General features: G+C 33.0%; 1 protein-coding gene across 1 annotated transcript; it reads left to right on the top strand.

The window, feature by feature from the left end:
* Window positions 1-57,958: 57,958 nt before the first annotated feature.
* LOC113343004 lies at window positions 57,959-60,601 on the top strand. Its single transcript, XM_026587343.1, has 6 exons — window positions 57,959-58,171; window positions 58,298-58,464; window positions 58,546-58,681; window positions 58,799-58,956; window positions 59,176-59,454; window positions 59,560-60,601. The coding sequence occupies exons 1-6, from the start codon at window positions 57,959-57,961 to the stop codon at window positions 60,599-60,601; spliced, it is 1,995 nt and encodes a 664-aa protein (XP_026443128.1).
* The last annotated feature ends 11,488 nt before the right edge of the window (window positions 60,602-72,089 follow it).

Below are 72,089 nucleotides of genomic sequence, written 5' to 3'. Positions count from 1 at the left end.
TCTAGGAAACATTCAAAGATAATCTTCTTCATATGTAGGGAATTTTGTTAGTACCATTCTTTATAAAGAATTAAGTTACTTTCAGTTGGCTTTAACGGATCCCCTGGTCTGTAGATACTAGTTACGAAATCTTAACTTAACTTTTTCAGAGCTTTGTAGATTATCAGAGCTCTTTAAATTTTCAGAGCTCTTTAGGATATTTTGGCTTTTTAGAGTTTTCAGGGTTTTTTTAGAATTTTCAAGGCTTTTAGAGAACATCAAGTTGATCTTCACTATCGTAGGATTTGTTATTATCAATCTTAATGAATCTCCTATCTTATATCCCAGTGCTACGAGTATATTAAATTTAAGCTTTTCAAAGCTTTTGAGTCTTCCTGAGCTTTTTAGAGTTTCCTAGAGCTCTTTCAGGGCTCTTTAGTGTTTTTAGGGTTTCTAGGAAATATTCAAAGAACATCTTCATCATTGTAGGGAATTTTATAACTTCTTTATAAGAATTAAGTTACTTTCAGTTGGCTTTAATGAATCCCCTGGCTAGTAGATACTAGTGCTACTAAATATAATTAACTTAAAGCTTTTAGAGCTCTTTAGATTTTTCGAGCTCTTTAGATGTTTAGTTTTTAGATTTTTAGGGCTTTTTAGAGTTTTCCGTTTTTTTTAGATTTTCAAGGATTCTTAAACATTCGAAGTTGATCTTTACTGTTGTAGAGATTTTTATTATCATTCTTTAACAAATCTCCTAGCTTATAGATCCTAGTGCACTAGAGTATAATTAAATTTAAGCATTTGGAGTCTTCCTGAGCCTTTTAGAGTTTCTCATAGCTCTTTCAAGGCTCTTTAGTGTATTAGGGTTTTTAGGAAAAATTCAAACATAATCTTCATTATTGTAGGAAATTTTGTAGTATCATTCTTTATAAATAATTAAGTTACTTTCAGTTGGCTTTAACGAATCCTCTGGCTAATAGATACTAGCGCTACGAAATATAATTAACTTAAAGCTTTTTCAGAGCTTTTTAGAATTTATCAGAGCTCTTTAGATTTTTCAGAGCTCTTTTGGATATTTTTAGGCTTTTTAGAGTTTCAGGGTTTTTTTAGAATTTTCAAGGCTTTTTAGAAAGAACATTCAAAGTTGACTCACTATTGGAGGGATTTGTTGTATCAATCTTTAAAGAATCTCCTATTTGTAGATCCCAGTGCTATGGAGTATAATTAAATTTAAGCTTTTCAAAGCTTTTTAGAGTCTTCCTGAGCTTTTTAGAGAGTTTCCTAGAGCTCTTTCAGGGCTGTTTAGTGTGTTTTAGGGTTTCTAGGAAATATTCAAAGATAATCTTCATCATTGTAGGGAATTTTAGTATCATTCTTTATAAAGAATTAAGTTACTTTGAGTTGGGCTTTAACGAAATATAATAACTTAAAGCTTTTAAGAGCTTTTTTTGAGTTTTTATGAGCTCTTTAGATTTTTATGAGCTCTTTTTTAGGGCTTTTTAGAGTTTTCGTTTTGTTTTTTAGAATTTTCAACGCTTTTTAGAGAACATTCGAAGTTGATCTTCACTATTATAGGGATTTGTTATTATCATTCTTTAACTAATCTCCTAGCTTATAGATCCCAGCGCACTAGAGAATAATTAAATTTAAGCTTTTTGGAGTCTTCCTGAGCTTTTTAGAGTTTTCTCATAGCTCTTTCAGGGCCTTTAGTGATTTTAGGGTTTCTAGGAAACATCAAAGATATCTTCATCATTGTAGGGAATTTAGTATCATTCTTTACAAAGAATTAAGTTACTTTCAGTTGGTTTATCGAATCCCCTGCTAGTAGATACTAGTGCTACGAAATATAATTAACTTAAAGCTTTTCAGATCTCTTTAGATTTTTCAGAGCTCTTTAGATGTTTTAGGCTTTTTAGAGTTTCAGTTTTTTTTAGAGTTTTCAAGGCTTTTAGAGATCATTCGAAGTTGATCTTCGCTATTATAGGGATTTGTTATTATCATGCTTTAACAAATCTCCTAGCTTATAGATCCAGTGCACTAGAGTATAATTAAATTTAAGCTTTTTGAGTCTTCCTGAGCCTTTAGAGTTTGTCATAGCTCTTTCAAGCTCCTTAGTAATATTAGGGTATTTAGGAAAAATTCAAACATATCTTCATTATTGTAGGAAATTTTTGTTAGTATCATTCTTTATTAAGAATTAAGTTACTTTCTTTCAGTTGGCATTAACGAATCCTCATGCTAATAGATACTAGCGCTACAAAATATAATTAACTTATAGCTTTTTCAGAGCTTTTTAGAGTTTTTCAGAGCTCTTTATATTTTTCGGAGCTCTTTAGATATTTTAGAGGGCTTTTAGAAGTTTTCAGGGTTTTTAGAGAACATTCAAAGTTGATCTTCACTATTGTAGAGATTTGTTATTATCATTATTTAACGAATCTCCTAGCTTGTAGATCCAATGCCATGGAGTATAATTAAATTTACGATTTTCAAAGCTTTGGAGTCTCCTGAGCTTTTTAGAGTTTCCCTGAGTTCTTTCAGGCTCTTTGGGTGTTTTCAGGGCTTTTAGGAAACATTCAAAGATAATCTTCATTATTGTAGGAAATTTTGTTAGTATCATTCTTTATAAAGAATTAACTTACTTTCAGTTGGCTTTAACGGATCCCCTGTCCTGTAGATACTAGTGCTACGAAATATAATTAAATTAAAATTTTCAGAGCTTTTTAGAGTTTATCAGAGCTCTTTAATTTTTCAGAGCTCTTTGGATATTTTATGGCTTTTAGAGTTTCAGGGTTTTTTTTTAGAATTTTCAAGGCTTTTTTAGAGAACATTCAAAGTTGATCTTCACTATTGTAGGGATTTGTTATTATCAATCTTAAAGAATCTCCTATCTTGTAGATCCAGTGCTATGGAGTAAATTAAATTTTGCTTTTCAAGCTTTTTGAGTCTTCCTGAGCTTTTTAGAGTTTCCTAGAGCTCTTTCAGGCTCTTTAGTGTTTTAGGGTTTCTAGGAAATATTTAAAGATAATCTTCATAATTGTAGGAATTTTAGTATCATTCTTTATAAAGAATTAAGTTACTTTCAGTTGGCTTTAACGAAATATATATAATAACTTAAAGCTTTTTAAGAACTTTTTAGAGTTTTTTGATCTCTTTAGATTTTTATGAGCTCTTTAGATTTTTAGGGCTTTTTAGAGTTTTCGTTTTTTTTTTAGAATTTTCAAGGCTTTTTAAGAGAACATTCGAAGTTGATCTTCACTATTATAGGGATTTTTATTATCATTCTTTAACAAATCTCCTAGCTTATAGATCCCAGTGCACTAGATATAATTAACTTTAAGCTTTTCGGATCTTCCTGAGCTTTTTAGAGTTTCTCATAGCTCTTTCAGGGCTCTTTAGTGATTTTAGGGTTTCTAGGAAACATTCAAAGATAATCTTCATCATTGTAGAGAATTTTAGTATCATTCTTTACAAAGAATTAAGTTACTTTCAGTTGGCTTATCGAATCCCCGGCTAGTAGATACTAGTGCTACGAATATAATTAACTTAAAGCTTTTTCAGATCTCTTTAGATTTTTCGGAGCTCTTTAGATGTTTTAGGCTTTTTAGAGTTTTCAGTTTTTTTAGAGTTTTCAAGGCTTTTTAGAGATCATTCGAAGTTGATCTTCACTATTATAGGGATTTGTTATTATCATTCTTTAACAAATCTCCTAGCTTATAGATCCAAGTGCACTAGAGTATAATTAAATTTAAGCTTTTTGGAGTCTTCCTGGGCCTTTTAGAGTTTGTCATAGCTCTTTCAAGGCTCCTTAGTGATATTAGGGTATTTAGGAAAATTCAAACATAATCTTCAATTGTAGGAAATTTTGTTAGTATCATTCTTTATTAAGAATTAAGTTACTTTCAGTTGGCATTAACGAATCCTCATGCTAATAGATACTAGCGCTACAAAATATAATTAACTTAAAGCTTTTTCAGAGCTTTTTAGAGTTTTTCAGAGCTCTTTAGATTTTTCGGAGCTTTCTTTAGATATTTTAGGGCTTTTTAGAGTTTTCAGGGTTTTTAGAGAACATTCAAAGTTGATCTTCACTATTGTAGAGATTTGTTATTATCATTCTTTAACGAATCTCCTAGCTTGTAGATCCCAATGCCATGGAGTATAATTAAATTTAAGATTTTCAAAGCTTTTTGGAGTCTTCCTGAGCTTTTTAGAGTTTCCAAGAGCTCTTTCAGGCTCTTTGGTGTTTTAAGGGCTTTTAGGAAACATTCAAAGTAATCTTCATTATTGTAGGGAATTTTGTTAGTATCATTCTTTATAAAGAATTAACTTACTTTCAGTTGGCTTTAACGATCCCCTGGCCTGTAGATACGTGCTACGAAATATAATTAAATTAAAACTTTTTCAGAGCTTTTAGAGTTTATCCGAGCTCTTTAATTTTTCAGAGCTCTTTGGATTTTTATAGCTTTTTAGAGTTTCAGGGTTTTTTTAGAATTTTCAAGGCTTTTTAGAGAACATTCAAAGTTGATCTTCACTATTGTAGGGATTTTTTATTATCAATCTTTAACGAATCTCCTATCTTGTAGATCCCAGTGCTACGGAGTATAATTAAATTTAAGATTTTCAAAGCTTTTTGAGTCTTCCTGAGCTTTTTAGAGTTTCCTAGAGCTCTTTTAGGGCTCTTTAGTCTTTTTAGGGTTTCTAGGAAATATTCAAAGACAATCTTCATCATTGTAGGGAATTTTAGTATCATTCTTTATAAAGAATTAAGTTACTTTCAGTTGGCTTTAACGGATCCCCTGGCTAGTAGATACTAGTGCTACGAAATATAATTAACTTAAAGCTTTTTCAGAGCTCTTTTAGATTTTTCAGAGCTCTTTAGATGTTTTAGGGCTTTTTAGAGTTTTCCGTTTTTTTTAGAGTTTTCAAGGCTTTTTAGAAAACATTCGAAGTTGATCTTCACTATTGTAGAGATTTGTTATTATCATTCTTTAACAAATCTCCTAGCTTATAGATCCTAGTGCACTAGAGTATAATTAATTTAAGCTTTTGGAGTCTTCCTGAGCCTTTTAGAGTTTCTCATAGCTCTTTCAAGGCTCTGTAGTGATATTAGGGTTTTTAGGAAAAATTCAAACATAATCTTCATTATTGTAGGAAATTTTGTTAGTATCATTCTTTATAAATAATTAAGTTACTTTCAGTTGGCTTTAACGAATCCTCTGGCTAATAGATATTAGCGCTAAGAAATATAATTAACTTAAAGCTTTTTCAGAGATTTTTAGAGTTTATCAGAGCTCTTTAGATTTTTCAAACCTCTTTGGATATTTTATGGCTTTTTAGAGTTTCAGGGTTTTTTTAGAATTTTCAAGGCTTTTTAGAGAACATTCAAAGTTGATCTTCACTATTGTAGGGATTTGTTATTATCAATCTTTAAAGAATCTCCTATCTTGTAGATCCCAGTGCTATGGAGTATAATTAAATTTAAGCTTTTCAAAGCTTTTTAGAGTCTTCCTGAGCTTTTTAGAGTTTCCTAGAGCTCTTTCAGGGCTGTTTAGTGTTTTTAGGTTTTCTAGGAAATATTCAAAGATAATCTTCATCATTGTAGGGAATTTTAGTATCATTCTTTATAAAGAATTAAGTTACTTTCAGTTGGCTTTAGCGAAATATAATTAACTTAAAGTTTTTTAAGAGCTTTTTAGAGTTTTTCAGATCTCTTTAGATTTTTATGAGCTCTTTAGATATTTTAGGGCTTTTTAGAGTTTTCGTTTTTTTTTTAGAATTTTCAAGGCTTTTTAGAGAACATTCGAAGTTGATCTTCACTATTATAGGGATTTGTTATTATCAATGTTTAACAAATCTCCTAGCTTATACATCCTAGTGCACTAGAGTATAATTAAATTTAAGCTTTTTGGAGTCTTCCGAGCCTTTTAGAGTTTCTCATAGCTCTTTCAAGGATCTTTAGTGATATTAGGGTTTTTAGGAAAAATTCAAACATAATCTTCATTATTGTAGGAAATTTTGTTAGTATCATTCTTTGTAAATAATTAAGTTACTTTCAGCTGGCTTTAACGAATCCTCTGGCTAATAGATACTAGCGCTACGAAATATAATTAACTTAAAGCTTTTTCAGAGCTTTTTAGAGTTTATCAGAGCTCTTTAGATTTTTCAGAGCTCTTTGGATATTTTAGGGCTTTTTAGAGTTTTCAGGGTTATTAGAGAACATTCAAAGTTGATCTTCAATATTGTAGAGATTTGTTATTATCATTCTTTAAAGAATCTCCTAGCTTGTAGATCCCAATGCTATGGAGTATAATTAAATTTAAGATTTTCAAAGCTTTTTGGAGTCTTCCTGAGCTTTTTAGAGTTTCCTAGAGCTCTTTCAGGCTCTTTGGTGTTTTAAAGGCTTCTAGGAAACATTCAAAGATAATCTTCATTATTGTAGGGAATTTTGTTAGTACCATTCTTTATAAAGAATTAAGTTACTTTCAGTTGGCTTTAACGGATCCCCTGGTCTGTAGATACTAGTGCTACGAAATATAATTAACTTAAACTTTTTCAGAGCTTTTAGAGTTTATCAGAGCTCTTTAAATTTTTCAGAGCTCTTTGGATATTTTATGGCTTTTTAGAGTTTCAGGGTTTTTTTAGAATTTTCAAGGCTTTTTAGAGAACAATCAAAGGTGATCTTCACTATCGTAGGGATTTGTTATTATCAATCTTTAATGAATCTCCTATCTTGTAGATCCCAGTGCTACGGAGTATAATTAAATTTAAGCTTTTCAAAGCTTTTTTGAGTCTTCCTGAGCTTTTTAGAGTTTCCTAGAGCTCTTTCAGGGCTCTTTAGTGTTTTTAGGGTTTCTAGGAAATATTCAAAGACAATCTTCATCATTGTAGGGAATTTTAGTAACATTCTTTATAAAGAATTAAGTTACTTTCAGTTGGCTTTAATGAATCCCCTGGCTAGTAGATACTAGTGCTACGAAATATAATTAACTTAAAGCTTTTCAGAGCTCTTTAGATTTTTCGGAGCTCTTTAGATGTTTTAGGGCTTTTTAGAGTTTTCCGTTTTTTTTTAGAGTTTTCAAGGATTCTTAAAAAACATTCGAAGTTGATCTTTACTGTTGTAGAGATTTGTTATTATCATTCTTTAACAAATCTCCTAGCTTATAGATCCTAGTGCACTAGAGTATAATTAAATTTAAGCATTTTGGAGTCTTCCTGAGCCTTTTAGAGTTTCTCATAGCTCTTTCAAGGCTCTTTAGTGATATTAGGGTTTTTAGGAAAAATTCAAACATAATCTTCATTATTGTAGGAAATTTTGTTAGTATCATTCTTTATAAATAATTAAGTTACTTTCAGTTGGCTTTAACGAATCCTCTGGCTAATAGATACTAGCGCTACGAAATATAATTAACTTAAAGCTTTTTCAGAGCTTTTTAGAATTTATCAGAGCTCTTTAGATTTTTCAGAGCTCTTTGGATATTTTATGGCTTTTTAGAGTTTCAGGGTTTTTTTAGAATTTTCAAGGCTTTTTAGAGAACATTCAAAGTTGATCTTCACTATTGTAGGGATTTGTTATTATCAATCTTTAAAGAATCTCCTATCTTGTAGATCCCAGTGCTATGGAGTATAATTAAATTTAAGCTTTTCAAAGCTTTTTAGAGTCTTCCTGAGCTTTTTAGAGTTTCCTAGAGCTCTTTCAGGGCTGTTTAGTGTTTTTAGGGTTTCTAGGAAATATTCAAAGATAATCTTCATCATTGTAGGGAATTTTAGTATCATTCTTTATAAAGAATTAAGTTACTTTGAGTTGGCTTTAACGAAATATAATTAACTTAAAGCTTTTTAAGAGCTTTTTTGAGTTTTTATGAGCTCTTTAGATTTTTATGAGCTCTTTTTTAGGGCTTTTTAGAGTTTTCGTTTTGTTTTTAGAATTTTCAACGCTTTTTAGAGAACATTCGAAGTTGATCTTCACTATTATAGGGATTTGTTATTATCATTCTTTAACTAATCTCCTAGCTTATAGATCCCAGCGCACTAGAGTATAATTAAATTTAAGCTTTTTGGAGTCTTCCTGAGCTTTTTAGAGTTTCTCATAGCTCTTTCAGGGCTCTTTAGTGATTTTAGGGTTTCTAGGAAACATTCAAAGATAATCTTCATCATTGTAGGGAATTTTAGTATCATTCTTTACAAAGAATTAAGTTACTTTCAGTTGGCTTTATCGAATCCCCTGGCTAGTAGATACTAGTGCTACGAAATATAATTAACTTAAAGCTTTTTCAGATCTCTTTAGATTTTTCAGAGCTCTTTAGATGTTTTAGGCTTTTTAGAGTTTTCAGTTTTTTTTAGAGTTTTCAAGGCTTTTTAGAGATCATTCGAAGTTGATCTTCGCTATTATAGGGATTTGTTATTATCATGCTTTAACAAATCTCCTAGCTTATAGATCCAAGTGCACTAGAGTATAATTAAATTTAAGCTTTTTGGAGTCTTCCTGAGCCTTTTAGAGTTTGTCATAGCTCTTTCAAGGCTCCTTAGTAATATTAGGGTATTTAGGAAAAATTCAAACATAATCTTCATTATTGTAGGAAATTTTGTTAGTATCATTCTTTATTAAGAATTAAGTTACTTTCAGTTGGCATTAACGAATCCTCATGCTAATAGATACTAGCGCTACAAAATATAATTAACTTATAGCTTTTTCAGAGCTTTTTAGAGTTTTTCAGAGCTCTTTATATTTTTCGGAGCTCTTTAGATATTTTAGGGCTTTTTAGAGTTTTCAGGGTTTTTAGAGAACATTCAAAGTTGATCTTCACTATTGTAGAGATTTGTTATTATCATTATTTAACGAATCTCCTAGCTTGTAGATCCAAATGCCATGGAGTATAATTAAATTTACGATTTTCAAAGCTTTTTGGAGTCTTCCTGAGCTTTTTAGAGTTTCCCTGAGTTCTTTCAGGCTCTTTGGTGTTTTCAGGGCTTTTAGGAAACATTCAAAGATAATCTTCATTATTGTAGGAAATTTTGTTAGTATCATTCTTTATAAAGAATTAACTTACTTTCAGTTGGCTTTAACGGATCCCCTGTCCTGTAGATACTAGTGCTACGAAATATAATTAAATTAAAACTTTTTCAGAGCTTTTTAGAGTTTATCAGAGCTCTTTAAATTTTTCAGAGCTCTTTGGATATTTTATGGCTTTTTAGAGTTTCAGGGTTTTTTTTAGAATTTTCAAGGCTTTTTAGAGAACATTCAAAGTTGATCTTCACTATTGTAGGGATTTGTTATTATCAATCTTTAAAGAATCTCCTATCTTGTAGATCCCAGTGCTATGGAGTATAATTAAATTTTAGCTTTTCAAAGCTTTTTTGAGTCTTCCTGAGCTTTTTAGAGTTTCCTAGAGCTCTTTCAGGGCTCTTTAGTGTTTTTAGGGTTTCTAGGAAATATTTAAAGATAATCTTCATAATTGTAGGGAATTTTAGTATCATTCTTTATAAAGAATTAAGTTACTTTCAGTTGGCTTTAACGAAATATATATAACTTAAAGCTTTTTAAGAACTTTTTAGAGTTTTTTGATCTCTTTAGATTTTTATGAGCTCTTTAGATATTTTAGGGCTTTTTAGAGTTTTCGTTTTTTTTTTAGAATTTTCAAGGCTTTTTAAGAGAACATTCGAAGTTGATCTTCACTATTATAGGGATTTTTATTATCATTCTTTAACAAATCTCCTAGCTTATAGATCCCAGTGCACTAGAGTATAATTAACTTTAAGCTTTTCGGAGTCTTCCTGAGCTTTTTAGAGTTTCTCATAGCTCTTTCAGGGCTCTTTAGTGATTTTAGGGTTTCTAGGAAACATTCAAAGATAATCTTCATCATTGTAGAGAATTTTAGTATCATTCTTTACAAAGAATTAAGTTACTTTCAGTTGGCTTTATCGAATCCCCTGGCTAGTAGATACTAGTGCTACGAAATATAATTAACTTAAAGCTTTTTCAGATCTCTTTAGATTTTTCGGAGCTCTTTAGATGTTTTAGGCTTTTTAGAGTTTTCAGTTTTTTTAGAGTTTTCAAGGCTTTTTAGAGATCATTCGAAGTTGATCTTCACTATTATAGGGATTTGTTATTATCATTCTTTAACAAATCTCCTAGCTTATAGATCCAAGTGCACTAGAGTATAATTAAATTTAAGCTTTTTGGAGTCTTCCTGGGCCTTTTAGAGTTTGTCATAGCTCTTTCAAGGCTCCTTAGTGATATTAGGGTATTTAGGAAAAATTCAAACATAATCTTTAACAAATCTCCTAGCTTATAGATCCAAGTGCACTAGAGTATAATTAAATTTAAGCTTTTTGGAGTCTTCCTGAGCCTTTTAGAGTTTGTCATAGCTCTTTCAAGGCTCCTTAGTAATATTAGGGTATTTAGGAAAAATTCAAACATAATCTTCATTATTGTAGGAAATTTTGTTAGTATCATTCTTTATTAAGAATTAAGTTACTTTCAGTTGGCATTAACGAATCCTCATGCTAATAGATACTAGCGCTACAAAATATAATTAACTTATAGCTTTTTCAGAGCTTTTTAGAGTTTTTCAGAGCTCTTTATATTTTTCGGAGCTCTTTAGATATTTTAGGGCTTTTTAGAGTTTTCAGGGTTTTTAGAGAACATTCAAAGTTGATCTTCACTATTGTAGAGATTTGTTATTATCATTATTTAACGAATCTCCTAGCTTGTAGATCCAAATGCCATGGAGTATAATTAAATTTACGATTTTCAAAGCTTTTTGGAGTCTTCCTGAGCTTTTTAGAGTTTCCCTGAGCTCTTTCAGGCTCTTTGGTGTTTTCAGGGCTTTTAGGAAACATTCAAAGATAATCTTCATTATTGTAGGAAATTTTGTTAGTATCATTCTTTATAAAGAATTAACTTACTTTCAGTTGGCTTTAACGGATCCCCTATCCTGTAGATACTAGTGCTACGAAATATAATTAAATTAAAACTTTTTCAGAGCTTTTTAGAGTTTATCAGAGCTCTTTAAATTTTTCAGAGCTCTTTGGATATTTTATGGCTTTTTAGAGTTTCAGGGTTTTTTTTAGAATTTTCAAGGCTTTTTAGAGAACATTCAAAGTTGATCTTCACTATTGTAGGGATTTGTTATTATCAATCTTTAAAGAATCTCCTATCTTGTAGATCCCAGTGCTATGGAGTATAATTAAATTTTAGCTTTTCAAAGCTTTTTTGAGTCTTCCTGAGCTTTTTAGAGTTTCCTAGAGCTCTTTCAGGGCTCTTTAGTGTTTTTAGGGTTTCTAGGAAATATTTAAAGATAATCTTCATAATTGTAGGGAATTTTAGTATCATTCTTTATAAAGAATTAAGTTACTTTCAGTTGGCTTTAACGAAATATATATAACTTAAAGCTTTTTAAGAACTTTTTAGAGTTTTTTGATCTCTTTAGATTTTTATGAGCTCTTTAGATATTTTAGGGCTTTTTAGAGTTTTCTTTTTTTTTTTTAGAATTTTCAAGGCTTTTTAAGAGAACATTCGAAGTTGATCTTCACTATTATAGGGATTTTTATTATCATTCTATAACAAATCTCCTAGCTTATAGATCCCAGTGCACTAGAGTATAATTAAATTTAAGCTTTTCGGAGTCTTCCTGAGCTTTTTAGAGTTTCTCATAGCTCTTTTAGGGCTCTTTAGTGATTTTAGGGTTTCTAGGAAACATTCAAAGATAATCTTCATCATTGTAGAGAATTTTAGTATCATTCTTTACAAAGAATTAAGTTACTTTCAGTTGGCTTTATCGAATCCCCTGGCTAGTAGATACTAGTGCTACGAAATATAATTAACTTAAAGCTTTTTCAGATCTCTTTAGATTTTTCGGAGCTCTTTAGATGTTTTAGGCTTTTTAGAGTTTTCAGTTTTTTTAGAGTTTTCAAGGCTTTTTAGAGATCATTCGAAGTTGATCTTCACTATTATAGGGATTTGTTATTATCATTCTTTAACAAATCTCCTAGCTTATAGATCCAAGTGCACTAGAGTATAATTAAATTTAAGCTTTTTGGAGTCTTCCTGGGCCTTTTAGAGTTTGTCATAGCTTTTTCAAGGCTCCTTAGTGATATTAGGGTATTTAGGAAAAATTCAAACATAATCTTCATTATTGTAGGAAATTTTGTTAGTATCATTCTTTATTAAGAATTAAGTTACTTTCAGTTGGCATTAACGAATCCTCATGCTAATAGATACTAGCGCTACAAAATATAATTAACTTAAAGCTTTTTCAGAGCTTTTTAGAGTTTTTCAGAGCTCTTTAGATTTTTCGGAGCTCTTTAGATATTTTAGGGCTTTTTAGAGTTTTCAGGGTTTTTAGAGAACATTCAAAGTTGATCTTCACTATTGTAGAGATTTGTTATTATCATTCTTTAACGAATCTCCTAGCTTGTAGATCCCAATGCCATGGAGTATAATTAAATTTACGATTTTCAAAGCTTTTTGGAGTCTTCCTGAGCTTTTTAGAGTTTCCCAGAGCTCTTTCAGGCTCTTTGGTGTTTTAAGGGCTTTTAGGAAACATTCAAAGATAATCTTCATTATTGTAGGGAATTTTGTTAGTATCATTCTTTATAAAGAATTAACTTACTTTCAGTTGGCTTTAACGGATCCCCTGGCCTGTAGATACTAGTGCTACGAAATATAATTAAATTAAAACTTTTTCAGAGCTTTTTAGAGTTTATCCGAGCTCTTTAAATTTTTCAGAGCTCTTTGGATATTTTATAGCTTTTTAGAGTTTCAGGGTTTTTTTAGAATTTTCAAGGCTTTTTAGAGAACATTCAAAGTTGATCTTCACTATTGTAGGGATTTTTTATTATCAATCTTTAACGAATCTCCTATCTTGTAGATCCCAGTGCTACGGAGTATAATTAAATTTAAGATTTTCAAAGCTTTTTTGAGTCTTCCTGAGCTTTTTAGAGTTTCCTAGAGCTCTTTTAGGGCTCTTTAGTCTTTTTAGGGTTTCTAGGAAATATTCAAAGACAATCTTCATCATTGTAGGGAATTTTAGTATCATTCTTTATAAAGAATTAAGTTACTTTCAGTTGGCTTTAACGAATCCCCTGGCTAGTAGATACTAGTGCTACGAAATATAATTAACTTAAAGCTTTTTCAGAGCTCTTTTAGATTTTTCAGAGCTCTTTAGATGTTTTAGGGCTTTTTAGAGTTTTCCGTTTTTTTTAGAGTTTTCAAGGCTTTTTAGAAAACATTCGAAGTTGATCTTCACTATTGTAGAGATTTGTTATTATCATTCTTTAACAAATCTCCTAGCTTATAGATCCTAGTGCACTAGAGTATAATTAAATTTAAGCTTTTTGGAGTCTTCCTGAGCCTTTTAGAGTTTCTCATAGCTCTTTCAAGGCTCTGTAGTGATATTAGGGTTTTTAGGAAAAATTCAAACATAATCTTCATTATTGTAGGAAATTTTGTTAGTATCATTCTTTATAAATAATTAAGTTACTTTCATTTGGCTTTAACGAATCCTCTGGCTAATAGATACTAGCTTTTTTTTTGGTAAGTCCAAAATTGTATTAATGAATATCAAAAATTTACAAGAAGTTTACAAGAAAAGAGGTATAGAAACCCCAAAAACTCGCAAAATTATTGGTTCTATAATATGGAACATTTGGATATTCTAAAGAACTAACAAAATAAGGTCTCTCATCATAGTTCATCCCTTCACCATTACCAAGTAAACATCCTCTTTTTGCCATAGAGTCTGCTGCAAAATTTGCTTCACGGTATGTGTGCATGAATCTAATAGAGTCATAAGTCTCCTGAATACTTCTCCAACGCTGTTTTGCAATCCATGGAATATTATTATGAGAGAAAGCCATAATAGCTCCAATTGAATCTGAGCGCACCAACACCTTTCTAATCTCCCACTTTTGGGCCCATTCCAAACCCACAATCACACCATATAACTCAGCCAAGAAATTATTTGTGCAACCTAGACCAATGCTCATAGCACCAATGAAGTTGCTGTCATGATCTCGGGCTACAACTCCAGCCCCAGCAATCCCCGGATTCCCTTTCGCAGCACCATCACAACACAAAAGAAGTTCATCTCTATTTGGAGGGTACCAAAAACACTCAATAGGTTGAATATTCTTCACTTTCCTATGCTTAACACGGAAGTAGTTCAGAATTTCCAAGTCTTCAGCAGTGTTATTATACATAAAACTCTTCAAACGCATAGAGTATTCATGAATCTGATGAAAGACTCTTTGCTTGAAAAAATGAATGCTTATGCTTTTGTTTTCAAAATACTCCAGATTTCTAGCATGCCACAGATTATCTCGAACAACTAGGATTGATAACATCCAAAGATCTTTGATAATTCTACTTCTTCCTTTTGAAACTTTGTAAGCATCAACGATATTAAAATGAGGTTGAAGAGAGAAAATACTTGCAATCCACTGCCAAACTTGTGTTGCATAAGAACAAGACCACAAAATATGATATAAGGATTCTTCTTCACATTTACACAAGTAACATCTATTGGCCAATTCCACTTTAAACCTACTTCTGATCTTGTCAGAAGTTGCGCAAGCTTCTCGGCAGAGCTTCCAGTTTTGTGCAGCAAGTTTAGGATGATTAGACTTCCTCCAAAGCAAGCCAAACTCTTCCAAAACTGCATACTTCTTCCTAATAAGCTCCTTGGCTGATTTAATCGTGAAAACCCCATGTAAATCATGCATCCATACCCTGCAGTCAGCTCCTCCACGTAAAACTGGCAGATTAGAGGCTTCAACACAAGCACTCATCAACACCTGACCGTGAACTCCATGAAGATGCAAAGCATTATCAATAAGAATATCACTCACCTTGGTAGAAAAATCCAGTTCATAGTTTCCTAATATATCAGCAATGCTTTTAGTACCATACCAAACATAATTAACTTAAAGCTTTTTCAGAGATTTTTAGAGTTTTTCAGAGCTCTTCAGATTTTTCGGAGCTCTTTAGATATCTTAGGGCTTTTTAGAGTTTTCAGGGTTTTTAGAGAACATTCAAAGTTGATCTTCACTATTGTAGAGATTTGTTATTATCATTCTTTAACGAATCTCCTAGCTTGTAGATCCCAATGCTATGGAGTATAATTAAATTTAAGATTTTCAAAGCTTTCTCTTTGGTGTTTTAAGGGTTTCTGGGAAACATTCAAAGATAATCTTCATTATTGTAGGGAATTTTGTTAGTATCATTCTTTATAAAGAATTAAGTTACTTTCAGTTGGCTTTAAGAAATCCTCTTTCTAGTATATACTAGCACTACGAAATATAATTAACTTAAAGCTTTTCAGAGCTTTTTAGAGTTTTTCAGAGCTCTTTAGATTTTTCTGGGCTCTTTAAATATTTTAGGGCTTTTTAGAGTTTTCAAGGTTTTTTTAGAGTTTTCAAGGCATTTTAGAGAACATTCAAAGTTGATCTTCACCATTGTAGGGAATTGTTATTATCATTGTTTTACGAATCTCCTAGCTTATAGATCCCAGTGCTACGGAGTATAATTAAATTGAATATTTTCAAAGCTTTTTAGCGTCATCCTGAGCTTTTTAGAGTTTCCCAAAGCTCTTTCATGGCTCTTTAGTGTTTTTAGGGTTTCTAGGAAACTTTCAAAGATAATCTTCATTATTGTAAGGAATTTCGTTAGTATCATTCTTTATAAAGAATTAAGTTACTTTCAGTTGGCTTTAACGAATCCCCTGGCTAGTAGATACTAGTGCTACGAAATATAATTAACTTAAAGCTTTTTCAGAGTTTTTCAGAGTTCTTTAGATTTTTATGAGCTCTTTAGATATTTTAGGGATTTTTTGAGTTTTCAGGGTTTTTTTTAGAGTTTTCAAGGCTTTTTAGAGAATATTCGAAGTTGATCTTCACTATTGTAAGGATTTGTTATTATCATTCTTTAATAAATCTCCTAGGTTATAGATCCCCGTGCTATAGAGTATACTTACATTTAAGGTTTTTCGTGTCTTCTTGAGCTTTTTAGAGTTTTTCATAGCTCTTTCAGGGCTCTTTAGTGATTTTAGGGTTTGTAGGAAAAATTCAAAGATAATCTTCATCATTATAGGGAATTTTGTTAGTATCATTCTTTATAAAGAATTAAGTTACTTTCAGTTGGCTTTAACGAATCCCCTGGCTAGTAGATACTAGTGCTACAAAATGTAATTAATTTAAAGCTTTTCAGAGATCTTTAGAGTTTTTCAGTGCTCTTTAGATTTTTATGAGATCTTTAGATATTTTAGGAATTTTAAGAGTTTTCAGGGTTTTTTTAGAGTTTTCAAGGCTTTTTAGAGAACATTCAAAGTTGATCTTCACTATCTTAGGGATTTGTTATTATCATTCTTTAACGAATCTCCTAGCTTGTAGATCCCAGTGCTACGGAGTATAATTAATTTGAAGCTTTTCAAAGTTTTTTGGAGTCTTCCTAGCTTTTTAGAGTTTCTCAGAGCTCTTTCAGGGATCTTTAGGGTTTTTAGGGTTTGTGGGAAAAATTCAAAGATAATCTTCATCATTATAGGGAATTTTGTTAGTAACATTCTTTATAAAGAATTAAGTTACTTTCAGTTGGCTTTAACGAATCCCCTGGCTAGTAGATACTAGTGCTACAAAATGTAATTAATTTAAAGCTTTTTCAGAGCTTTTTAGAGTTTTTCAGTGCACTTTAGATTTTTATGAGCTCTTTAGATATTTTAGGTATTTTTAGAGTTTTCAGGTTTTTTTTTAGAGTTTTCAAAGCTTTTTAGAGAACATTCAAAGTTGATCTTCACTATCTTAGGGATTTGTTATTATCATTCTTTAACGAATCTGCTAGCTTGTAGATCCCAGTGCTACGGGGTATAATTAATTTGAAGCTTTTCAAAGTTTTTGGAGTCTTCCTAGCTTTTTCGAGTTTCTCAGAGCTCTTTCAGGGATCTTTAGGGTTTTTAGGGTTTTTAGAAAACATTCAAAGATAATCTTCATTATTGTAGGGAATTTTGTTAGTATCATTCTTTATAAAGAATTAAGTTACTTTCAGTTGGCTTTAACGGATCCCCTGGCTAGAAGATACTAGTGCTACGAAATATAATTAACTTAAAGCTTTTTAAGAGCTTTTTAGAGTTTTTCAGAGCTCTTTAGATTTTTATGAGCTCTTTAGATATTTTAGTGCTTTTTTACAGTTTTCAGTTTTTTTTTTAGAATTTTCAAGGCTTTTTAGAGAACATTCGAAGTTGATCTTCACTATTATAGGGATTTGTTATTATCATTCTTTGACAAATCTCCTAACTTATACATCCCAGTGCACTAGAGTATAACTAAATTTAAGCTTTTTGGAGTCTTCCTGAGCTTTTAGAGTTTCTCATAGCTCTTTCAGGGCTCTTTAGTGATTTTAGGGTTTCTAGGAAACATTCAAAGATAATCTTCATCATTGTAGGTAATTTTAGTATCATTCTTTACAAAGAATTAAGTTACTTTCAGTTGGCTTTATCGAATCCCCTGGCTAATAGATACTAGTGCTACGAAATATAATTAACTTAAAGCTTTTTCAGAGCTCTTTAGATTTTTCGGAGCTCTTTAGATGTTTTAGGGATTTTTAGCGTTTTCAGTTTTTTTTTTTAGAGTTTTCAAGGCTTTTTAGAGAACATTCGAAGTTGATCTCCACTATTGTAGGGATTTGTTATTATCATTCTTTAACAAATCTCCTAGCTTATAGATCCTAGTGCGCTAGAGTATAATTAAATTTAAGCTTTTTGGAGTCTTCCTGAGCCTTTTAGAGTTTCTCATAGCTCTTTCAAGGCTCTTTAGTGATATTAGGGTTTTTAGGAAAAATTCAAATACAATCTTCATTATTGTAGGAAATTTTGTTAGTATCATTCTTTATAAAGAAATAAGTTACTTTCAGTTGGCTTTAACGAATCCTCTGGCTAATAGATACTAGCGCTACGGAATATAATTAACTTAAAGCTTTTTCAGAGCTTTTTAGAGTTTTTCAAAGCTCTTTAGATTTTTCGGAGCTCTTTAGATGTTTTAGGGCTTTTTATAGTTTTCAGGGTTTTTAGAGAACATTCAAAGTTGATCATCACTATTGTAGAGATTTGTTATTATCATTCTTTAACGAATCTCCTAGCTTGTAGATCCCAATGCTATGGAGTATAATTAAATTTAGAATTTTCAAAGCTTTTTGGAGTCTTCTTGAGCTTTTTAGAGTTTCCCAGAGCTCTTTCAGGCTCTTTGGTGTTTTAAGGGTTTCTAGGAAACATTCAAAGATAATCTTCATTATTGTAGGGAATTTTGTTAGTATCATTCTTTATAAAGAATTAAGTTACTTTCAGTTGGCTTTAACGAATCCTCTGGCTAGTAGATACTAGCACTACGAAATATAATTAACTTAAAGCTTTTCAGAGCTTTTTAGAGTTTTTCAGAGCTCTTTAGATTTTTCGGAGCTCTTTAGATATTTTAGGGCTTTTTAGAGTTTTCAAGGTTTTTTTAGAGTTTTCAAGGCTTTTTAGAGAACATTGAAAGTTGATCTTCACTATTGTAGGGAATTGTTATTATCATTCTTTAACGAATCTCCTAGCTTATAGATCCCAGTGCTACGGAGTATAATTAAATTGAAGATTTTCAAAGCTTTTTGGCGTCTTCCTGAGATTTTTAGAGTTTCTCAGAGCTCTTTCAGGGATCTTTAGGGTTTTTAGGGTTTTTAGGAAACATTCAAAGATAATCTTCATTATTGTAGGGAATTTTGTTAGTATCATTCTTTATAAAGAATTAAGTTACTTTCAGTTGGCTTTAACGAATCCCCTGGCGAGTAGATACTAGTGCTACGAAATATAATTAACTTAAAGCTTTTTCAGTGTTTTTCTGAGTTCTTTAGATTTTTATGAGCTCTTTAGATATTTTAGGGATTTTTTGAGTTTTCAGGGTTTTTTTAGTGTTTTCAAGGCTTTTTAGAGAATATTCGAAGTTGATCTTCATTATTGTAGGGATATGTTATTATCATTCTTTAACAAATCTCCTAGATTATAGATCCCCGTGCTATAGAGTATAATTACATTAAAGGTTTTTCGAGTCTTCCTGAGCTTTTTAGAGTTTCTCATAGCTCTTTCAGGGCTCTTTAGTGATTTTAGGGTTTGTAGGAAAAATTCAAAGATAATCTTCATCATTATAGGGAATTTTGTTAGTATCATTCTTTATAAAGAATTAAGTTACTTTCAGTTGGCTTTAACGAATCCCCTGGCTAGTAGATACTAGTGCTACAAAATGTAATTAATTTAAAGCTTTTTCAGAGCTTTTTAGAGTTTTTTAGTGCTCTTTAGATTTTTATGAGCTCTTTAGATATTTTAGGGATATTTAGAGTTTTCAGGGTTCTTTTAGAGTTTTCAAGGCTTTTTAGAGAACATTCAAAGTTGATCTTCACTATTATAGGGATTTGTTATTATCATTCTTTAACGAATCTCCTAGCTTGTAGATCACAGTGCTACGGAGTATAATTAATTTGAAGCTTTTCAAAGTTTTTTGGAGTCTTCCTAGCTTTTTAGAGTTTCTCAGAGCTCTTTCAAGGATCTTTAGGTTTTTTGCACCACACCAGCATTTAAAAGGAGTTGCGAATGAACTCCATGAATCTGCCAATCACCTTGCACAATAATATCACAAACACGAGCTGATCTGTCTAAATCCATGCGATTTAAAACACTAGCTAAGGTTGTATTTCCATACCATATATCAAAGAATAAAGAAGTATCCCTACCGTCACCAATAAAACACTTCGTGTTGTCCACCATCTCCTTATGAACCCAACGAAGACCAGGAAGAATAGAAGATTTCACCCCTGCCATCTTAGTACGACCATCCCTACAAGTGAATTTGGCTTCCAAAAACCTCGCCCACAATTTCGAGAAGATTTTAGGAAACATTCAAAGATAATCTTCATTATTGTAGGGAATTTTGTTAGTATCATTCTTTATAAAGAATTAAGTTACTTTCAGTTGGCTTTAACGGATCCCCTGGCCAGTAGATACTAGTGCTATGAAATATAATTAACTTAAAACTTTTTCAGAGCTTTTTAGAGTTTATCAGAGCTCTTTAGATTTTTCAGAGCTCTTTGGATATTTTATGGCTTTTTAGAGTTTCAGGGTTTTTTTAGAATTTTCAAGGCTTTTTAGAGAACATTCAAAGTTGATCTTCACTATTGTAGGGATTTGTTATTATCAATCTTTAACGAATCTCCTATCTTGTAGATCCCAGTGCTATGGAGTATAATTAAATTTAAGATTTTCAAAGCTTTTTGGAGTCTTCCTGAGCTTTTTAGAGTTTCCCAGAGCTCTTTCAGGGTCTTTGGTATTTTAAGGGTTTCGAAGAAACATTCAAAGATAATCTTCATTATTGTAGGGAATTTTGTTAGTATAATTCTTTATAAAGAATTAAGTTACTTATTGTTGGCTTTAACAAATCCGCTGGCTAGTAGATACTAGCACTACAAAATATAATTAACTTAAAGCTTTTCAGAGCTTTTTAGAGTTTTTCAGAGCTCTTTAGATATTTTAGGGCTTTTTAGAGTTTTCAAGGTTTTTTTAGAGTTTTCAAGCCTTTTTAGAGAACATTCAAAGTTGATCTTCACTATTGTAGGGAATTGTTATTATCATTCTTTAACGAATCTCCTAGCTTATAGATCCCAGTGCTACGAAGTATAATTAAATTGAAGATTTTCAAAGCTTTTTGGCGTCTTCCTGAGCTTTTTAGAGTTTCCCAAAGCTCTTTCATGGCTCTTTAGTGTTTTTAGGGTTTCTAGGAAACTTTCAAAGATAATCTTCATTATTGTAGGGAATTTCGTTAGTATCATTCTTTATAAAGAATTAAGTTACTTTCAGTTGGCTTTAACGAATCCCCTGGCTAGTAGATACTAGTGCTACGAAATATAATTAACTTAAAGCTTTTTCAGAGTTTTTCAGAGTTCTTTAGATTTTTATGAGCTCTTTAGATATTTTAGGTACTTTTTGAGTTTTCAGGGTTTTTTTAGAGTTTTCAAGGCTTTTTAGAGAATATTCGAAGTTGATCTTCACTATTTTAGGGATTTGTTATTATCATTCTTTAACAAATCTCCTAGCTTATAGATCCCCGTGCTATAGAGTATAATTACATTTAAGGTTTTTCGAGTCTTCCTGAGCTTTTTAGAGTTTCTCAGAGCTCTTTCAGGGATCTTTAGGGTTTTTAGGTTTTTTTTTTTTGCTAAGTCAAGAAAATATATTGATAAAAAAGATATTTACAAGATAGGTGATGGAGAAAAGGGATCAGAGAAACCCCTAAAAAACTCCTAAAACCTATTTAAAACGATAATAAATTACATTTGGAAACTCAATAGAACTTAAAAAAACTGGTCGACCTTCAAAGTGAAAACCAACCCCGTCCTCTAGTAAAAAACCACGCTTTGCCATTGCATCAGCTGCAAAATTTGCCTCTCTAAAAGAATGTTCAAAACGAATTGAACCATATAAACCTTTAACTTCCATCCATCTTTGCCTAGAAAACCAAGGAACGTTATCTTCTTCCAAAGCTTTCAACACACTTGTAGAATCTGATCTAATAACAATGCAAGCATATCCCCACTGAACTGCCCACTCTATACCCACAATAATACCATACAATTCAGCCAAATAATTAGAAGTAACTCCCAAACCAATACACATTGCACCTACCATTTCACAATGTGCATTCCTTGCAACAACACCAGCTCCCGCCACCCCAGGATTACCTCTTGAGGCGCCATCCGTGCACAAAAGCAATTCATTATCATTAGGTGGAAACCAAAAACACTCCTTGGGATCAGTAAACTTCACCTTTCTATGCCGAACCCTAAAAAACTCCAGAATTCTCAAGTCATCCATAGAATTATGCATATAACTCTTCATACGAACTGAATAATCTTGCATCAAACTAAAAACACGTTTTTGAAATAAAGACCAACAAGGGTTCTTCTTTTCATACACTTTTTTGTTCCTAGTGAACCATAATTCTGAACGCACAACCAAATTCACTACCAACCACAAATCCTTAACAATACCACTATGGTTTTTTGCCTTTTGGTAAGAAGTAATGATATCATAATAAGGTTTAATTTTGAAAATACCTTCAATCCACTCCCAAGCTTGACGTGCAAAATTACAGCTCCAAAGAATATGTTGGAGAGACTCCTCCTCAATCTGACACACACTACATTTAGATGCAAGTTGAATTTTAAATCTGCTACGTACCTTATCAAGAGTAGCACACGCACCAAGAATAAACTTCTAGTTCTGAGCCGCCAATGAAGGATGCACCACCCTCTTCCATAACAACCCCGCCTCCTTCAAAATAGGATATTTCTTCCTAATCAATTCCCTAGCTGACTTGACAGAAAATTTACCTTGTAAATCAGGCATCCAAAAACGCCTATCCACTCCCATATGAATTTTTGGTAAATCCTGTTGCACCACACCAGCATTTAAAAGGAGTTGCGAATGAACTCCATGAATCTGCCAATCACCTTGCACAATAATATCACAAACACGAGCTGATCTGTCTAAATCCATGCGATTTAAAACACTAGCTAAGGTTGTATTTCCATACCATATATCAAAGAATAAAGAAGTATCCCTACCGTCACCAATAAAACACTTCGTGTTGTCCACCATCTCCTTATGAACCCAACGAAGACCAGGAAGAATAGAAGATTTCACCCCTGCCATCTTAATACGACCATCCCTACAAGTGAATTTGGCTTCCAAAAACCTCGCCCACAATTTCGAGAAGATTTTAGGAAACATTCAAAGATAATCTTCATTATTGTAGGGAATTTTGTTAGTATCATTCTTTATAAAGAATTAAGTTACTTTCAGTTGGCTTTAACGGATCCCCTGGCCAGTAGATACTAGTGCTATGAAATATAATTAACTTAAAACTTTTTCAGAGCTTTTTAGAGTTTATCAGAGCTCTTTAGATTTTTCAGAGCTCTTTGGATATTTTATGGCTTTTTAGAGTTTCAGGGTTTTTTTAGAATTTTCAAGGCTTTTTAGAGAACATTCAAAGTTGATCTTCACTATTGTAGGGATTTGTTATTATCAATTTTTAACGAATCTCCTATCTTGTAGATCCCAGTGCTATGGAGTATAATTAAATTTAAGCTTTTCAAAGCTTTTTTGAGTCTTCCTGAGCTTTTTAGAGTTTCCTAGAGCTCTTTCAGGGCTCTTTAGTGTTTTTAGGGTTTCTAGGAAATATTCAAAGATAATCTTCATCATTGTAGGGAATTTTAGTATCATTCTTTATAAAGAATTAAGGTACTTTCAGTTGGCTTTAACAAATCCCCTGGCTAGTAGATACTAGTGCTACGAAATATAATTAACTTAAAGCTTTTTAAGAGCTTTTTAGAGTTTTTCAGAGCTCTTTAGATTTTTATGAGCTCTTTAGATATTTTAGGGCTTTTTAGAGTTTTCAGTTTTTTTTTTAGAATTTTCAAGGCTTTTTAGAGAACATTCGAAGTTGATCTTCACTATTATAGGGATTTGTTATTATCATTCTTTAACAAATCTCCTAGCTTATAGATCCCAGTGCAATAGAGTATAATTAAATTTAAGCTTTTTGGAGTCTTCCTGAGCTTTTTAGAGTTTCTCATAGCTCTTTCAGGGCTCTTTAGTGATTTTAGGGTTTCTAAGAAACATTCAAAGATAATCTTCATCATTGTAGGGAATTTTAGTATCATTCTTTACAAAGAATTAAGTTACTTTCAGTTGGCTTTATCGAATCCCCTGGCTAGTAGATACTAGTGCTACGAAATATAATTAACTTAAAGCTTTTTCAGAGCTCTTTAGATTTTTCGGAGCTCTTTAGATGTTTTAGGGCTTTTTAGAGTTTTCAGTTTTTTCTTAGAGTTTTCAAGGCTTTTTAGAGAACATTCGAAGTTGATCTTCACTATTGTAGGGATTTGTTATTATCATTCTTTAACAAATCTCCTAGCTTATAGATCCTAGTGCGCTAGAGTATAATTAAATTTAAGCTTTTTGGAGTCTTCCTGAGCCTTTTAGAGTTTCTCATAGCTCTTTCAGGGCTCTTTAGTGATATTAGGGTTTTTAGGAAAAATTCAAATATAATCTTCATTATTGTAGGAAATTTTGTTAGTATCATTCTTTATAAAGAAATAAGTTACTTTCAGTTGGTTTAACGAATCCTCTGGCTAATAGATACTAGCGCTACGGAATACAATTAACTTAAAGCTTTTTCAGAGCTTTTTAGAGTTTTTCAAAGCTCTTTAGATTTTTCGGAGCTCTTTAGATGTTTTAGGGCTTTTTAGAGTTTTCAGGGTTTTTAGAGAACATTCAAAGTTGATCATCACTATTGTAGAGATTTGTTATTATCATTCTTTAACGAATCTCATATCTTGTAGATCCCAATGCTATGGAGTATAATTAAATTTAAGATTTTCAAAGCTTTTTGGAGTCTTCCTGAGCTTTTTAGAGTTTCCCAGAGCTCTTTCAGGATCTTTGGTGTTTTAAGGGTTTCTAGGAAACATTCAAAGATAATCTTCATTATTGTAGGGAATTTTGTTAGTATCATTCTTTTTAAAGAATTAAGTTACTTTCAGATGGCTTTAACGAATCCCCTGGCTAGTAGATACTAGCACTACGAAATATAATTAACTTAAAGCTTTTCAAAGTTTTTCAGAGCTCTTTAGATTTTTCGGAGCTCTTTAGATATTTTAGGGCTTTTTAGAGTTTCAAGGTTTTTTTAGAGTTTTCAAGGCTTTTTAGAAAACATTCAAAGTTGATCTTCACTATTGTAGGGAATTGTTATTATCATTCTTTTACGAATCTCCTAGCTTATAGATCCCAGTGCTACGAAGTATAATTAAATTGCAGATTTTCAAAGCTTTTTGGCGTCTTCCTGAGCTTTTTAGAGTTTCCCAAAGCTCTTTCATGGCTCTTTAGTGTTTTTAGGGTTTCTAGGAAACTTTAAAAGATAATCTTCATTATTGTAGGGAATTTCGTTAGTATCATTCTTTATAAAGAATTAAGTTACTTTCAGTTGGTTTTAACGAATCCCCTGGCTAGTAGATACTAGTGCTACGAAATATAATTAACTTAAAGCTTTTTTCAGAGTTTTTCAGAGTTCTTTAGATTTTTATGAGCTCTTTAGATATTTTAGGTATTTTTTGAGTTTTCAGGGTTTTTTTAGAGTATTCAAGGCTTTTTAGAGAATATTCGAAGTTGATCTTCACTATTGTAGGGATTTGTTATTATCATTCTGTAACAAATATCCTAGCTTATAGATCCCCGTGCTATAGAGTATAATTACATTTAAGGTTTTTCGAGTCTTCCTGAGCTTTTTAGAGTTTCTCAGAGCTCTTTCAGGGATCTTTAGGGTTTTTAGGGTTTTTAGGAAACATTCAAAGATAATCTTCATTATTGTAGGGAATTTTGTTAGTATCATTCTTTATAAATAATTAACTTACTTTCATTTGGCTTTAACGGATCCCCTGGCCTGTAGATACTAGTGCTACGAAATATAATTAACTTAAAGCTTTTTAAGAGCTTTTTAGAGTTTTTCAGAGCTCTTTAGATTTTTATGAGCTCTGTAGATATTTTAGGGCTTTTTAGAGTTTTTCGGTTTTTTTTTTAAATTTTCAAGGCCTTTTAGAGAACATTCGAAGTTGATCTTCACTATTATAGGGATTTGTTATTATCATTCTTTAACAAATCTCCTAGCTTATAGATCCCGGTGCACTAGAGTATAGTTAAATTTAAGCTTTTTGGAGTCTTCCTGAGCTTTTTAGAGTTTCTCATAGCTTTTTCAGGGCTCTTTAGTGATTTTAGGGTTTCTAGGAAACATTCAAAGATAATCTTCATCATTGTAGGGAATTTTAGTATCATTCTTTATAAAGAATTAAGTTACTTTCAGTTGGCTTTAACGAATCCCCTGGCAAGTAGATACTAGTGCTACGAAATATAATTAACTTAAAGCTTTTTAAGAGCTTTTTAGAGTTTTTCAGAGCTCTTTAGATATTTTCGGAGCTCTTTAGATGTTTTAGGGCTTTTAAGAGTTTTCAGTTTTTTCTTAGAGTTTTCAAGGCTTTTTAGAGAACATTCGAAGTTGATCTTCACTATTGTAGGGATTTGTTATTATCATTCTTTAACAAATCTCCTAGCTTATAGATCCTAGTGCGCTAGAGTATAATTAAATTTAAGCTTTTTGGAGTCTTCCTGAGCCTTTTAGAGTTTCTCATAGCTCTTTCAGGGCTCTTTAGTGATATTAGGGTTTTTAGGAAAAATTCAAATATAATCTTCATTATTGTAGGATTTTGTTAGTATCATTCTTTATAAAGAAGTAAGTTACTTTCAGTTGGTTTAACGAATCCTCTGGCTAATAGATACTAGCGCTACGGAATACAATTAACTTAAAGCTTTTTCAGAGCTTTTTAGAGTTTTTCAAAGCTCTTTAGATTTTTCGGAGCTCTTTAGATGTTTTAGGGCTTTTTAGAGTTTTCAGGGTTTTTAGAGAACATTCAAAGTTGATCATCACTATTGTAGAGATTTGTTATTATCATTCTTTAACGAATCTCCTAGCTTGTAGATCCCAATGCTATGGAGTATAATTAAATTTAAGATTTTCAAAGATTTTTGGAGTCTTCCTGAGCTTTTTAGAGTTTCCCAGAGCTCTTTCAGGCTCTTTGGTGTTTTAAGGGTTTCTAGGAAACATTCAAAGATAATCTTCATTATTGTAGGGAATTTTGTTAGTATCATTCTTTATAAAGAATTAAGTTACTTTCAGTTGGCTTTAACGAATCCTCTGGCTAGTAGATACTAGCACTACGAAATATAATTAACTTAAAGCTTTTCAGAGCTTTTTAGAGTTTTTCAGAGCTTTTTAGATTTTTCGGAGCTCTTTAGATATTTTAGGGCTTTTTAGAGTTTTCAAGGTTTTTTTAGAGTTTTCAAGGCTTTTTAGAGAACATTCAAAGTTGATCTTCACTATTGTAGGGAATTGTTATTATCATTCTTTAACGAATCTCCTAGCTTATAGATCCCAGTGCTACGAAGTATAAATAAATTGCAGATTTTCAAAGCTTTTTGGCGTCTTCCTGAGCTTTTTAGAGTTTCCCAAAGCTCTTTCATGGCTCTTTAGTGTTTTTAGGGTTTCTAGGAAACTTTCAAAGATAATCTTCGTTATTATAGGGAATTTCGTTAGTATCATTCTTTATAAAGAATTAAGTTACTTTCAGTTGGCTTTAACGAATCCCCTGGCTAGTAGATACTAGTGCTACGAAATATAATTAACTTAAAGCTTTTTCAGAGTTTTTCAGAGTTCTTTAGATTTTTATGAGCTCTTTAGATATTTTAGGTATTTTTAGAGTTTCAGGGTTTTTTTAGAATTTTCAAGGCTTTTTAGAGAACATTCAAAGTTGATCTTTACTATTGTAAGGATTCGTTATCATCAATCTTTAACGAATCTCCTATCTTGTAGATCCCAGTGCTGTGGAGTATAATTAAATTTAAGCTTTTCAAAGCTTTTTTGAGTCTTCCTGAGCTTTTTAGAGTTTCCTAGAGCTCTTTCAGGGCTCTTTAGTGTTTTTAGGGTTTCTAGGAAATATTCAAAGATAATCTTCATCATTGTAGGGAATTTTAGTATCATTCTTTATAAAGAATTAAGGTACTTTCAGTTGGCTTTAACAAATCCCCTGGCTAGTAGATACTAGTGCTAAGAAATATAATTAACTTAAAGCTGTTTAAGAGCTTTTTAGAGTTTTTCAGAGCTCTTTAGATTTTTATGAGCTCTTTAGATATTTTAGGGATTTTTAGAGTTTTCAGTTTTTTTTTTTAAATTTTCAAGGCTTTTTAGAGAACATTCGAAGTTGATCTTCACTATTATAGGGATTTGTTATTATCATCTTTAACAAATCTCCTAGCTTATAGATCCCGGTGCTAGAGTATAGTTAAATTTAAGCTTTTTGGAGTCTTCCTGAGCTTTTTAGAGTTTCTCAAGCTTTTTCAGGGCTCTTTAGTGATTTAGGGTTTCTAGGAAACATTCAAAGATAATCTTCATCATTGTAGGGAATTTTAGTATCATTCTTTATAAAGAATTAAGTTACTTTCAGTTGGCTTTAACGAATCCCTGGCAAGTAGATACTAGTGCACGAATATAATTAACTTAAAGCTTTTTAAGAGCTTTTTAGAGTTTTTCAGAGCTCTTTAGATTTTCGGAGCTCTTTAGATTTTAGGGCTTTTAAGAGTTTTCAGTTTTTTCTTAGAGTTTTCAAGGCTTTTTAGAACATTCGAGTTGATCTTCACTATTGTAGGGATTTGTTATTATCATTCTTTAAAATCTCCTAGCTTATAGATCCTAGTGCGCTAGAGTATAATTAAATTTAAGCTTTTTGGAGTCTTCCTGAGCCTTTTAGAGTTTCTCATAGCTCTTTCAGGGCTCTTTAGTGATATTAGGGTTTTTAGGAAAAATTCAAAGATAATCTTCATATTGTAGGATTTTGTTAGTATCATTCTTTATAAAGAATAAGTTACTTTCAGTTGGTTTAACGAATCCTGGCTATAGATACTAGCTACGATATACAATTAACTTAAAGTTTTTCAGAGCTTTTAGAGTTTTTCAAAGCTCTTAGATTTTCGGAGCTCTTTAGAGTTTTAGGGCTTTTTTTAGAGTTTTCAGGGTTTTAGAGAACATTCAAAGTTGATCATCACTATGTAAGATTTGTTATTATCATTCTTTAACGAATCTCCTAGCTGTAGATCCCAATGCTATGGAGTATTAATTAAGATTTTCAAAGATTTTTGGAGTCTTCCTGAGTTTTTAGAGTTTCCCAGAGCTCTTTCAGGCTTTGGTGTTTTAAGGGTTTCTAGGAAACATTCAAGATAATCTTCATTATTGTAGGGAATTTTGTTAGTATCATTCTTTATAAAGAATTAAGTTACTTTCAGTTGGCTTTAACGAATCCTCTGGCTAGTAGATACTAGCTACGAATATAATTAACTTAAAGCTTTTCAGAGCTTTTAGAGTTTTCAGAGTTTTTAGATTTTTCGGAGCTCTTTAGATATTTTAGGCTTTTTAGAGTTTTCAAGGTTTTTTTAGAGTTTTCAAGGCTTTTTAGAGAACATTCAAAGTTGATCTTCACTATTGTAGGAATTGTTATTATCATTCTTTAACGAATCTCCTCCAGCTATAGATCCCAGTGCTACGAAGTTAGAAATAAATTGCAGATTTTCAAAGCTTTTTGGCGTCTTCCTGAGCTTTTTAGAGTTTCCCAAGCTCTTTCATGGCTCTTCGTTTTTTAGGGTTTCTAGGAAACTTTCAAAGATAATCTTCGTTATTATAGGGAATTTCGTTAGTATCATTCTTTATAAAGAATTAAGTTACTTTCAGTTGGCTTTAACGAATCCCCTGGCTAGTAGATACTAGTGCTACGAAATATAATTAACTTAAAGCTTTTTCAGAGTTTTTCAGAGTTCTTTAGATTTTTATGAGCTCTTTAGATATTTTAGGTATTTTTAGAGTTTCAGGGTTTTTTTAGAATTTTCAAGGCTTTTTAGAGAACATTCAAAGTTGATCTTTACTATTGTAAGGATTCGTTATCATCAATCTTTAACGAATCTCCTATCTTGTAGATCCATGTGCTGTGGAGTATAATTAAATTTAAGCTTTTCAAGCTTTTTGAGTCTCCTGAGCTTTTTAGAGTTTCCTAGAGCTCTTTCAGGGCTTTAGTTTTTAGGGTTTCTAGGAAATATTCAAAGATAATCTTCATCATTGTAGGGAATTTTAGTATCATTCTTTATAAAGAATTAAGGTACTTTCAGTTGGCTTTAAAAATCCCCTGGCTAGTAGATACTAGTGCTGCTAAGAAATATAATTAACTTAAGCTGTTAAGAGCTTTTTAGAGTTTTCAGAGCTCTTTAGATTTTATGAGCTCTTTAGATATTTTAGGGATTTTTAGAGTTTTCAGTTTTTTTTTAAATTTTCAAGGCTTTTTAGAGAACATTCGAAGTTGATCTTCACTATTATAGGGATTTGTTATTATCATTCTTTAACAAATCTCTTAGCTATAGATCCCAGTGCAGTAGTAGAGTATAGTTAATTTAAGCTTTTTGGAGTCTTCCTAGTTTTAGAGTTTTCAGAGCTTTTTTCAGGGCTCTTAGTGATTTTAGGGTTTCTAGGAAACATTCAAAGATAATCTTCATCTTGTAGGGAATTTTAGATCATTCTTTATAAAGAATTAAGTTACTTTCAGTTGGCTTAACGAATCCCCTGGCAAGTAGATACTAGTGCTACAAAATATAATTAACTTAAAGCTTTTTAAGAGCTTTTTAGAGTTTTCAGAGCTCTTTAGATTTTTATGAGTTCTTTAGATATTTTGGGCTTTTTAGAGTTTTTCTTTTTTTTTTTAGAGTTTTCAAGCTTTTTAGAGAATATTCGAAGTTGATCTTCACTATTGTAGGGATTGTTATTATCATTCTTTAAGAATTTCCTAGCTTATAGACCCTAGTGCGCTAGAGTATAATTAAATTAAGCTTTTTGGAGTCTTCCTGAGCCTTTTTAGAGTTTCTCATATCTCTTTCAAGGCTCTTTAGTGATATTAGGGTTTTTAGGAAAAATTCAAACATAATCTCATTATTGTAGGGAAATTTTTAGTATCATTCTTTATAAAGAATTAAGTTACTTTCAGTTGGCTTTAACGAATCCCCTGCTAGTAGATACTAGTGCTACGAATATAATTAACTTAAAGCTTTTTAAGAGTTTTTTAGAGTTTTTCAGAGCTCTTTAGATTTTTATGAGCTCTTTAGATATTTTAGGGCTTTTTAGAGTTTTCAGTTTTTTTTTTAGAATTTTCAAGGCTTTTTGAGAACATTCGAAGTTGATCTTCACTATTATAGGGATTGTTATTATCATTCTTTAACAATCTCCTAGCTTATGATCCCAGGCAATAGAGTATAATTAAATTTAGCTTTTTGAGTCTTCCTGAGCTTTTTTTTAGAGTTTCTCATAGCTCTTTTAGGGCTCTTTAGTGATTTTAGGGTTCTAGGAAATTCAAAGATATCTTCATCTTGTAGGGAATTTAAGTATCATTCTTTACAAAGAATTAAGTTACTTTCAGTTGGCTTTATCGATCCCCTGGCTAGTAGATACTAGTGCTACGAAATATAATTAACTTAAAGCTTTTTCAGAGCTCTTTAGATTTTTCGGAGCTCTTTAGATGTTTTAGGGCTTTTTTAGAGTTTTTCGTTTTTTTTTTTAGAGTTTTCAAGGCTTTTTAGAGAACATTCTAAGTTGATCTTCACTATTGTAGGGATTTTTATTATCATTCTTTAACAAATCTCCTAGCTTAGATCCTAGTGCTAGAGTATAATTAAATTAAGCTTTTTGGAGTCTTCCTGAGCCTTTTAGGTTTTCATAGCTCTTTTCAAGGCTCTTTAGTGTATTTAGGGTTTTAGGAAAAATTCAAATATATCTTCATTATGTAGGAAATTTGTTGTTAGTATTATTCTTTATAAAGAAATAAGTTAACTTTCAGTTGGTTTACGAATCCCATGGCTAGTAGATACTAGTGCTACAAATGTAATTAATTTAAAGCTTTTTCGAGCTTTTAGAGTTTTTCACTGCTCTTTAGATTTTTTATGAGCTTTTTAGATTTTTAGGATTTTAGAGTTTTCAGGGTTCTTTTAGAGTTTTTAGGCTTTTTATAGAACATTCACAAGTTGATCTTCACTATTATAGGGATTTGTTATTATCATTCTTTACGATCTCCTAGCTTGTAGATCCCAGTGCTACGGAGTATAATAATTTGAAGCTTTTCAAAGTTTTTTGGAGTTCTTCCTAGATTTTTAGAGTTTCTCGAGCCTTTTCAGGGATCTTTAGGGTTTTTAGGAACATTCAAAGATAATCTTCATTATTGTAAGGAATTTTGTTAGTATCATTCTTTATAAAGATTAAGTTACTTTCAGTTGGCTTTAAACGGATTCCCTGGCCAGTAGATACTAGTGCTACGAAATATAATTAACTTAAAACTTTTTCAGCAGATCTTTAGAGTTTATCAGAGCTCTTTAGATTTTTCAGAGCTCTTTGGATATTTTATGGCTTTTTTAGAGTTTCAGGGTTTTTTTAGAATTTTCAAGGCTATTTAGAAACATCAAATTTGATCTTCACTACTGTAGGGATTTGTTATTATCAATCTTTAACGAATCTCCTATCTTGTAGATCCCAGTGCTATGTAGTAAACTAAATTTAAGCTTTTCAAAGCTTTTTTGAGTCTTCCTGAGCTTTTTTAGAGTTTCCTAGAGCTCTTTCAGGGCTCTTAGTGTTTTTAGGGTTTCTAGGAAATATTCAAAGATAATCTTCATTATTGTAGGGAATTTTGTTTAGTATCATTCTTTATAAAGAATTAAGTTACTTCAGTTGGCTTTAACGAATCCTCTGCTTGTAGATACTAGCATACGAATATAATTAACTTAAAGCTTTTCAGAGCTTTTTAGAGTTTTTTCAGAGCTCTTTAGATTTTTCGGAGCTCTTTAGATATTTAGGGCTTTTTAGAGTTTTTCATGGTTTTTTTAGAGTTTTCAAGGCTTTTTAGAGAACATCAAAGTTGATCTTCACTATTGTAGGGAATTGTTATTATCATTCTTTAACGAATCTCCTAGCTTATAGATCCCAGTGCTACGAAGTATAATTAAATTGCAGATTTTCAAAGCTTTTTGGCGTCTTCCTGAGCTTTTTAAGTTTCCCAGCTCTTTCAGGGTCTTTAGTGTTTTTAGGGTTTCTAGGAAACTTTCAAAGATAATCTTCATTATTGTAGGGAATTTCGTTACTATCATTCTTTATAAAGAATTAAGTTACTTTCAGTTGGCTTTAACGAATCCCCTGGCTATAGATACTAGTGCTACGAAATATAATTAACTTAAAGCTTTTTCAGAGTTTTTCAGAGTTCTTTAGATTTTTTCTGAGCTCTTTAGATATTTTAGTATTTTTGAGTTTCAGGGTTTTTTTAGAATTTTCAAGACTTTTTAGAGAACATTCAAGTTGATCTTCACTATTGTAAGGATTTGTTTATTATCAATCTTTAACGAAATCTCCTATCTTGTAATCCCAGTGCTGTGAGTATATTAATTTAAGCTTTTCAAAGCTTTTTGAGTCTTCTGAGCTTTTTTAGAGTTTCCTAGAGCTCTTCAGGGCTCTTTAGTGTTTTAGGGTTTCTAGCAATTTCAAAGATAATCTTCATCATTGTAGGGGAATTTTAGTATCATTCTTTAAAGAATTAAGGTACTTCAGTTGGCTTTAACAAATCCCCTGGCTAGTAGATACTTAGTGCTACGAAATAAATTAACTTAAAGCTTTTAAGAGCTTTTTAGAGTTTTTCAGAGCTCTTTAGATTTTTATGAGCTCTTTAGTTTTTAGGGATTTTTAGAGTTTTTCAGTTTTTTTTTTAAAATTTTCAAGGCTTTTTAGAGAACATTCGAAGTTGATCTTCACTATATAGGGATTTGTTATTATCATTCTTTAACAAATCTCTTATAGATCCCAGTGCACTAGAGTATAGTTAAATTTAAGCTTTTGGAGTCTTCCTGAGCTTTTTAGAGTTTCTCATAGCTTTTTCAGGCTCTTTAGTGATTTTAGGGTTTTCTAGGAAACATTCAAAGATAATCTTCATCATTGTAGGGAATTTTTAGTATCATTCTTTATACGATAAAAGGTAACTTTCAGTTGGCTTAACAATCCCCTGGCTAGTAGATACTAGTGCTACGAAATATAATTAACTTAAAGCTTACTAAGAGCTTTTTTAGAGTTTTTCAGAGCTCTTTAGATTTTTATATGAGCTCTTTAGATATTTTAGGATTTTTAGAGTTTTTCAGTTTTTTTTTTTAAAATTTTCAAGGCTTTTAGAGAACATTCGAAGTTGATCTTCACTATTATAGGGATTTGTTATTATCATTCTTTAACAATCTCCTAGCTTCTAGATCCCATGCACAAGAGTATAATTAAATTTAAGCTTTTTGGAGTCTTCCTGAGCTTTTAGAGTTTCTCATAGCTCTTTTAGGGCTCTTTAGTGATTTTAGGGTTTCTAGGAAACATTCAAAATCTTCATCATTGTAGGGAATTTAGTATCATTCTTTACAAAGAATTAAGTTACTTTCAGTTGGCTTTTATTGAATCCCCTGGCTAGTAGATACTAGTGCCTACGAAATATAATTAACTTAAAGCTTTTTCATAGCTCTTTAGATTTTTCGGAGCTCTTTAGATGTTTTTAGGGCTTTTTAGAGTTTTCCGTTTTTTTTAGAGTTTTCAAGGCTTTTTAGAGAACATTCGAAGTTGATCTTCACTATTGTAGGGATTTGTTATTATCATTCTTTAACAAATCTCTAGCTTATAGATCCTAGTGCGCTAGAGTATAATTAAATTTAAGCTTTTTGGAGTCTTCCTGAGCCTTTTAGAGTTTCTCATAGCTCTTTCCAAGGCTCTTTAGTGATATTAGGGTTTTAGGAAAAATTCAAATATAATCTTCATTATTGTAGGAAATTTGTGTATCATTCTTTATAAAGAAATAAGTTACTTTCAGTTGGTTTAAGAATCCTCTGGCTAATAGATACTAGCGCTACGGAATACAATTAACTTAAAGCTTTTTCAGAGCTTTTTAGAGTTTTTCAAAGCTCTTTAGATTTTTCGGAGCTCTTTAGATGTTTTAGGGCTTTTTAGAGTTTTCAGGGTTTTTAGAAAACATTCAAAGTTGATCATCACTATTGTAGAGATTTGTTATTATCATTCTTTAGCGAATCTCCTAGCTTGTAGATCCCAATGCTATGGAGTATAATTAAATTTAAGATTTTCAAAGCTTTTTGGAGTCTTCCTGAGCTTTTTAGAGTTTCCCAGAGCTCTTTCAGGCTCTTTGGTGTTTTAAGGAAGATAATCTTCATTATTGTAGGGAATTTCGTTAGTATCAGTCTTTATAAAGAATTAAGTTACTTTCAGTTGGCTTTAACGAATCCCCTGGCGAGTAGATATTAGTACTACGAAATATAATTAACTTAAAGCTTTTTCAGAGTTCTTTAGATTTTTATGAGCTCTTTAGATTTTTTAGGGATTTTTTGAGTTTTCAGGGTTTTTTTAGAGTTTTCAAGGCTTTTTACAGAATATTCGAAGTTGATCTTCACTATTGTAGGGATTTGTTATTATCATTCTTTAACAAATCTCCTAGCTTATAGATCCCCGTGCTATAGAGTATAATTACATTAAAGGTTTTTCGAGTCTTCTTGAGCTTTTTAGAGTTTCTCATAGCTCTTCAGGGCTCTTTAGTGATTTTAGGGTTTGTAGGAAAAATTCAAAGATAATCTTCCATTTATAGGGAATTTTGTTAGTATCATTCTTTATAAAGAATTAAGTTACTTTCAGTTGGCTTTAACGAATCCCCTGGCTAGTAGATCTAGTGCTACAAATGTAATTAATTTAAGCTTTTTCAGAGCTTTTTAGAGTTTTTCAGTGCTCTTTAGATTTTTATGAGCTCTTTAGATATTTTAGGGATTTTTAGAGTTTTCAGGGTTCTTTTAGAGTTTTTAAGGCTTTTTAGAGAACATTGAAAGTTGATCTTCACTATTATAGGGATTTGTTATTATCATCTTTAACGAATCTCCTAGCTTGTAGATCCCAGTGCTACGGAGTATAATTAATTTGAAGCTTTTCAAAGTTTTTTGGAGTCTTCCTAGATTTTTAGAGTTTCTCAGAGCTCTTTCAGGGATCTTTAGGGTTTTTAGGAAACATTCAAAGATAATCTTCATTATTGTAGGGAATTTTGTTAGTATCATTCTTTAAAAAGAATTAAGTTACTTTCAGTTGGCTTTAACGGATCCCCTGGCCAGTAGATACTAGTGCTACGAAATATAATTAACTTAAAACTTTTTCAGAGCTTTTTAGAGTTTATCAGAGCTCTTTAGATTTTTCAGAGCTCTTTGGATATTTTATGGCTTTTTAGAGTTTCAGGGTTTTTTTAGAATTTTCAAGGCTATTTAGAGAACATTCAAATTTGATCTTCACTACTGTAGGGATTTGTTATTATCAATCTTTAACGAATCTCCTATCTTGTAGAATCCCAGTGCTATGTAGTATAATTAAATTTAAGCTTTTCAAAGCTTTTTTGAGTCTTCCTGAGCTTTTTAGAGTTTCCTAGAGCTCTTTCAGGCTCTTTAGTGTTTTGGGTTTCTAGGAAATATTCAAAGATAATCTTCATCATTGTAGGGAATTTTAGTATCATTCTTTATAAAGAATTAAGTTACTTTCAGTTGGCTTTAACGAATCCCCCTGGCTAGTAGATACTAGTGCTACAAAATATAATTAACTTAAAGCTTTTTAGAGCTTTTTAGAGTTTTTCAGAGCTCTTTAGTTTTTATGAGCTCTTTAGATTTTTTAGGGCTTTTTAGAGTTTTCGGTTTTTTTTTTTTTAGAATTTTCTAGGCTTTTTTAGAGAAATTCTAAGTTGATCTTCACTATTATAGGGATTTGTTATTATCATTCTTTTAACAAATCTCCTAGCTTATAGATCCCAGTGCAAGAGAGTATAATTAAATTTAAGCTTTTTTGGAGTCTTCCTGAGCTTTTTAGAGTTTCTCATAGCTCTTTTAGGGCTCTTAGTGATTTTAGGGTTTCTAGGAAACATTCAAAGATAATCTTCATCATTGTAGGGAATTTTAGTATCATTCTTTATAAAGAATTAAGTTACTTTCAGTTGGCTTTAACGAATCCCCTGGCTAGTAGATACTAGTGCTACGAAATATAATTAACTTAAAAGCTTTTTAAGAGCTTTTTAGAGTTTTTCAGAGCTGTTTAGATTTTTATGAGCTCTTTAGATATTTTAGGGCTTTTTAGAGTTTTTCAGTTTTTTTTTAGAGTTTTCAAGGCTTTTTAGAGAATATTCGAAGTTGATCTTCACTATTGTAGGGATTTGTTATTATCATTCTTTAACAAATCTCCTAGCTTATAGACCCTAGTGCGCTAGAGTATAATTAAATTTAAGCTTTTTGGAGTCTTCCTGAGCCTTTTAGAGTTTCTCATAGCTCTTTCAAGGCTCTTTAGTGATATTAGGGTTTTTAGGAAAAATTCAAACATAATCTTCATTATTGTAGGAAATTTTGTTAGTATCATTCTTTATAAAGAATTAAGTTACTTTCAGTTGGCTTTAACGAATCCTTTGGCTAATAGATACTAGCGCTACGGAATATAAGTAACTTAAAGCTTTTTCAGAGCTTTTTAGAGTTTTTCTGAGCTCTTTAGATTTTTCGGAGCTCTTTAGATGTTTTAGGGCTTTTTAGAGTTTTCAGGGTTTTTTGAGAACATTCAAAGTTGATCTTTACTATTGTAGAGATTTTTTATTATCTTTCTTTAACGAATCTCCTAGCTTGTAGATCCCAATGCTATGGAGTACAATTAAATTTAAGATTTTCAAAGCTTTTTGGAGTCTTCCTGAGCTTTTTAGAGTTTCCCAGAGCTCTTTCAGGCTCTTTGGTGTTTTAAGGGTTTCTAGGAAACATTCAAAGATAGTCTTCATTATTGTAGGGAATTTTGTTAGTATCATTCTTTATAAAGAATTAAGTTATTTTCAGTTGGTTTTAACGAATCCACTGGCTAGTAGATACTAGCACTACGAAATATAATTAACTTAAAGCTTTTCAGAGCTTTTTAGAGTTTTTCAGAGCTCTTTAGATTTTTCGGAGCTCTTTAGATATTTTAGGGCTTTTTAGAGTTTTCAAGGTTTTTTTAGAGTTTTCAAGGCTTTTTAGAGAACATTCAAAGTTGATCTTCACTATTGTAGGGAATTGTTATTATCATTCTTTAACGAATCTCCTAGCTTATAGATCCCAGTGCTACGGAGTATAATTAAATTGAGGATTTTCAAATCTTTTTGGCGTCTTCATTAGCTTTTTAGAGTTTCCCAAAGCTCTTTCATGGCTCTTTAGTGTTTTTAGGGATTCTAGGAAACTTTTTAAGATAATCTTCATTATCGTAGGGAATTTCCTTAGTATCAGTCTTTATAAAGAATTAAGTTACTTTTAGTTGGCTTTAACGAATCCTCTGGCTAGTAGATACTAGTGCTACGAAATATAATTAACTTAAAGCTTTTTCAGAGTTTTCAGAGTTCTTTAGATTTTTATGAGCTCTTTAGATATTTTAGGGATTTTTTGAGTTTTCAGGGTTTTTTAGAGTTCTCAAGGGCTTTTAGAGAATATTCGAAGTTGATCTTCACTATTGTAGGGGTTTGTTATTATCATTCTTTAACAAATCTCCTAGCTTATAGATCTCCGTGCTATAGAGTATAATTACATTTAAGGTTTTTCGAGTCTTCTTGAGCTTTTTAGAGTTTCTCATAGCTCTTTCAGGGCTCTTTAGTGATTTTAGGGTTTGTAGGAAAAATTCAAAGATAATCTTCATCATTATAGGGAATTTTGTTAGTATCATTCTTTATAAAGAATTAAGTTACTTTCAGTTGACTTTAACGAATCCCCTGGCTAGTAGATACTAGTGCTACAAAATGTAATTAATTTAAAGGTTTTTCAGAGCTTTTTAGAGTTTTTCAGAGCTCTTTAGATATTTTAGGGCTTTTTAGAGTTTTTCAGTTTTTTTTTAGAGTTTTCAAGGCTTTTTAGAGAATATTCGAAGTTGATCTTCACTATTGTAGGGATTTGTTATTATCATTCTTTAACAAATCTCCTAGCTTATAGACCCTAGTGCGCTAGAGTATAATTAAATTTAAGCTTTTTGGAGTCTTCCTGAGCCTTTTAGAGTTTCTCATAGCTCTTTCAGGGCTCTTTAGTGATATTAGGGTTTTTAGGAAAAATTCAAACATAATCTTCATTATTGTAGGAAATTTTGTTAGTATCATTCTTTATAAAGAATTAAGTTACTTTCAGTTGGCTTTAACGAATCCCCTGGCTAGTAGATACTAGTGCTACGAAATATAATTAACTTAAAGCTTTTTAAGAGCTTTTTAGAGTTTTTCAGAGCTCTTTAGATTTTTATGAGCTCTTTAGATATTTTAGGGCTTTTTAGAGTTTTCAGTTTTTTTTTAGAATTTTCAAGGCTTTTTAGAGAACATTCGAAGTTGATCTTCACTATTATAGGGATTTGTTATTATCATTCTTTAACAAATCTCCTAGCTTATAGATCCCAGTGCACTAGAGTATAATTAAATTTAAGCTTTTTGGAGTCTTCCTGAGCTTTTTAGAGTTTCTCATAGCTCTTTCAGGGCTCTTTAGTGATTTTAGGGTTTCTAGGAAACATTCAAAGATAATCTTCATCAATGTAGGGAATTTTAGTATCATTCTTTACAAAGAATTAAGTTACTTTCAGGGTTTTTTTAGAGTTTTCAAGGCTTTTTAGAGAACATTCAAATTTGATCTTCACTATTGTAGGGATTTGTTTTTATCAATCTTTAATGAATCTCCTATCTTGTAGATCCCAGTGCTATGGAGTATAATTAAATTTAAGCTTTTCAAAGCTTTTTTGAGTCTTCCTGAGCTTTTTAGAGTTTCCTAGAGCTCTTTCAGGGCTCTTTAGTGTTTTTAGGGTTTCTAAGAAATATTCAAAGATAATCTTCATTATTGTAGGGAATTTTGTTAGTATTATTCATTATAAAGAATATAGTTACTTTCAGTTGGCTTTAACGAATCCCCTGGCTAGTAGATATTAGTGCTACGAAATATAATTAACTTAAACCTTTTTCAGAGCTTTTTAGATTTTTCAGAGCTCTTAGGATATTTTAGGGCTTTTTAGAGTTTTTAGGGTTTTTTAGAGTTTTCAAGGATTTTTAGAGAACATTCAAATTTGATCTTCACGGATTTGTTATTATCATTCTTTAACTAATCTCCTAGCTTGTAGATCCCAGTGTTACGAAGTATTATTGAATTTAATCTTTTTAAAGCTTATTGGAGTTTTCCTGAGCTTTTTAGAGTTTCTCAGAGCTCTTTTAGGGCTCTTTAGTGTTTTTAGGGTTTTTAGGAAACATCAAAAGATAATCTTCATTATTGTAGGGAATTTTATTAGTATCATTCATTATTAAGAAGTTTTCAGGGTTTTTTAGAGTTTTCAACGCTTTTTACAGAACATTCAAAGTTGATCTTCACTATTGCTGGGATTTGTTATTATCATTCTTTATCAAATCTCCTATCTTGTAGATCTCAGTGCTACGGAGTATTATTAAATTTAAACTTTTCAAAGCTTATTGGAGTCTTTCGGAGCTTTTTAGTGTTTCTCAGAGCTCTTTCAGGGCTCTTTAGTGTTTTTGGGGTTTTTAGGAAACATCCCAAGATAATCTTCATTATTGTAGGGAATTTTGTTAGTATCATTCATTATAAAGAATTAAGTTACTTTTAGTTGTGTTTAACGAATCCCCTGGCTAGTAGATACTAGAGCTACGAAATATAATTAACTTAAAGCTTTTTCAGAGCTTTTTAGAGTTTTTCAGAGCTCTTTAGATATTTTAGGGCTTTTTAGAGTTTTCCGGGTTTTTTTCGAGTTTTCAAGGCTTTTTAGAGAACATTCAAAGTTGATCTTCACGGATTTGTTATTATCATTCTTTAACGAATCTCCTAGCTTGTAGATCCCAGTGTTACGGAGCATTATTGAATTTAAGCTTTTTAAAACTTATTGGAGTCTTCCTGAGCTTTTTAGAGTTTCTCAGAGCTCTTTCAGGGCTATTTAGTGTTTTTAGGAAATATCCAAAGATAATCTTCATTATTGTAGGGAATTTTGTTAGTATCATTCATTATAAAGAATTAAGTTACTTTTAATTGGCTTTAACGAAACCCCTGGCTAGTAGATACTAGTGCTACGAAATAAAATTAACTTAAAGATTTTTCAAAGCTTTTTAGAGTTTTTCAGAGCTCTTTAGATATTTTAGGGATTTTTAGAGTTTTCAGGGTTTTTTAGAGTTTTCAACGTATTTTAGAGAACATTCAAATTTGATCTTCACTATTGCAGGGATTTGTTTTTATCATTCTTCATCAAATCTCCTAGCTTGTAGATCTCAGTGCTACTGAGTATTATTAAATTTAAGCTTTTCAAAGCTTATTGGAGTCTTTCCGAGCTTTTTAGAGTTTCTCAGAGCGCTTTCAGGGCTCTTTAGTGTTTTTAGGGTTTTTACGAAACATCCAAACATAATCTTCATTATTGTAGGGAAATTTTGTTAGTATCATTCATTATAAAGTATTAAGTTACTTTCAAATGGCTTTAACGAATCCCATGGCTAGTACATACTAGTGATACGAAATAAAATTAACTTAAAGATTTTTCAAAGCTTTTTAGAGTTTTTCAGAGCTCTTTAGATATTTTAGGGATTTTTAGAGTTTTCAGGGTTTTTTAGAGTTTTCAACGTATTTTAGAGAACATTCAAATTTGATCTTCACTATTGCAGGGATTTGTTTTTATCATTCTTCATCAAATCTCCTAGCTTGTAGATCTCAGTGCTACTGAGTATTATTAAATTTAAGCTTTTCAAAGCTTATTGGAGTCTTTCCGAGCTTTTTAGAGTTTCTCAGAGCTCTTTCAGGGCTCTTTAGTGTTTTTAGGGTTTTTACGAAACATCCAAACATAATCTTCATTATTGTAGGGAATTTTGTTAGTATCTTTCATTATAAATAATTAAGTTACTTTCAGTTGGCTTTAACTAATCCCCTGGCTAGTAGATACTAGTGCTACGAAATATAATTAACTTAAAGCTTTTTCAAAGCTTTTTAGAGTTTTTCAGAGCTCTTTAGATTTTCAGAGTCCTTTAGATATTTTAGGGCTTTTTAGAGTTTTCAGGGTTTTTTAGAGTTTTCAAGGCTTCTTAGAGAACATTCAAAGTTGATCTTCACGGATTTTTGATTATCATTCCTTAACGAATCTCCTAGCTTGTAGATCCCAGTGTTACGGAGTATTATTAAATTTAAGCCTTTTAAAGCTTATTGGAGTCTTCCTGAGCTTTTTAGAGTTTCTCAGAGGTATTTCAGGGATCTTTAGTGTTTTTAGGGTTTTTAGGAAACATCCAAAGATAATCTTCATTATTGAAGGGAATTTTATTAGTATCATTCATTATATAGAATTAAGTTACTTTTAGTTGGTTTTAACGAATCCCCCGGATAGTAGATACCGGAGCTACAAAACATAGTTAACTTAAAGATTTTTCAGAGCTTTTTAGAGTTTTTCAGAGCTCTTTAGATTTTTCGGAGCTTTTTAGAGTTTTCAAGGCTTTTTAGAGAACATTCAAAATTGATCTTCACTATTGCAGGGATTTGTTATTATTATTCTTTATCGAATCTCCTACCTTGTAGATCCCAGTGGTACAGAGTATTATTAAATTTAAGCTTTTCAAAGTTTATTGGAGTCTTCCTGAGCTTTTTAGAGTTTATCAGAGTTCTTTCAGGGCTCTTTAGTGTTTTTAGGGTTTTAGAAAACATCCAAAGATAATCTTTTGAGAGAAAATGAGAGGAAAGAGAAACTCTGGCGAAAACACGAGGGTTTAGGTTTTTTTCACGTAAGTTTCATTCACTTTGGATTCAATATGGTAGAAGATACTCATAGTTCATCACGGATTCAGCAACACCAATCCTTTGCGGACAAGGTAAAGGCAAAACAAACCCTAAAGCCAACAGGAGTTGATATTACTAGCTTACCTAATCCTAATCTGATTGATGGAGAGCCATCCCTTGTTATACCTGCGGACTTCTATGAAGAGGGTTGTAAACCCTTTAAACACAGCTTCATTGCAAGATTAAACTTCACGGGACTGAAGTTCTTTGAGGTAAAAACAATTTTAATCTCTCAATGGCAGATTAATCCTAATTCTGTTAGGTTTATGACTATGGGAAAAGGTTTCTTTGTTATTATGCTACAAGATGAGGAAACTAAGAGAGAATCAGACGTACAAAGTGGTTTGTTCAACAGCATGAACTCAAGTTAATGGATTGGTACCCAGGTTTTGATCCTGATCGTCAAAAAACTTCCCATGCAAACGTATGGGTTCACTTTCCTGGTTTACATGCAGAACTATGGACTGAGAAGAACTTGTTATCAATGGGAAAAGTTTTAGGGACTCCAATTGTGTTGATCAAAGAACCCTAAATCTGGAGTATGGAAACTTTGCCTCAGTTTTGGTAGATGTGGATTTTGCAAACATATTCCAAGTAGAATTAAGATAACAGCTGGGGGGAGGACGTTTTGGCAATACTTGGATATCCAAAATCACCTAAATTCTGTATGAAGTGCTGCATAATTGGTCATAATGATGATGAATGTAGAAGACAACCAAAGAATGATGAGAAATCGTCTAAGGCTGATGCGAAAGGGGAGTGGCAGAATGTGCGTAATAGGAGAAACCGTAAGGGAGGTGCTGGAGAGGATGCAACCAAGGCTGGTGAGTACAAACGCTGGTGTTGGCGCTGCTGTAGGTGGTGTGAACGTTGGTGCTGTTGTGGTTGAGGTTGTTACGGTGCTGGTGATAATGTGGATGATGCTCTTGCTGTAGGGCATGGTGGAGCTGTGGTGAATGGGGTGGTTGAAGCTGGTTTAGTGGAGAGTGCGTTGGTTTGGAGCAAACTATTCAGCTAGAGAATGAATTAGCGTCTTCTGAAGCCAATTTCATGCAGCGTCTGAAGCTTTTGAGAAGGCTAAGAAGGCGTTAGCATTGAAAAAGGGTTTGGCTAGTGGGTTGTCAATGGTTGAAATTGCAACCTCATCTAAGTCAGCTAAGAGTGGTGAATTGGCAAGAACTAATCACTCTAGTGATAGGAATGAGGCTAGTTCTTCTTTTACGCCGGTTGAGGCTGGTAATAAGTCTTGCAAGACATGGTGGTTGATAATATTGAGGATATCTCAAGCTACAGAGCTTTGCTGAAGCTTCTATTGTTTCTCCTAATAAGTTCAATGTCTTGAATGATGAGTTGGGTGTTGATAATGATGATGCTAACACTCTTCTGGAGGGGTTCGGAGCTGCTGAAAACTCTTCTGGAGGTAGTTCGGATGAAGAGTTGACGCCTGAGAAAGCTTCATCAGGTGTTAAGGGTGTTAAGTGGGCGGAAATACCAGTGGATATGCCAAAGAAAAGTAGGAAACCAAGCGGGTTTTGCTTACAAGTTCTAGTTCTTCTCAGCAACGTTTTAATGATTCCAAATCAGATTCGGATTCTGAAGTGAATGCTTTGGGAAACCGAGTTAGAAGGGTTCTCACCTGTTTTACAAAGTAGGATTCCTAGCAAGATTCCACAAGCTATTCATAAATATAAGAAGAGTGTTTCCTGATGAGAGTTCTCTATTGGAATATTAATGGGGTGGCGAAGGTGGAAGCGGGTAGTAAGTTACGTAAGTTGGTGCATGAGTTCAAGCCGGTGTACTTTGTATTGCTGAGCCTAAGATTCGTTACACTGACAATGTATGATAAGGTTAAATTTGGCTGGTTATAATAAAAGGTAATTCATAATTCTACTTCTAGTTCTTTGGGTAATTTGTGGATTCTTTGGGATGATTGTATTGAGGAGCCGGTGGTGATTAATATGTCTAGGCAGGCCATTACGGTTAAAACTGAGGGGGTTTTATCTCTTTTGTTCATGCTAGTTATATTCAAGTTTTCGAAGGAGGCTTTGGAGTCAACTTGCTGTGTTGACGCAACTACTCCTTGGTTGGTTATGGGTGATTTCAATTGTGTTCTTCGTCAAGATGAAAAGAAAGGGGGTAGGGTAACTCGTATCTCTTGTATTAATGAGTTTTCTGATTGGATGGAGGATAATAACTTGTTTGAAGCTGATTCGTTGGGGTCTAAGTTTACTTGGACCAATGGTCAGGCTGGTGTTGGTAGAATTATTAGTAAGTTGGATCGTGCTATTATTAATGAACCTTGGTTGTCTAAGTTTTCGAATTGGCGGTGTAAAGCTCTTCCTAGGGAAGTTTCTGACCATTCGACTCTTATTGGTTTTCCTTTTTGTGATCCCGGCCTAGACGTGCTCCTTTTCGTATTCAGAAGATGTGGTTTTCCATCCGGATTTTTTGAAGATGGTGGAGTTATCTTGGATGGCGCCGGTGTATGGTAATCATGGTTTTATCTTTCCTTTCAAATTGAAGCGGTTGAAGGAGGCTATCAAGTTGGAATCAATGTTTTTGGCAATGTCAATGCTAGATTAAAGCAAGCAACTCTAAGTTTGAGGTAGCTAGTAGAAATTCAGATGATGATCCTTTTGATGTTTCTAAACTTAATAATATGAAGGATGCTCTTGTTGAGGTTCAAGATATTCAAAGGCAGCAGAATATAATGTTAAAGCAAAAATCTAGAAATAAGTGGTTGTTGGAGGGTTCTAGTAACACTTCTTTCTTTCACAACTCTATTAAAATTCGTAGAAGTGCTAATACAATCTCGGAGCTTGTTGCTGAAGATGGGAGTACTATTACCGAGGGTTCATCTTAGTGCTCATGTGGTTTCTTATTATCAGGCTAAATTCAATGGTGAGGATAGTCAGGTAAGTGAAACTCTTTTTGATTATGATCATGATTCTATTACTGTGGAAGAGTCGCATATGTTGGATGCTATTCCTACTTGTGATGAGATTAAACAGGCGGTTTTTGATTTGGGAGCTGATAGTGCGCCTGGTCCGATGGTTTCTCGGGGTGTTTTTATAGACATTGTTGGGAGATTATTCATAGGGATCTGATTTTAGCGGTTACTTATTGCTGGTCTTCTAAAACCATTCCTAATGGGGTTAATTCTAGTCTTATTCTTTTGCTTGCAAAGGTTAGGGGAGCTGCTAGTTTGAAGAACTTTAGGCCGATTGGTTTAAGTAATTTCTTTTTAAGATTTTTACTAAAATCTTGGCTACGAGGCTTGGTAGTGTGTTGGGTAAGTTGGTGTCTGAAGAGCAAGTGGCTTTCATGAAGGGAAGGAATATCCATGAGAATATTAGTTTAGCTTCTGAGATGGTGAATGAATTGCACATCAAAAGGAAGGACGGTAATTTGGGTTTGAAGCTTGATATCTCTCAGGCTTTTGATACTGTGAGCTGGTCTTTTGTTCTTGAAGTTTTTAGAAGGTATGGTTTTTCTGAAGATTGGTGCTCTTGGATTTGGAAAATTCTGGATTCGGCGCGTATTTCTATTCTTCTTAATGGTAGTCCGGAGGGTTACTTCAAGATTAATAGGGGTTTACGGCAGGGGGATCCTCTTTCTCCTCTTATTTTTGTTTTGATTGAGGATGTGCTTAGCCGCAACATCACTAAACTCTTTCAGAATAAGGATATGTCTTATATGGTAAAGCGTAAGGGTATTGCTCCAACTCATTTATTTTTGCTGATGATATTATGATTTTTTGCAAGGGAAATATGAAGAGTGTGAAGAATTGGTGAAACTTTTGGAGAATTACCAGCAAGCCTGGTCAGAGGGTTTGTAGGGAGAAGAGCAAGATTTACTTTGGTGGTGGGACTTTGAGTAGGCGCCGGACCATTGCTACCTTCTTGGGTATGGAAATTTCTAACTTCCCTGATAGGTATTTGGGAGTTAAGGTGATGCCGGGAGTGGTAAAGTATAGTCACATCAGCAACGTTGTTGATAAGTTGAAGGATCAACTTTCGGTTCTGAAAGGTAAGATGTTATCTTTTCAAGATAGAGTCGTGCTTGTTAAGAATGTTATTTCGAGCTATTCCATTCATAACATGGTTGTGTACAAATGGCCGGTAAAATTCACTCTTCAACATGAGCGTGTGATTCGTAAATTTCTGTGGTCGGGTGATTCTAACCTTTCTAGAGCTTTTGTAGTAGGTTTCGATAAGATTTGTAGTCCTTTAAACGAAGGTGGTCTTGGGATCACTAGCCTAAGGACTATGAATAAAGCTTTGCTGATGAAATTGTGGTGGTCTATAAAATCTTCTCGTAAGAGGTGGGCTCGGTTTTTGGAAGCCAAATTCACTTGTAGGGATGGTCGTATTAAGATGGCGGGGGTGAAATCTTCTATTCTTTCTGGTCTCCGTTGGGTTCATAAGGAGATGGTGAATAACACGAAGTGTTTTATTCGTGACGGTAGGGATACTTCTTTATTCTTTGATATTTGGTATGGAAATACAACCTTAGCTAGTGTTTTAAATCGCACGGACTTAGACAGATCAGCTCATGTAAGTGATATTATTGTGCAAGGTGATTGGCAGATTCAAGGAGTTCATTTGCAGCTCCTCCTAAGTGCTGGTGTGGTACAACAAGATTTACCAAAAATTCATATGGGAGTGGATAGGCGCATTTGGAAGCCTGATTTACAAGGTAAATTTTCTGTCAAGGCAGCAAGGGAGTTGATTAGGAAGAAATATCCTATTTTGAGGGAGGCGTGGCTATTATGGAAGAGGGTGGTGCATCCTTCATTGGCGGCTCAGAACTGGAAGTTTATTCGTGGTGCGTGTGCAACTCTTGATAAGGTACGCAGCAAATTCAAATTTCAACTTGTATCCAAATGTAGTGTGTGTCAGATTGAGGAGGAGTCTCTCCAACATGTTCTTTGGAGCTGTAATTTTGCGCAAAGACCTTGGGAGTGGATTGAAGGTATTTTCAAAATTAAACCTCATTATGATATTATTACGTCTTACCATGAGGCAAAAAATCATAGTGGTATTGTTAAGGATTTGTGGTTGGTAGTGAATTTGGTTGTGCGTTCAGAATTATGGTTCACTAGAAACAAAAAAGTGTATGAAAAGAAGAATCCTTGTTGGTCTTTATTTCAAAAACGTGTTTTTAATTTGATGCAAGAATATTCAGTTCGAATGAAGAGTTTTATGCATAATTCTTTGGAAGACTTGAGAATTCTGGATTTTTTTCGAGTTCGGCATAGAAAGGTGAAGTTTACTGATCCTAAGGAGTGTTTTTGGTTTCCTCCTAATGCTAATGAATTGCTTTTGTGCACGGATGGCGCCTCAAGAGGTAATCCAGGGGTGGCGGGAGCTGGTGTTGTTGCAAGGAATGCAAATTGTGAGGTGGTTGGTGCTATGTGTATTGGCTTGGGAGTTACTTCTAATTATTTGGCTGAATTGTATGGTATTATTGTGGGTATGGAGTGGGCAGTTCAGTGGTGATATGATTGCATTGTTATTAGATCAGATTCTACAAGTGTGTTGAAGGCTTTGGAAGAAGATAACGTTCCTTGGTTTGCTAGGCAAAGATGGATGGAAGTTAAAGGTTTATATGGTTCAATTCGTTTTGAACATTCCTTTAGAGAGGCAAATTTTGCAGCTGATACCATGGAAAAGCGTGGTTGTTTATTAGAGGATGGGGTTGGTATTCATTTTGAAGGTCGCCCAGTTTTCTTAAGTTCAATGAATTCCCAAATGTAATTTATTATCGTTTTAAATAGGTTTTAGGAGTTTTTGGGGTCACATTGATCTCTTTTCTCCTATGTCTATCTTGTAAATAACTTTTTTATCAATACAATTTCTTGACTTAGCAAAAAAAACCAAAGATAATCTTCATTATTGTAGGGAATTTTATTAGTATCATTCATTATAAAGAAGTAAGTTACTTTCAGTTGGCTTTAACGAATCCCCTGGCTAGTAGATACTAGTGCTACGAAGTATAACTAACTTACAGCTTTTTCAGAGCTTTTTAGAGTTTTTCAGAGCTCTTTAAATATTTTAGGGATTTTTAGAGTTTTCAGGGTTTTTTAGAGTTTTCCACGCTTGTTAGAGAACATTCAAAGTTGATCTTCACTATTGCAGGGATTTGTTATTATCATTCTTTATCAAATCTCCTAGATTGTAGATCCCAATGCTACGGAGTATTATTAAATTTAAGCTTTTCAAAGCTTATTGGAGTCTTTCGGAGCTTTTTAGAGTTTCTCAAAGCTCTTTCAGGGCTCTTTAGTGTTTTTAGGGTTTTTATGAAACATCCAAAGATAATCTTCATTATTGTAGGGAATTTTGTTAGTATCATTCATTATAAAGAATTAAGTTACTTTCAGTTGTCTTTAACGAATCCCCTGGCTAGTAGATACTAGTGCTACGAAATATAATTAACTTACAGCTTTTTCAGAACTTTTTAGAGTTTTTCAGTGCTCTTTAGATTTTCAGAGCTCTTTAGATATTTTAGGGCTTTTTAGAGTTTTCTGGGTTTTTTAGAGTTTTCAAGGCTTTTTAGAGAACATTCAAAGTTGATCTTCACGGATTTGTTATTATCATTCTTTAACGAATCTCCAAGCTTGTAGATCCCAGTGTTACGGAGCATTATTAAATTTAAGCTTTTTAAAATTGGAGTCTTTCTGAGCTTTTAGAGTTTCTCAGAGCTCTTACAGGGCTCTTTAGTGTTTTTAGGAAATATCCAAAGATAATCTTCATTATTGTAGGGAATTTTGTTAGTATCATTCATCATAAAGAATTAAGTTACTTTCAGTTGGGTTTAACGAATCCCATGGCTAGTAGATACTAGTGCTGCGAAATATAATTCACTTAAAGCAATTTCAGAGTTTTCAGCGCTCTTTAGATTTTTCAGAGCTTTTTAGATATTTTATGGCTTTTAAGAGTTTTTAGGGTTTTTTAGAGATTTAAGGCTTTTTAGAGAACATTCAAAGTTGATCTTCACTATTGTAGGGATTTGTTATTATCATTATTTAACGAATCTCCTAGATTGTAGATCTTAGTGCTACAAAGTATAATTAAATTTTAGCTTTTCAAAGCTTTTTGGAGTGTTCCTGAGCTTTTTAGAGTTTCTCAGAGCTCTTTCAGGGCTCTTTAGTGTTTTTAGGGTTTTTAGGAAACATTCAAAGATACTCTCATTATTGTAGGGAATTTTGTTAGTATCATTCTTTATAAAGAATTAAGTTACTTTCAGTTGGCTTTAACGAGTCCCCTGGCTAATAGATACTAGTGCTACGAAATATAATTAACTTAAAGCTTTTTCAGAGTTTTACAGAGCTCTTTAGATATTTTAGGGTTTCTTGGAGTTTTCAATGCTATTTAGAGAACATTCAAAGTTGATCTTCATTACTGTAGGGATTTGTTATTATCATTCTTTAATGAATCTCCTAGCTTGTAGATCCCAGTGCTATGGAGTATAATTAAATTTGAGCTTTTCAAAGCTTTTTGGAGTCTTCCTGAGTTTTTTAGAGTTTCTCAGAGCTCTTTCAAGAAAGAGCTCTTTAGTGTTTTAAGGGTTTTAAGGAAACATTCAAAGATAATCTTCATTATTGTAGGGAATTTCGTTAGTATCATTCTTTATAAAGAATTAAGTTACTTTCAGTTGGGTTTAACGAATCCCCTGGCTAGTAGATACTAGTGCTACGAAATATAATTAAGCTAAATCTTTTTAAGAATTTTTTAGAGTTTTTCAGAGCTTTTTAGATTTTTCAAAACTCTTTAGATATTTTAGGGCTTTTTAGAGTTTTTTAGGGCTTTTTAGAGTTTTCTAGGTTTTTGAATGTTCTCTAAAAAGCCTTGAAAACTTTATAAAACCCTGAAAACTCTAAAAAGCGCTAAAATATCTAAAAAGCTCTGAAAAATCTGAAGAGCTCTGAAAAACTCTGAAAAGCTTTGAAAAAGTTTTAAATTAATTATATTTTGTAGCACTAGTATCTACTAGCCAAGGGATTCTTTAAAGCCAACTGAAAGTAACTTAATTCTTTATAAAGAATGATACTAACAAAATTCTCTACAATAATGAAGATTATCTTTGAATGTTTCCTAAAAACCCTAAAGAGCCCTGAAAGAGCTCTGAGAAACTCTAAAAAGCTCAGGAAGACTCCAAAAAGCTTTGAAAAGCTTAAATTTAATAATACTCCGTAGTACAGGGATCTACAAGCTAGGAGATTCGTGAAAGAATGATAATAACAAATCCGTGAAGATCAACTTTGAATATTCTCTAAAAATCCTTAAAAACTCTAAAAAACCCTGAAAACTCTAAACAGGTAAGGAAGACTCCAATAAGCTTTGAAAAGCTTACATTTAGTAATACTCTGTAGTACTGGGATCTAGAAACTACGAGATTCGTTAAAGAATGATAATAACAAATCCCTACAATAGTGAAGGTCAACTTTGAATGTTCTCTAAAAAGTCTTAAAAACTCTAAAAAAACCCTGAAAACTTTAAAAAGCCCTAAAATATCTAAAGAGCTCTGAAAAATCTAAGGAGCTCTAAAAAACATTAAAAAGCTCTGAAAAAGCTTTAAGTTAATTATATTTCGTAGCACAAGTATCTAGTAGCCAAGGGATTCGTTAAAGCCAACTGAAAGTAACTTAATTCTTTATAAAGAATGATACTAAAAAAATTTCCCTACAATAATGAAGATTATCTTTGGATGTTTCCTAAAAACCCTAAAAACACTAAAGACCCCGAAAGAGCTATGAGAAACACTAAAAAGCTCAGGAAGACTCCAAAAAGCTCAGAAAAGTTAAAGTTAATAATACTCTGTACCACTGGGATCTACAAGGTAGGAGATTCGATAAAGAATAATAATAACAAATCCCTGCAATAGTGAAGATCAATTTTGAATGTTCTCTAAAAAGCCTTGAAAACTCTAAAAAACCCTGAAACCTCTAAAAAGCCCTAAAATATCTAAAGAGCTCTGAAAAACTCTAAAAAGCTCTGAAAAAGTTTTAGTTTAGTTATATTTCGTACCACTAGTATCTATTAGCCATGGGATTCGTTAAAGCCAACTGAAAGTAAATTAATTCTTTATAAAGAATGATACTAACAAAATTCTCTACAAAAATGAAGATTATCTTTGAATGCTTCCTAAAAACCCTAAAAACACTAAAGAGCCCTGAAAGAGCTCTGAGAAAATCTAAAAAGTTTAAGAAGACTCCAAAAAGCTTTGAAAGGCTTAAATTTAATAATACTCCGTAGTACTGGGATCTACAAGATAGGAGATTCGACAAAGAATGAAAATAATAAATCCCTACAATAGTGAAGATCAACTTTGAATGTTCTCTAAAAAGCCTTGAAAATTCTATGAAACCCAGAAAACTCTAAAAAGCTCTGAAAAAGCTTTAAGTTAATTATATTTCCTAGCACAAGTATCTACTAGCCAGGGGATTCGTTAAAGCCAACTGAAAGTAACTTAATTCTTTATAAAGAAAGATACTAACAAAATTTCCCTACAATAATGAAGATTATCTTTGGATGTTTCCTAAAAACTTTAAAAAAACTAGAGAGCCCTGAAAGAGCTCTCGGAAACTCTAAACAACTAAGGAAGACCCCAATAAGCTTTGAAAAGCTTACATTTAATAATACTCTGTATCACTGGGATCTAGAAACTACGAGATTCGTTAAAGAATGATAATAAAAAATCCATACAATAGTGAAGATCAACTTTGAATGTTCTCTAAAAAGCCTTGAAAACTCTAAAAAACCCTGAAAACTCTAAAAAGCCCTAAAATATCTAAAGAGCTCTGAAAATCTAAAGAGCTCTGAAAAACTCTAAAAAGCTCTGAAAAAACTTTAAGTTAATTATATTTCGTAGCACTAGTATCTACTAGCCAAGGGATTCGTTAAAGCCAACTGAAAGTAACTTAATTCTTTATAAAGAATGATACTAACAAAATTCTCTACAATAATGAAGATTATCTTTGAATGTTTCCTAACTACCCTAAAAACACTAAAGAGCCCTAAAAAGAGCTCTGAGAAACCCTAAAAAGCTCAGGAAGACTCCAAAAAGCTCAGAAAAGCTTAAATTTAATAATACTCTGTAGCACTGAGATCTACAAGCTAGGAGATTCGTTAAAGAACGATAAAAACAAATCCGTGAAGATCAACTTTGGATGTTCTCTAAAAAGCCTTGAAAATTGTATAAAACCCTGAAAACTCTAAAAAGCCATAAAATATCTAAAGAGCTCTGAAAAATTTAAAGAGATCTGAAAAACTCTAAAAAGCTCTGAAAAAGCTTTAATTTAATTATATTTCGTACCACTAGTATCTACTAGCCATGGGATTCGTTAAAGCCAACTGAAAGTAAATTAATTCTTTATAAAGAATGATACTAACAAAATTCTCTATAATAATGAAGATTATCTTTGAATGTTTCCTAACAACCCTAAAAACACTAAAGAGCCCTGAAAGAGCTCTGAGAAACCCTAAAAAGCTCAGGAAGACTCAAAATAGCTCAGAAAAGCTTAAATTTAATAATACTCTGTAGCACTGAGATCTACAAGCTAGGAGATTTGTTAAAGAAAGATAATAACAAATCCGTAAAGATCAACTTCGAGTGTTCTCTAAAAAGCCTTGAAAATTGTATAAAACCCTGAAAACTCTAAAAAGACCTAAAATATCTAAAGAGCTCTGAAAAATGTAAAGAGATCTTAAAAACTCTAAAAAGCTCTGAAAAAGATTTAAGTTAATTATATTTCGTAGCATAACTATCTACTAGCCAAGGGATTCGTTAAAGCCAACTGAAAGTAACTTACTTCTTTATAATGACTGATACTAATAAAATTCCCTATAATAGTGAAGATTATCTTTGGATGTTTTCTAAAAACCCTAAAAACACTAAAGAGCCCTGAAAGAGATCTAACAAACTCTAAAAAGCTCATGAAGACTCCAATAAACTTTGAAAAGCTTAAATTTAATAATACTCTGTACCACAGGGATTTACAAGGTAGGAGATTCGATAAAGAATAATAATAACAAATCCCTGCAATAGTGAAGATCAATTTTGAATGTTCTCTAAAAAGCCTTGAAAACTCTAAGAAACCCTGAAAACTCTAAAAAGCCCTAAAATATCTAAAGAGCTCTGAAAAATTCTAAAAAGCTCTGAAAAAGATTTAATTTAATTATATTTCGTACCACTAGTATCTATTAGCCATGGGATTCGTTAAAGCCAACTGAAAGTAAATTAATTCTTTATAAAGAATGATACTAACAAAATTCTCTACAAAAATGAAGATTATCTTTGAGTGCTTCCTAAAAACCCTAAAAACACTAAAGAGCCCTGAAAGAGCTCTGAGAAAATCTAAAAATCTCAAGAAGACTCCAAAAAGATTTGAAAAGCTTTAATTTAATAATACTCCGTAGTATTGGGATCTACAAGCTAGGAGATTCGACAAAGAATGAAAATAACAAATCCCTACAATAGTGAAGTTCAACTTTGAATGTGCTCTAAAAAGCCTTGAAAATTCTATGAAACCCTGAAAACTCTAAAAAGCGCTAAAATATCTAAAGAGCTCTGAAAAATCTAAAGAGCTCTGAAAAACTCTAAAAAGCTCTGAAAAAGCTTTAAGTTAATTATATTTCGTAGCACAAGTATCTACTAGCCAGGGGATTCGTTAAAGCCAACTGAAAGTAACTTAATTCTTTATAAAGAAAGATACTAACAAAATTCTCTACAATAATGAAGATTATCTTTGAATGCTTCCTAAAAACCCTAAAAACACTAAAGAGCCCTGAAAGAGCTCTGAGAAAATCTAAAAAGCTCAAGAAGACTCCGAAAAGCTTTGAAAAGCTTAAATTTAATAATACTCCGTAGTACTGGGATCTACAAGCTAGGAGATTCGACAAAGAATGAAAATAACAAATCCCTACAATAGTGAAGATCAACTTTGAATGTTCTCTAAAAAGCCTTGAAAACTCTATGAAACCCTGAAAACTCTAAAAAGCGCTAAAATATCTAAAGAGCTCTGAAAAATCTAAAGATCTCTGAAAAACTCTAAAATGCTCTGAAAAAGGTTTAAGTTAATTATATTTCGTAGCACAAGTATCTACTAGCCAGGGGATTCGTTAAAGCCAACTGAAAGTAACTTAATTCTTTATAAAGAAAGATACTAACAAAATTTCCCTACAATAATGAAGATTATCTTTGGATGTTTCCTAAAAACCTTAAAAACACTAAGGAGCCCTGAAAGAGCTCTGGGAAACTCTAAACAACTAAGGAAGACCCCAATAAGCTTTGAAAAGCTTACATTTAATAATACTTTGTATCACTGGGATCTAGAAACTACGAGATTCGTTAAAGAATGATAATAAAAAATCCCAACAATAGTGAAGATCAACTTTGAATGTTCTCTAGAAAGCCTTGAAAACTCTAAAAAACCCTGAAAACTCTAAAAAGCCCTAAAATATCAAATGAGCTCTTAAAAATCTAAAGAGCTATGAAAAATCTAAAGAACTCTGAAAAACTCTAAAAAGCTCTGAAAAAGCTTTAAGTTAATTATATTTCGTAGCACTAGTATCTACTAGCCAAGGGATTCGTTAAAGCCAACGAAAGTAAATTAATTCTTTATAAAGAATGATACTAACAAAATTCTCTACAATAATGAAGATTATCTTTGAATATTTCCTAAAAACCCTAAAAAAACTAAAGAGCCCTGAAAGAGCTCTGAGAAACTCTAAACAGCTAAGGAAGAATCCAATAAGCTTTGAAAAGCTTACATTTAGTGATACTCTGTAGTACTGGGATCTAGAAACTACGAGTTTCGTTAAAGAATGATAATAACAAATCCCTACAATAGTGAAGGTCAACTTTGAATGTTCTCTAAAAAGTCTTAAAAACTCTAAAAAACCCTGAAAAATTTAAAAAGCCCTAAAATATCTAAAGAGCTCTGAAAAATCTAAGGAGCTCTAAAAAACATTAAAAAGCTCTGAAAAAGCTTTAAGTTAATTATATTTCGTAGCACAAGTATCTAGTAGCCAGGGGATTCGTTAAAGCCAATTGAAAGTAACTTAATTCTTTATAAAGAATGATACTAAAAAAATTTCCCTACAATAATGAAGATTATCTTTGGATGTTTCCTAAAAACACTAAAGAGCCCGAAAGAGCTATGAGAAACACTAAAAAGCTCAGGATGACTCCAAAAAGCTCAGAAAAGCTTAAAGTTAATAATACTCTGTACCACTGGGATCTACAAGCAACAAGCAACAAAGTAGAATGCTCTGTACCAACAAGCAACAAGCAATAATACTCTGTACCAAAAAGTTCGAAAAAATGCTGGTATCTCATCACAGCAGCTGGTTGGTATTTCTTCTCTACAGTTAGATAGAACTTTAGAGTTGGGAAGTTCTTCAGCAAACCAAGCAACAAAGTAGAATGAATCGCATCAGGCTCAGCAACCTCAAACTCTTGTTATTCATCAAGGGGAGAATAACGATACATGGCAGACTATAAGTCATAAGAAGAATGGTAAGAAAAATAAGAAAGTAGCTACAGATACTCGTGTGCAGGTTGATGTGGTGAGGATTGGAACTGCTGATTATGAACAACAGCTTCAGGAAGAGCTGATCAGGTCCGAAGCTGCAATGCGCACTGCTTCAGCTATGGCGGAGAAGGCTGTTGCTGCGCATTCAGTTTTAGTTAGTAGGGCAAAGTCGTTGAGTACTGTTGCCTTAAATACTAAGCCTGGTGGGAATATTGAATTGGATAGAACTAGACTTCCTAATCCGGGTAGGATTCATGTTTCGGAAGCTATTTATACTCCTGTTTATGAAACTGTGGAGGAAAGTTCTGAATACGTCTCTTCAAATAGGTTTAATATCTTGGATAGTACTCTTGTGGGGGAAACGGCAAGTGTACATGAGCTTGGGCATATTGATGAAGTTGTACGTAAGGATAAGCATCAACAGCTTTTGGCTTTTCAGGCTAGACTAGACACTTTGAGGGATGTAGAAGCTTTAACCGACTTGGATGAGGAATCGGAGCTAGGAGTTCGTGCACGAAAAGGTTCTTCTCCAAGATTAAAATCCTCCTCAAATACTTCTGAAGTACAGCTAAGCAACAATCAAAATCATATTGTTTAAATGCGGGTGTTGTTTTGGAATATCAATGGAGTTGCACGTGATGTAGCTCAAGATAAACTAAAGGAGTTGATTAGAGAGTTTAAACCAGATATTTTTGGTATTTCTGAACCAAAAGTTCCCTGTTCTGCTGGGTTCAGATATGGTTTGCTAAGATAAGGTTATTCTTCTCATGTTATTAATAATGCTTCTTCTTCTAGTATTGCTAATATTTGGGTTTGTTATTCAAATACTCTAAATCTTTCAATTGTTAATGTCAGTAAGCAGGCAATAACAGTTGAGGTGGATGGTGTACATGTTTCTTTTGTCCATGCTAGCTATATTCAGGTTACTAGGAGGAGTCTTTGGCAGCAACTTGTTAGTTCTGGTGATGGTATTCCTTGGTTAGTCATTGGGGATTTTAACTGTATTCTTCGTTTGGATGAGAAGAAGGGTGGTCTTGAACCTAGAACCTCAGCTATTAATGAGTTTTCAGATTGATTGGATGACAACAATCTCTTTGAAGCTGATGCTTTGGGAAGTAAGTTCACTTGGACGAATAGACAATCAGGTATGACTAGAATTGTTAGTAAACTTGATCGTGCTATTATTAATGCGGCTTGGCTTGAAAATTTTGAGAATTGGCGGTGTAAAGCTCTTCCTAGGGAAGTTTCTGACCATTCTACTCTTTTGGGTTTTCCTTTTGCTTTTCCAAGACCCAAAAGAGATCTTTTTCGAGTTCAAAAGATGTGGTTCTTACATTCTGATTTCCTTCGTATGGTTAGAGATAGTTGGAGTATGCCTATTTCTGGGTCTTTTGATTTTATTTTCACTCAAAAATTAAAGAGACTAAAATGAGTTATCAAGGAATGGAATCTTTGTGTTTTTGGTAATGTGCATTCTAGGTTAAAGCAGGATCAGTTGAGGTTTGAGGCAGCTGCTCTTCTTTCTGATGAAAACCCGGATGACATTACAAAGTTAAATATTATGAAGGATGCTATGGATAAACTTAATGATACTCGTGCTCAGTTGAATAATATGCTTAAGCAGAAATCTAGAAATAAGTGGCTTGTAGAGGGTTCAAGTAACACTAATTTCTTTCATAATAGCATTAGAATTCGTAGAAGTTCTAACACTATATCTGAACTTGTTGACAGTGTAGGCAATACTATTTCTGATTATGAGCTGCTTAGAAATCATGTTGTGCACTATTATGAGGATAAGTTTAATGGGCCGGAGTTGGAGATTGATCCTATTTTATTTGACTATAGTCATATTAGCATCTCGGAGGAGTAAAGTTTAGCCATGGACAGAATTCCATCTTCTGAGGAGATTAAACAAGCAGTTTTTGATCTAGGGGCAGACAGTGCTCCAGGGCCGGATGGGTTTTCTGGATGTTTCTATAGACACTGCTGGGATATTATTCAAGATGACTTATTAAGAGCCGTTATTTATTGCTGGAATTCTGGTCATATCCCAAATGGGGTAAATTCTAGCCTAATTGTCTTGATTCCCAAGGTAAGAGGTGCTAATTCTCTTCGTAATTTTCGTCCTATTGGTCTCAGTAATTTTTTCTTCAAAATCTTTACTAAGATATTAGCTACTAGACTGGGGAGCGTTTTAGATAAACTTTCTGAAAAACAGGTGGCTTTCATGAAAGGGCGTAACATCCATGAAAACATTAGTCTTGCTTCTGAATTGATTAATGAGCTTCATATCAATCGTAAGGATGGTAATTTGGGCCTTAAGCTTGATATTTCACAAGCTTTTGACACGGTCAGTTGGTCTTTTGTCTTGGAGGTTTTTCGTAGGTATGGTTTCTCGGAGCATTGGTGCACTTGGATTTCTCATATCTTCAATTCTGCTAGAATCTCTATTCTCTTGAATGGCAGTCCGGAGGGTTTTTTCAAGATAAATAGAGGTTTATGTCAGGGAGATCCTCTTTCTCCCTTGATCTTTGTTTTGATGGAGGATGTCCTTAGCAGAAATATCACAAAGCTTTTTGCAGAGAAGAGGATGTCTTACATGGTAACTAGAGGTGGTATTTCTCCTACTCATCTCTTTTTTGCTGATGATATTATGATTTTCTGTAAAGGAAATTTGCGGAGCATTAATAATCTGGTGGATCTGTTGGGTAAGTATCAGTGTGCTTCAGGTCAATCTGTTTGTCGCCAGAAGAGTAAAATTTATTATGGTGGTGGTTCGTTGAGTAGACGTAATTATCTTGTTGATTATTTGGGTATGAGTGTATCTACTTTCCCTGATCGTTATTTGGGTGTTCAAATAATACCTGGTGCTGTGAGGTATCATCATATTGCTAATGTGGTTGAGAAGATTAAAACCCATCTTGCTGGTTGGAAGGGTTTTCTTTTATCTTTTCATGACCGTATTGTGCTTGTTAAATCTGTTATTTCGAGTTATTCCATCCATAATATGGCTATTTATAAGTGGCCTAGCAAGTTCATTGTGCAATGTGAGCGTGCAATTAGGAATTTTATTTGGTCTGGTGACTCTAATGTCAGTCGTGTTGTTGTGGTGGCGTATGATAAAACCTGTTGCCCTTTTGAGGAGGGGGGTTTGGGTTTATCTCGTATGGCTACTATGAATTCTGCAATGTTGATGAAGTTATGGTGGAAGATCAGTACTTCTAAGAAGAATTGGGCAGGTTATCTTAAGGCTAAGTTTTTTAGTCGAAGAGGTTACATTAAGACTTATGGGGTGAAGTCTACCATTCTTCCAGGCATTAGAAGGGTTTATAAATATGTGGAGGCTAACACTAAAGTTCTTCTTGGTGATGGAAGGTCTACTTCTCTCTATTAGGATGTTTGGTATGGAGAAAAATGTTTTGCAGAGATATTGGATGATTTTACTCTTGACAGATTGGTTTTGGTGAGTGATTGTTATAGGGATAACCAATGGGTTTTTCCTGAAAATCACTTGAACTATTTACTCGCGGCTGGTGTGGATATGCATAATCTTCCTTTGCCAAATGGGGGTGAAGATAAGAGAGTTTGGATGCCAAACTTTCCAGGTGATTTTTCCGTAAGCTCTGCCAAGGAGCTTATTCGTCAGAAACATGGTAGCTTCAATGCAGCGTCTATCCTGTGGAGGAAGGAAATTCACCCTAAACTTGCGGCTCAAAACTGGAAATTCATTCGTGGTGCTTGTGCCACTTTGGATATCATTCAATCTAGGTTCAGAATTCATTTGGCTAACAAGTGTGTTCTGTGTGAAACTGAGGAAGAATCGCTAGAACATATTCTTTTTCTTTGTTCTTTTGCAGCTCGTGCGTGGTCTTGGATTTCTGGTATCTTTGGTATGACAGCAAACTTCAACATTGTGGATTCTTTCAAGGCAGCTAAGGGAAGAAGTGCAATTGTCTGTGACTTGTGGCTGGTGGAGAACTTAGTAATCAGGTCAGAACTATGGGCTATGCGCAACAAATGCATTTTTGAGAAGCACAAATGGGGTCTTTTTTCTAAAAGAGTGCTGAAGCTAATACAAGAATATTCAGTCCGTCTAAAAGGGTTTATGCGCAACAGTGTGGAAGATATGGTGCTGTTGGATTACTTCTGTGTGGTTCATAGAAGTGTTATACATCAACAGCCTATTGAAGTGTTATGGCAGCCTCCGGAACTTAATGAGATTCTAATTTGTTGTGATGGAGCAGCGCGTGGGAATCCAGACATTGCGGGAGCAGGAGTGGTGGAAAGAGACTCTAGCTGTGCAGTTCTTGGTGCTTTGAGTATTGGTCTTGGAGTTACTACAAACTATTTGGCGGAACTCTATGCAATTATAATTGGTATGGAATGGGCAATGCAATGGAATTATGATCGTATTTGTGTGCAATCTGATTCATATGGAGTAGTTCAAGCTTTACAAAGCTCTTCTATTCCTTGGTTTGCAAGAGCAAGATGGGGCGGTTATGCAATCATTATATTTCTATAAGGATAATTCACACTTACAGAGAGGCGAATTTTTCAGTAGATAAGATGGCTAAGAATGGTTGTTATCTTGATAATGAAGTGGGAATTCAGTATGAAGGAAGACCTGATTTTTTAATTTCCGTTGAAAACCCTAATGTTTCCTATTTTCATTTCAAGTAGTGTTACAAGTTTTTGGGGTTGCTGTGACCTCTTTTCTTGTAATCTACTTTTTGTAAATTTTGTTATCTATTAATACAATTTTTGACTTAAAAAAATAAATCAAAATGGTTTATTAAGCAAAAAAACGTAATTACAAGAATTACAAAAAGGGAGGCTCAAGTCCTCCCCTCCCCCATAAACTAAATGGGAGTAAAAATGACATCAAAATAGCTAAAAAAATAAGCTCCTAAACACAAATAACTAACAAAAAGAAGGAAACTAGGATTATCATCAAGTTCCTCCACCTCTTTCTTTGTTTTTATTTTTCGCATTTGGAGCCTTCATTCTTTTGGATTGAGCTTTTATTTCCTTGAAATACTCCTTTCGGAAAGATAAATCCTTCAAAATTTTTTGTTGAATATCAAATTTTGTTATTGAACAAAAAACTTCATGCTCCTCCGTGGTTAAGCGAATAAAAGCACTTTCCACAGGCCCAACACCACTGTCCGTGCTTTGATTGTTACTGGGCTTATGTAAAAGCCCAATATTTCCATCGTGATCTTCACGTGCAGGGTCCTGTCTTGTATTCGCCCTATTGTTATGCTGTTGCAATAAAGCATTATGCACAGCAATAGAACTCCCAGGCTTACGAGAACTTCCTTCTGATCGCCCTTTTGCTATCTCTGTCTCCCTGTCCGATGGCAGCTCATCCCACTTCTTACCTTTAACCCCCGAGGCTGCCTGTGCAACTGAAAAATCTTCATCTGAACTTGAATAACTTTCAACATCATCAACATTCTCATTTAAACCTTCCTCATTATCGAGCACACTAAATTTGTTAGGAGATAAAACTACTCCAGAATTAGTTGGTTGCTTAGCAGAAGTTGTTTGCTTAGCCGGTTTAGTGGATTTCTTAGAAGAAGCATACTCTAACGCAGCCTGCTTAGCTTTCCAATCCTCAGATGCCTTGCGTAAATCATCTTCAGCTTTTGCTAAGGCATCTTCCAGTTGTTTGGTTGTCTTCAAAGCAGCACTATCCTCATCATTCAGCACAACAATAGTTGTTTCAGCATCATTATAATTTGATTCAATATTTTGTTTACCTGAACTTCTATGTTTCACCTCTTTCCAAACTTGTTTTGCAGGTTTCTCAGTACGTACCAGCAAGCTTCCTTTTGCACTCATCATCCTCATGCCCAATAATGTTACATATGGAACAAAATTTTGGATAGTGTTGTATATCAATGTACTGCCAGAACTTCCTCCCTCCAACTGAAAGATGAATACGTTCTGGAATATGTTTGGCGAAATCTATATCGACAAGCACAGCAGCAAAATGGCCATACTCAAGATCAAGAGTTCTTTGATCTACCACAATAGGTGTTCCGGGAGCTTTCCCTATCGTCAACAGAGATCTCTCAGTCCACAGCTCCATGTGAAGACCCGGAATTCTTACCCATGTAGCAGCATGGGACGTTCGTTATTTCTCTGGATTGAAACCCGGATACCAGTCAATCATCCGTAACTGCTGTTGGTTTACCATCCATTTTGATCCACAGATCATCTCCTTGTCTGCTTCAGTTGTTAACCTAACAATGAAAAAACCTTTACTCATCGGAATAAAACTGCATTGAATGGAAGAAAACTTCCATTGTTCCATTAGGGTTTGTTTAACCTCATTGAACTTCTAGCCTGTAAAATCAAGTCTCGCAATGAGACTGTGTTGAAAGCGCTTGCATCCATCTTGATACATATCCGTAGGTATTTCCAGAGCCGGCTCTCCCTCTTTGAGAATAGGGTTTGGTAACGTTGATAAATCAATGGTGGTAGGGTTTAGGGTTTTCCTTCCCTTCACCGTATCAGCAAAAGAAATAGGTTTGACAAGATTTGGATTAGTAACCAAAGTTAAATTCATCTTGAATCAAACAAACTTGAACAAAAAAATCAAAAAATGTGAAAGAAAAAACAAAAAAAAACTCAAATCGCCAGAGAAAGATGGTTTTTTCCTCTCCTCTCCTCACATGGTTTTTTCTAGCCGTGATTTTTTTTTTCCTGCTAGGTCAAATCTAAAAAGCCCTAAAATATCTAAAGAGCTCTGAAAAATCTAAAGAGCTGTAAAAAACTCTAAAAAGTTCTGAAAAAGCTTGAAGTTAATTATATTTCGTAGCACAAGTATCTACTGGCCAGGGGATTCATTAAAGCCAACTGAAAGCAACTTAATTATTTATAAAGAATGATACTAACAAATTTCCCTACAATAATGAAGATTATCTTTGGATGTTTCCTAAAAACCCTAAAAACAGTAAAGAGCCCTGAAAGTGCTCTGAGAAACTCTAAAAAGCTCAGGAAGACTCCAAAAATCTCAGAAAAGCTTAAATTTAATAATACTCCGTAGCACTGGGATCTACAAGATGGGAGATTCGTTAAACAATGATAATAACAAATCCGTGAAGATAACCTTTGAATGTTCTCTAAAAAGCCTTGAAAACTCTATGAAACCCTGAAAACTCCAAAAAGTCCTAAAATATCTAAAGAGCTCTGAAAAATCTAAAGAGCTTTGAAAAACTCTAAAAAGCTCTAAAAAAGATTTAAGTTAATTATATTTCGTAGCACTAGTATCTACTAGCCATGGGATTCGTTAAAGCCAACTGAAAGTAACTTAATTCTTTATAAAGAATGATACTAACAAAATTCTCTACAATAATGAAGATTATCTTAGAATGTTTCCTAAAAACCCTAAAGAGCCCTGAAGACAATTCATTTTTGAGAGACACATATTTTTATTTTTCTCTCTCATGCGAATTTTTCTCTCCAAAAAATTGGCGAATTTTTTCATTAGGGTTTTCAACTTTCATCAACGTTTTTCCTTCATTCTAGATCATCTTTGGTGATTTAGGATGGGGGAAAACCCTGATTCAAACGTGAATAATCATGGGAACAATAAGGTATCTTTTGCTGATTTGGTTAAGGGTAAAAAACCCTATATGTTAACAGATTCAGATTTCTTATCTCTCCCTGAGGCATCAACATATTTGGAAGAACCATCTTTGGTTTTGCCTAATAGTCTTCTTCAAGAGGGACGTGATATATTTCAGTTCAGTCTCATTGGGAGATTGAACTTTAAGGGCTTAAAACTTGCTGGTGTTCAAAAGAGTTTGGAGGAACAATGGAGTTTTGGTGCTGGAAGATGTAAGTTAGTTCCAATGACAAAATCTTTATCATAAAGTTAACTTCAGCAGATGACAAGGAACGTGTATGGCATGGTGATACTTGGGTTATACAGAACCAACAGCTTAGGGTTTTTAATTTTTACCTAAATTTTGATCCAGAAAGACAGCAAACTTCAAGAGCTTCAGTTTGGGTAAGTTTCCCTGGTTTGTACATTGAGTTATGGACTAAGAAAATTCTTCTTTCCATTGCTAAAATTATTGGAAAACCGATTGCTATTGATCAAAAGACATTGGATCATGATGTTGGAAACTATGTTGCGGTTCTGATCGATATTGACTTTGCAAAGTTGATTCCTAAAAGAATTCGCTTGAAGGCAAATGGAAAAGAGTTCTGGCAGTATATTGAAATTCAAGACTTAGAGAATGTCAAATTCTGCACTCATTGTAAGTTTACGGACCACAAATTTGAGAATTGCCTTGCTGCAAAGAAAATTTGGGAGGTTCCAATGCTGAAAAGAAGTCACCTACTGTGAACATTAAGAATGGCAAAGAAGGAAAATCAATCAAATCTGTTTGGAAAGAAGTTAGTGAAACTTCCCATGCAGGCCATGCAATTAACGTCAATAATGTGCAGGCTGGTAAGGAGAGTATAAATTTAGTTCATGAGGTTGCTGTTTATGATGATATTGTGAAGTCTGGGAACGTGATTATTGAATCAATTCATGAGAAGTCTGATGATAAACAACTAGAAGAGCAGCTCGAAAAAGCTTTTACTGAGTATCGTGAAGCTCAGATTAAGTTGATGAGATGTAAAAACAATATTTCAGCCAAAAAAGATCTTGCTTTACGTAATAATTCTGTCCATATTGACAATGCAGATAGTAGACAAGGGAACTCTAGCAAGCAAAGCCATTCCCGGACTAATGAAACTACTCAGTTCGTGCAAACTAGGAAAGCTCAGCAAGAGTCCGTGCAAATTTTGGGAGATCAGTCCGTGCAAACTTTTAAAGCCCAGCAAGAGTCCGTGTCTAAAAAGAATTTGGAAGATATTCCAAATATTCAGTCTGTGACCAAGTATGATTCTGAGTTTATGTCCGTGACCAAGAAAAATCCAACGCCAAACTCAGTTACGGAAACTTCTTCAAATTCCGTGTCCAAGCAAAACCCAATGCCAAACTCTGTTATGGAAAAGGGTACGACCAGACCTGCGTTTATTTCTAAACCAGGGATACCTAAAGAGGATTGGAAAATAGTTATGGGTAAGAACTCCCCTAATAAAGGTACATCTTTTAAATTTAAATCTTTTGAAACTCCTTTTGTGGATGAGCTTTTTCAAACTGAATTTGTGGTGAATAACAAGTATGGTGCCCTAGCTTCTGAGTTAGGCCTTACTAATGATTCTAGTGAGGCTTTGGTAAAGGAGAAAAAAGCTGAGATCATTGTTATGAATTCAAAGTCTAATGAGGAAATTCGAAGCTGTGAGCATCACAAGGATATTCAAGCAGGGTTGGAGGAAAATGTTTTTGATCTAGATAATATTTTGTCTACAGAGGAACTAGATGAGGCAAGTATTATTCAACTTGATGAAGTGCGTGCTAAATTCATTAGAGATCCAGCCTTTCGACGATACTATTTAGAGGAAAAAAAGAAGAAAATGGATATAATGTCAACAAAAAAGAATGTTCAATCTCCTATTAAGCTTGTTCAAGGTGGTAATTATGCTTCAGATGAAAATGAACAGGATTATGACAATGATGAAACTTATGATGATTATGAAGATGAATTCAAGGAGCATTGAAAAGCTTAAATTTAATAATATTCCGTAGTACTGGGATCTACAAGCTAGGAGATTCGATAAAGAATGAAAATAACAAATCCTTACAATAGTGAAAATCAACTTTGAATATTCTCTAAAAAGCCTTGAAAACTCGATAAAAACCCTGAAAACTCTAAAGAGCCCTAACATATCTAAAGAGCTCTGAAAAATCTAAAGAGCTTTGAAAAACTATAAAAAGCGCTGAAAAAGCTTTAAGTTAATTACGTTTCGTAGAACAAGTATCTACTAGCCAGGGGATTCGTTAAACCAACTGAAAGTAACTTAATTCTTTATAAAGAATGATACTAAGAAAATTTCCCTACAATAATGAAGATTATCTTTGGATGTTTCCTAAAAACCCTAAAAACACTAAAGAGCCCTGAAAAAGCTCTGAGAAACTCTAAAAAGCTCAGGAAGACTCCAAAAAGCTCAGAAAAGCTTAAATTAAATAATACTCTGTAGCACTGGGATCTACAAGCTAGGAGATTCGTCAAACAATGATAATATCAAATCCGTGAAGATCAACTTTGAATGTTCTCTAAAAATCCTTGAAAACTATAAAAAACCCTGAAAACTCTAAAAAGCTTTTTTTTTCCTGCTAGGTCAAATCTAAATAGCCCTAAAATATCTAAAGAGCTCTGAAAAACTCTAAAAATCTTTGAAGAAGTTTAAAGTTAATTATATTTCGTAGCACTAGTATCTACTAGCCAAGGGATTCGTTAAAGCCAACTGAAAGTAACTTAATTCTTTATAAAGAATGATACTAACAAAATTCTCTACAATAATTAAGATTATCTTTGAATGTTTCCAAAAAACCCTAAAAACACAAAAGAACCCTGAAAGAGCTCTGAGAAACTCTAAACAGCTAAGGAAGACTCCACTAATCTTTGAAAAGCTTACATTCAATAATACTCTGTATCATTGGGATCTAGAAACTAGGAGATTCGTTAAAGAATGATAATAACAAATCCCTACAATAATGAAGGTCAACTTTAATTGTTCTCTAAAAAGCCTTGAAAACTCTAAAAAAAACCTGAAAACTTTAAAACGCCCTAAAGAGCTCTGAAAAAGCGTTAAGTTAATTATATTTCGTAGCACTAGCATCTACTAGCCAAGGGATTCGTTAAATCCAATTGAAAGTAACTTAATTCTTTGTAAAGAATGATACTAACAAAATTCTCTACAATAATGAAGATTATCTTTGAATGTTTCCTAAAAACCCTAAAAACACTAAAGAGTCCTGAAAGAGCTCTGAGAAACTCTAAACAACTAAGGAAGACTCCAATAAGCTTTGAAAAGCTTACATTCAATAATACTCTGTATCATTGGGATCTAGAAACTAGGAGATTCGTTAAAAAATGATAATAAAAAATCCCTACAATAGTGAAGGTCAACTTTAATTGTTCTCTAAAAAGCCTTGAACACTCTAAAAAAAACCCTGAAAACTTTAAAACCCCCTAAAATAACTCAAGAGCTCTGAAAAAGCTTTTAAGTTAATTACATTTCGTAGCACTAGTATCTACTAGCCAAGGGATTCGTTAAAGCCAACTGAAAGTAACTTAATTCTTTATAAAGAATGATAATAACAAAATTCTCTACACTAATGAATATTATCTTTGAATGTTTCCGAAAAACCCTAAAGATCCCTGAAAGAGCTCTGAGAAAATCTAAAAAGCTCAAGAAGACTCCAAAAAGCTTTGAAAAACTTAAATTTAATAATACTCCATAGTACTAGGATCGACAAGCTAGGAGATTCGATAAAGAATGAACATAACAAATCCCTTCAATAGTGAAAATCAACTTTGAATGTTCTCTAAAAAGCCTTGAAAACTCTAAAATACCCTGAAAACTCTAAAAAGTGTTTTTTTTCTGCTAGGTCAAATCTAAAAAGCCCTAAAATATCTAAGAAGCTCTAAAAAAATTTTAAGTGAATTATATTTTGTAGCACTAGTATCCACTAGCCAAGGGATTCGTTAAAGCCAACTGAAAATAACTTAATTCTTTATAAAGAATGATACTAACAAAATTCTCTACAATAATGAAGATTATCTTTGAATGTTTCCTAAAAACCCTAAAAACACTAAATAGTCCTGAAAGAGCTCTGAGAAAATCTAAAAAGCTCAAGAAGACTCCAAAAAGCTTAAATTTAATAATACTCCGTAGTACTGGGATCTACAAGATATGAGATTCGATAAAGAATGATAATAACAAATCCCTACAATAGTGAAGATCAACTTTGAATGTTCTCCAAAAAGCCTTGAAAACTCTATAAAACCTTGAAAACCCTAAAAAGCCCTAAAATTAAGAGTTCTGAAAAACTAAAGAGTTCTTAAAAACTCTAAAAAGCTCTGAAAAATCTTTAAGTTAATTATATTTCGTAGCACTAGTATCTACTATCCAGGAGATTCGTTAAAGCCAAGTGAAAGTAACTAATTCTTTATAAAAAATGATACTAACAAAATTCTCTACAATAATGAAGATTATCTTTGAATGTTTCCTAAAAACCCTAAAAACACTAAAGAGCCCTGAAAGAGCTCTGAGTAACTCTAACAGCTAAGGAAGACTCCAATAATCTTTGAAAAGCTTATATTCAATAATACTGTGTATCATTGGGATCTAGAAACTAGGAGATTCGTTAAAGAATGATAATAACAAATCCCTACAATAGTATAGGTCAACTTTAATTGTTCTCTAAAAAGCCATGAAAACTCTAAAAAAACCCTGAAAACTTTAAAACGCCCTAAATAACTAAAGAGCTCTGAGAAAGCATTAAGTTAAGTATTTCTCGTAGCACTAGTATCTACTAGCCAAGGGATTCGCTAAAGCCAACTGAAAGTAATTTAATTCTTTATAAAGAATGATACTAACAAAATTATCTACAATAATGAAGATTATCTTTGAATGTTTCCTAAGAACCCTAAAGATCCCTGAAAGAGCTCTGAGAAAATCTAAAAATCCCAAGAAGACTCCAAAAAGCTTTCAAAAGCTTAAATTTAATAATACTCCATAGTACTGGGATCTACAAGCTAGGAGATTCGATAAAGAATGAACATAACAAATCCCTACAATAGTGAAAATCAACTTTGAATGTTCTCTAAAAAGCCTTGAAAACTCTAAAAAAAACCCTGAAAACTCTAATAAACCCTAAAAATATCTAAAGAGCTCAGAAAATCTAAAGAACTCTGAAAAACTCTAAAAAACTCTGAAAAAGCTTTAAGTTAATTATATTTCGTAGCGCTAGTATCTACTAGCCAGAGGATTCGTTAAAGCCAACCGAAAGTAACTTAATTCTTTATAAAGAATGATACTAACAAAATTTCTCTACAATAATGAAGATTATCTTTGGATGTTTCCTAAAAATCCTAAAAACACTAAAGAGCCCTGAAAGAGCTCCGAGAAACTCTAAAAAGCTCAAGAAGACTCCAAAAAGCTCAGAAAAGCTTAAATTTAATAATACTCCATAACACTTGGATCTTCAAGCTAGGAGATTCGTTAAAGAATGATAATAACAAATCCGTGAAGATCAACTTTGAATGTTCTCTAAAAAGCCTTGAAAACTCTAAAAAACCCTGAAAACTCTAAAAAGATTTTTTTTTCTGCTAGGTCAAATCCCTAAAATATCTAAAAAGCTCTGAAATTTTTTTAAGTGAATTATATTTTGTAGCACTAGTATCCACTAGCTAAGGGATTCGTTAAAGCCAAATGAAAAAAACTTAATTCTTTATAAAGAATGATACTAATAAAATTCTCTACAATAATGAAGATTATCTTTGAATGTTTCCTAAAAACCCTAAAAACAATAAATAGCCCTAAAAGAGCTCTGAGAAAATCTAAAAAGCTCAAGAAGACTCCAAAAAGCTTTGAAAAGCTTAAATTTAATAATACTCCGTAGTACTGGTATCTATCTTGATTGTCATTGAGGGTAGGAAAGAGAATGTCCATTTTTTTCTCTTTTTGGCGATTTTGGAAAACCAAATTTTTTCACGTTTAGGGTTTCAAGTTTTACGTTTTTGGATTATCAGAATCAATAGGTTGATTCATGATGATTCATTCTTCAGTTAATATTCCTAGTAGCTCAAATCAGAATCATGATAAACCAGTTTCTTTTGCTGAAAAAGTTAGGGAACGTAAAACCCTAAACCCAACTTCAGTTGATATTTCTTTGTTACCAAACCCTACTCTTGTTGAAGGTGAGCCAGCTCTTGTCATTCCTAATGATTATTATCAGGAAGGGTGCAAACCATTTCAATATAGCTTCATAGCTAGGCTGGATGCTACAGGTTTAAAGTTTGTTGAGGTTCAAAAAATCCTTGAAAATCAATGGAAACTTAAGAATAGGTGTAAGTTTATACCTATGAGCAAAGGATTCTTTGTTATTATGTTATCTTCAGATTTGGACAAGGAGAAGATACGTGCTGAAAAGTGGTTTGTCAATCAACAAATTCTGAGGTTGATTGATTGGTACCCAGGTTTTAATCCTGATAAACAAAGAACGCCCCATGCTGCTGTTTGGGTACGTTTTCTTGGTCTCCCTATTGAGATATGGACTGAGAGATCATTACTTTCTATTGGGAAAATCCTTGGAACACCCATTGTGGTGGATCAAAGAACCCTAAATCTGGAATATGGTCATTTCGCAGCTGTTTTGGTGGATATAGACTTTGCAAAGCATATTCTGAGCGCATCTCTATCACTGCTGGAGGTAAAAAAATTTGGCAATATGTTGATATACCAAATTCACCTAAATTCTGTTTATCTTGCAATATTATTGGGCATGTTGATGATGAATGCAAAAGGAAGAACAACATGAAGATTGCTGGTAAGGAAAAACAGATTGTTCATAAACCTACAATCCAAGTTTGGCAAGCAAAATTAGCTAAACCTAATGCGGAGGAGGAGAAGTCTTTGAATCAGGTTAATATGGAGGATAATATGGTTGCTGTACGTTCACAATCTGCTCATGCAGAACATGCAAAAACGCAAGGGGCAACAAATACTCAATCTCAGTCCGACCAAAACTCTAAAGTTCAGTCCGTGTCTGAGTTGGAAACCCAGACAAGAGTTTTGAACAAACCAAACTCTGTGGCTGAATCTGGAATACAATCCGTGAGCAAACCAAATCCTATTGAAACTGTTGGGTCTCGTGAAACTGAAGATAATGCACGTACAGCTGCTCGTGAAACTGTTGGTGTCCAGTCCGTGTTAAAAAGCACCCCTAATGACGTTATTGATGAAGAAAATCAATTGGAAAAGGAGCTTGCTCAATCTTCTGTTGAGTTGCGTGAGGCTCAGATGAAGTTTATTCATTGTAAAAATAATATTGCAGCTAAGAAAGATAGAGCTTTACGTAAAAATCATGAAGACATGGATGCACAGAGTTTTTCTAAAGAAGAATGGACTGAAGTGAAAGGAAAGAAATCCCCTAACAAAGGTACTTTCTCTTTTACTCCTTTTGAGAATGATTATACTCCTTTTTCGGATGAGTTGATGCAAACTGAAGTTGTGGTTGAAAATAAATTTGGCGTTCTAGTATCTGAGTTAGGCCTTGATAAGGTTATTATTGAGGAGGAGGAGGAGGAACAAGTGGAATCTAGTGACTCAGATGTTAGTATGGGCTCTAAAAGTTGGGGTGAGGTTGATGCTGACATTTTAGCAAGGAAAAAAGCTAGGAAAGTTTCCAAACAGGCTGCTAAGATTATAGCAAAGCGTTCTTTACAACCTGATTCAAGTTTGGAATCTTCCCCTAGCAAGTCTATTGAGGAGTCTCCGAGCTCTAACACGGAAATTCAAGCGGGGTTGGTAGAAAAGAGGGAGCAAATGGAAAGAAAATCTCCTAGTAAGTTATCTCCTATTAAGCTTGTCCCTGGTAACTTTGCATCTGAGGATGAAGAAGGAGAGTTTTATGAGGATGAAGATGAGGATGTCTTGGGTAATTATGCTTTTGATACGGATATTATGGATGGAATTTTTTCTAAGAGCAAATCGTATAGAGTTGGTAGCAGCAGAAGTAAATTGAAAGGAGTTGGCTATAGATATAGGTAGCTTCTTTTAGTTTTTCTTTTTTGTGGTTATGGCTTTTGTTATTTCTTAATCGTTATTTAGTCCCCTTTGGTTTATGGGGGTATGGAGAAGTGTGCTCCAAATTTGTAATTCTTGTAATTACGTTTTTTTGCTTAATAAACCTTTTTGACCTAGCAAAAAAAAAAAAAAGATAATAACAAATCCCTACAATAGTGAAGATCAACTTGGAATATTCTCCAAAAAGCCTTGAAAACTCTATAAAACCCTGAAAACTCTAAAAATCCCTAAAATATCTAATGAGCTCTGACAAACTAAAGAGTTCTTAAAAACTCTTAAAAGCTCTG

Source organism: Papaver somniferum, unplaced genomic scaffold (assembly GCF_003573695.1).
Source record: "Papaver somniferum cultivar HN1 unplaced genomic scaffold, ASM357369v1 unplaced-scaffold_52, whole genome shotgun sequence".
Classification (NCBI taxonomy): domain Eukaryota; kingdom Viridiplantae; phylum Streptophyta; class Magnoliopsida; order Ranunculales; family Papaveraceae; genus Papaver; species Papaver somniferum.
This window is presented reverse-complemented; position numbering and strand designations above follow the sequence as displayed.

Coding starts and splice junctions, on each gene's coding strand:
- LOC113343004 (XM_026587343.1), top strand. CDS start 57,959: ATGGACAGAATTCCATCTTCTGAGGAGATTAAACAAGCAGTTTTTGAT. Junction 58,682..58,798: donor AGAAGAGGATGTCTTACATG/GTAACTAGAGGT, acceptor GGTAAGTATCAG/TGTGCTTCAGGTCAATCTGT. Junction 58,957..59,175: donor ATAATACCTGGTGCTGTGAG/GTATCATCATAT, acceptor CTCTAATGTCAG/TCGTGTTGTTGTGGTGGCGT.